This window comes from Coregonus lavaretus, assembly GCF_964263955.1.
Source record: "Coregonus lavaretus genome assembly, chromosome: 25".
Taxonomy (NCBI): Eukaryota; Metazoa; Chordata; class Actinopteri; order Salmoniformes; family Salmonidae; genus Coregonus; species Coregonus lavaretus.
The window spans coordinates 25,869,466-25,940,830 of record NC_140012.1 but is presented as its reverse complement, the minus strand read 5'-3'; the positions used below and the strand labels follow the sequence as shown (position 1 = coordinate 25,940,830).

General features: G+C 42.9%; 5 protein-coding genes across 6 annotated transcripts in view; 2 read left to right on the top strand and 3 right to left on the bottom strand.

Moving 5' to 3' along the window:
• Positions 1 to 3,316, bottom strand: part of LOC311100389 (modulator of smoothened protein-like) — a gene marked incomplete at both ends in the record, with an annotated part of 8,685 nt that extends 5,369 nt beyond the window's left edge. Inside the window, one exon of the mRNA XM_084141281.1 lies at positions 3,211 to 3,316. Coding sequence (XP_083997407.1) covers positions 3,211 to 3,316 — 106 coding nt within the window. The remainder of the gene's footprint in view (positions 1 to 3,210) is intronic.
• Positions 3,317 to 26,734: 23,418 nt separating this feature from the next.
• On the bottom strand, positions 26,735 to 41,188 carry uqcrc2b (ubiquinol-cytochrome c reductase core protein 2b). The gene is made up of 14 exons (XM_084141340.1): positions 41,104 to 41,188; positions 37,101 to 37,169; positions 33,292 to 33,441; positions 33,094 to 33,158; positions 31,366 to 31,422; positions 31,134 to 31,258; positions 30,884 to 30,981; positions 30,664 to 30,721; positions 30,438 to 30,533; positions 30,063 to 30,262; positions 29,775 to 29,855; positions 29,450 to 29,523; positions 27,336 to 27,489; positions 26,735 to 27,110 (listed from the first exon to the last, which is right to left on the bottom strand). Exons 1-14 carry the CDS (start codon positions 41,134 to 41,136, stop codon positions 27,027 to 27,029), a joined length of 1,344 nt encoding a protein of 447 aa, XP_083997466.1. The 5' UTR covers positions 41,137 to 41,188; the 3' UTR covers positions 26,735 to 27,026.
• Positions 41,189 to 41,466: 278 nt separating this feature from the next.
• On the top strand, positions 41,467 to 42,697 carry LOC311100758 (NHP2-like protein 1). Its single transcript, XM_084141720.1, has 3 exons — positions 41,467 to 41,655; positions 41,829 to 41,949; positions 42,216 to 42,697. Exons 1-3 carry the CDS (start codon positions 41,653 to 41,655, stop codon positions 42,476 to 42,478), a joined length of 387 nt encoding a protein of 128 aa, XP_083997846.1. The 5' UTR covers positions 41,467 to 41,652; the 3' UTR covers positions 42,479 to 42,697.
• A 344-nt stretch (positions 42,698 to 43,041) lies between these two features.
• Positions 43,042 to 45,446, top strand: crym (crystallin, mu). Of its 2 annotated transcripts, none has more exons than XM_084142166.1 (8): positions 43,042 to 43,512; positions 43,592 to 43,742; positions 43,967 to 44,029; positions 44,164 to 44,265; positions 44,422 to 44,605; positions 44,748 to 44,869; positions 45,042 to 45,126; positions 45,219 to 45,446. In XM_084142166.1, the coding sequence occupies exons 1-8, from the start codon at positions 43,346 to 43,348 to the stop codon at positions 45,281 to 45,283; spliced, it is 939 nt and encodes a 312-aa protein (XP_083998292.1). In that variant the 5' UTR covers positions 43,042 to 43,345; the 3' UTR covers positions 45,284 to 45,446. The 2 variants fall into 2 exon arrangements, with proteins under 2 accessions (XP_083998292.1, XP_083998293.1); XM_084142167.1 differs by having other exon boundaries at positions 43,072 to 43,512; positions 43,667 to 43,742.
• On the bottom strand, positions 45,428 to 53,953 carry LOC311101105 (ras-related C3 botulinum toxin substrate 1). Its single transcript, XM_084142168.1, has 6 exons — positions 53,629 to 53,953; positions 51,798 to 51,869; positions 51,427 to 51,544; positions 47,960 to 48,022; positions 47,641 to 47,800; positions 45,428 to 47,308 (listed from the first exon to the last, which is right to left on the bottom strand). Exons 1-6 carry the CDS (start codon positions 53,661 to 53,663, stop codon positions 47,178 to 47,180), a joined length of 579 nt encoding a protein of 192 aa, XP_083998294.1. The 5' UTR covers positions 53,664 to 53,953; the 3' UTR covers positions 45,428 to 47,177.
• Positions 53,954 to 71,365: the final 17,412 nt, after the last annotated feature.

The window sequence follows — 71,365 nt, the reverse complement described above, 5'->3', positions numbered from 1 at the left end:
GCTCATTTGCACCCCAGTATCTCTATTTGCACATCATCTTCTGCACATCTATCACTCCAGTGTTAATACTAAATTGTAATTATTTTGCACTATGGCCTATTTATTGCCTTACCTCCATAACTTACTACATTTGCACACACTGTATATAGATTTTCTATTGTGTTATTGACTGTATGTTTTGTTTATTCCATATGTAACTCTGTGTTGTTGTTGTTTTTAAATCGCACTGCTTTGGCCAGGTCGCAGTTGTAAATGAGAACTTGTTCTCAACTGGCTTACCTGGTTAAATAAAGGTCAAATAAAAAATTAAAATTAAAGTAGTGCACCGTACAGTACTGTATGCACACTATGCTGATTCAACGATCTCTCAGCCCCTCCATTTTATACACAGTATGTCCTGTTCCTTCCCTATACATTCTTTCATCAAAACAAAAGTAAACAGACCATACATAAGCTACCACGACTACACATCTGAACCATTTCATTTCCTTAGTGAAAAGGTCCTGCATCATAGACGGGTTGGTTGTTTAGCAACAACACCAACACGTGCGCAACTATGAGGCAAAACAGATGAGGTTGGCTTAGATCGTTGACATATAAACTATATTTGAAAACATAAATTAATGTGCACAATTAGCACTTGTTGTCTCTCAACTACATTGTTACAGTTGTTGGATAGCTAGCTAGTGAATTTTTGCCATATTAGCATAGACGTGACAGGCAAAACACCTCAAAACAAGACATGGTTTTCAAGAACAAGATAAAACTAGCCACCTACGATTCCCCACATGGTAGCTTCTTGTCATTGTTGCTAGCTATCTGGCCATCCAGAATCACAACAAAACACGGCCTTCTGCCCCATTGAAGCGTGGACATTGTTTTCATGATGTTGTCAGCTAACCCATCTATAGAAGCAGTGTGTCACATATTCTATTGTCAAAGAATCAAAGATACTGATTAAATGTTACAAAAGTGGCGTAACTATATCCTGTCATGACACAATATTTCCCTCTCTTAAGCAAGCTTACACACCCATTCCATAGTTTGACAATGATCTAAATGGTACTTTTTGTTCCTTGGCACTCTTGGAGGACATTTCTAATTCTCGGAACTGTTCAGCAGCTGTTTTATGTGTGTAACACATCAGGCTTGTCTGATAGCCAGGGCTTTGAGACAGAGGGAGGTGTGTGTGTGTGACTGTGTGTGATTGTGGGCCAATGTCTGTAGTTAGTAAACATTCCCCTTGCAGCCCCAGTCAGTCCCCTGCTGCTTCAGACATCACTACAGAATACCTGCGTAACAACCAAGAGTTACGTTAGTATAACACACACACACCTCTATAAACTTGTATAAAGCTTCACATCCTGGATAACTACTTAGAGAGGACAGAGGTTTGCTGTAAACAAATAAACCATCATTATGAATTTCCAGGCTAAACTACAGGTGATGAGAGAGAGCCATTTGTGTTTATAACAACATCTGCCAATCTGATGATGTCACTGTCAACATCTGTTTATCTGTGAGCAATGAGCATCAACATCTGGGTGCTGCCAAAATGCTAGACTGGCAAATGAACTTAATTGGCAGGAACAACTAGGTCTATGCATTTATCCATTTCACATGAACAAAACAATATGTTTGGAGCTCAGATACACAAACAGGGCCTTCCAGTCAAGGCAATTTCCTTGATAATTGAGCTGTGAGTGCTTCATCTGAAAGAATTCTCCCTCCCAGCGGACCTCATCAGGAAAGACTCCACACATCTCAATTTACAAACAACGCTTCTCTCCACCTGGTAATTACTAGTAGACAAATTAGGCTGGAACAAAAGGCTTTTAACCCTACTTGATTTCATACCTTCTCTGTTGTGTGGGATGAAGGGATGAAGTCTCACAAGGGAAGTCTGGTTAGTAATGACTGAAAACACAATATGGGTGGACCTCAAGCATGTTTCTGTTTCTTCTTTGCATCGTATGTTCTACCTGAATGCTACTGGACTGTGTTGTAACAGTGTAATGTAGGCTATAAATTGTACATTTTCAGGTTTGCATAAATTCTCAATGTGCTGAGCACATAAGACAGTTATAACATTGTTATAACCATGTTTTAAAACCTTTGATGAATTATGTGATCTTGTGTGAGGGAAGTGGGATATTATATTACATTTGACATTTTAGTCATTTAGCAGATGCTCTTATCCAGAGCGACTTACAGTTAGTGAGTGCATATATTTTCATACTGGCCCCCCCGTGGGAATCGAACCCACAACCCTGGCGTTGCAAGCACCATGCTCTACCATGTGAGCTACAGGGGACTCGTTTATATCTAGTTTGGTCCTTCCTATGTTTTAATTCTTTGTCCCAGTGTATATGATGTATAAAAAAGAAAAGTATGATCGCAAATCATACCGTTAAAATCTAAACACAGGACTCAATAAATTACATCTCTGTCCTGGTTCCTACCTCACAACAACAAGGGGAAAATGTCACCTATCCCCGTCGGTTATGCAGTAGGCCACAGCATGGAACTACAATCTGCTGGCTCCAGCTGTAGCTAAAGGTCACCAGCTCATTTCAAGTGGCCCGTTTTGTAGCTGTAGCAGTAGCCTAACTTTACTTCACTTTACTGCTGCTCTTCACTTTACCATGTCCTCAAACTGGGTACTGTAGATGAAATACCAATGCCTCAGTCTGTCTGTGTCAGATGCATATAACAGACAGAGAGTGAGTGAGTGGAGAGCTGAACAGACCGCCAAGGGCATAGCTGGATAAGTGGCACTCACTTCACGTCTCTGTCTGACACACAATTTGTCAACTGTCATCCCGCTCAGGGAGGTGAGTTGGTAGCTGGTACAGGAAGGCTTATACGCCTTGAAGGGACATGGGGTATCAGAGCATGTTGGGGCGGAAAAGTAGAGGGCAGTTCATTTATCAGCAGCTGTGGAGGATGATGATGGGTGGTTTGAGGACATGCCCTGAGAGGACGGGGAGAGAGAGAGAGAGAGAGAGAGAGAGAGAGAGAGAGAGAGAGAGAGAGAGAGAGAGAGAGAGAGAGAGAAGTGAATGTGAAGTGAATTCCTAGAAGAATAGTGTGTCAATGCACATTATTGATCATTGTCAACAAAGGCCCTTAAGGGCCAAACAGGCTGTGGTGTGTGCATGGCTGTCAAGTAAATATGTCAATTAAGTTAAATGAGCTCACCTAACTTACCAGCTGCATCTCCTGTGTTGATCCAGTCTGGATTGGCAATACTGGCTATAGCAAATATATCTGCTGCTAGAAAGAGACATCCTGATATGACGGTGAGTTTATCCATTTCTCAGACGTGGATGCTCTCTTCTCTTCTCCCTTATATTGAGTCAAGGTGGAAAGTCTCCTCTATCTCGCCCCCTCCAAAGGCAGATAGGATAAAAGAGAATCAGGCATGGATTTCAACGTCCCATATCAATGTTTTGGTCATGCCCAGTGGATGTATTGTCGTCGTCCTCTTGGTAGAAGGGCAAGCCTCTCATCTTTACCGCGCGTACGCGAAGTCCTGGTGTAGGATTTATGCAAAGCCGTTTCTGTTACCTTCCCACTGCCTTTTAACTATCGACCATGGCCGTGGCTATGAACGCCCGCTGTTTCACCCATTACCATTGCTCAGTATTGCAACCTGGTAGCTTATGGTGTCCGGAAAATATATTTGAAAGATGAGTGGAATGAAAACTCAAATGTTTTGCGACCATTTCGCCGTTATTATGTTATTAAAGAGATGCTTGCAAGCGTGCACACTATACCGCTTATTTCCTGTGTCCCTTTCTCTTCTCCATCTGAGATGTCTTCATTGCAAACAAATGGAAATTCCATGAAATACATATCTTATATGCAATGGTCTGATTTCATAATCTGCCAATATTCCCTTCAATAGAAATATCGTTATTTGTCCCTCATGTTATGCCCGTCAGATGTATCCATTCGAGGTTATAATGTAGCCTAGCAATGTAGTGAAGGGGGGGGGGGGCATCAGTTCAATGGAATCAGCTGTAACAAAACTCGCTGTTCTCTGGCAATGTGAACCTAGCGACATTAAGGTGACGTGATCATACGGCTAAATTTCAAAATAAAAGTCCCCCAGAATGTTTTTGCATGACTGTTAAAGGATGTTTTTCTGATTTAAAATCCCAAAGATTATAGTTTAAACTGACTTAAACATACATTTATTGAGAAAAAAAAAAGAATATATTATTGAAATAAATAAACAAATATCTATTTACTGTCTATATTTTTTACTATAATGATACAACAATAACATTTCCATTTACGTCATTTAGCAGACGCTCTTAATAATAATAATAATATGCCATTTAGCAGACGCTTTTATCCAAAGCGACTCTTATCCAGAGCGACTTACAAATTGGTGCATTCACCTTATAGCCAGTGGGATAACCACTGGCTATAAGGGGGGGGGGGGGGGGGGGATTACTTTATCCTATCCCAGGTATTCCTTAAAGAGGTGGGGTTTCAAGTGTCTCCGGAAGGTGGTGAGTGACTCCGCTGTCCTGGCGTCGTGAGGGAGCTTGTTCCACCATTGGGGTGCCAGAGCAGCGAACAGTTTTGACTGGGCTGAGCGGGAACTGTGCTTCTGCAGAGGTAGGGGGGCCAGCAGGCCAGAGGTGGATGAACGCAATGCCCTCGTTTGGGTGTAGGGACTGATCAGAGCCTGAAGGTACGGAGGTGCCGTTCCCCTCACAGCTCCGTAGGCAAGCACCATGGTCTTGTAGCAGATGCGAGCTTCAACTGGAAGCCAGTGGAGTGTGCGGAGGAGCGGGGTGACGTGAGAGAACTTGGGAAGGTTGAACACCAGACGGGCTGCGGCATTCTGGATGAGTTGTAGGGGTTTAATGGCACAGGCAGGGAGCCCAGCCAACAGCGAGTTGCAGTAATCCAGACGGGAGATGACAAGTGCCTGGATTAGGACCTGTGCCGCTTCCTGTGTAAGGCAGGGTCGTACTCTCCAAATGTTGCAGAGCATGAACCTACAGGATCGGGTCACCGCCTTGATGATAGCGGAGAACGACAGGGTGTTGTCCAGGGTCACGCCAAGGCTCTTCGCACTCTGGGAGGAGGACACAACGGAGTTGTCAACCGTGATGGCGAGATCATGGAACTGGCAGTCCTTCCCCGGGAGGAAGAGCAGCTCCGTCTTGCCGAGGTTCAGCTTGAGGTGGTGATCCGTCATCCACACTGATATGTCTGCCAGACATGCAGAGATGTGATTCGCCACCTGGTTATCAGAAGGGGGAAAGGAGAAGATTAGTTGTGTGTCATCTGCGTAGCAATGATAGGAGAGGCCATGTAAGGATATGACAGAGCCAAGTGACTTGGTGTATAGCGAGAATAGGAGAGGGCCTAGAACTGAGCCCTGGGGGACACCAGTGGTGAGAGCACGTGGTGCAGAGACAGATTCTCGCCACGCCACTTGGTAGGAGCGACCGGTCAGGTAGGACGCAATCCAAGAGTGAGCCGCGCCGGAGATGCCCAACTCGGAGAGGATGGAGAGGAGGATCTGATGGTTCACAGTATCAAAGGCAGCAGACAGGTCTAGAAGGACAAGAGCAGAGGAGAGAGAGTTAGCTTTAGCAGTGCGGAGAGCCTCCGTGACACAGAGAAGAGCAGTCTCAGTTGAATGACCAGTCTTGAAACCTGACTGGTTTGGATCAAGAAGGTCATTCTGAGAGAGATAGCAAGAGAGTTGGCTAAAGACGGCACGCTTAAGAGTTTTGGAGAGAAAAGAAAGAAGGGATACTGGTCTGTAGTTGTTGACATCAGAGGGATCGAGTGTTGGTTTTTTGAGAAGGGGTGCAACTCTCGCTCTCTTGAAGACGGAAGGGACATAGCCAGCGGTCAAGGATGAGTTGATGAGCGAGGTGAGGTAAGGGAGAAGGTCACCGGAGATGGTCTGGAGAAGAGAGGAGGGGATAGGGTCAAGCGGGCAGGTTGTTGGGTGGCCGGCTGTCACAAGTCACAAGATTTCATCTGGAGAGAGAGAGGAGAAAGAAGTCAAAGCATAGGGTAGGGCAGTGTGAGCAGAACCAGCAGTGTCATTTGACTTAACAAATGAGGATCGGATGTCATCAACCTTCTTTTCATAATGGTTGACGAAGTCATCCACAGAGAGGGAGGATGGGGGAGGGGGAGGAGGATTCAGCAGGGAGGAGAAGGTGGCAAAGAGCTTCCTAGGGTTAGAGGCAGATGCTTGGAATTTAGAGTGGTAGAAAGTGGCTTTAGCAGCAGAAACAGAGGAAGAAAATGTAGAGAGGAGGGAGTGAAAAGATGCCAGGTCCGCAGGGAGTCTAGTTTTTCTCCATTTCCGCTCGGCTGCCCGGAGCCCTGTTCTGTGAGCTCGCAATGAGTCGTCAAGCCACGGAGCAGGAGGGGAGGACCGAGCCGGCCGGGAGGATAGGGGACATAGAGAGTCAAAGGATGCAGAAAGGGAGGAGAGGAGGGTTGAGGAGGCAGAATCAGGAGATTGGAGGGAGAAGGATTGAGCAGAGGGAAGAGATGATAGGATGGAAGAGGAGAGAGTAGCGGGAGAGAGAGAGCGAAGGTTGCGACGGCGCATTACCATCTGAGTAGGGGCAGAGTGAGTAGTGTTGGAGGAGAGCGAGAGCGAAAAGGATACAAAGTAGTGGTCGGAGACATGGAGGGGAGTTGCAGTGAGATTAGTAGAAGAACAGCATCTAGTAAAGATGAGGTCAAGCGTATTGCCTGCCTTGTGAGTAGGGGGGGGCGGTTAGAGGGTGAGGTCAAAAGAGGAGAGGAGTGGAAAGAAGGAGGCAGAGAGAAATGAGTCAAAGGTAGACGTAGGGAGGTTGAAGTCACCCAGAACTGTGAGGGGTGAGCCATCCTCAGGAAAGGAACTTATCAAGGCGTCAAGCTCATTGATGAACTCTCCAAGGGAACCTGGAGGGCGATAAATGACAAGGATGTTAAGTTTGAATGGGCTAGTGACTGTGACAGCATGGAATTCAAATGAGGAGATAGACAGATGGGTCAGGGGAAAAAGAGAGAATGTCCACTTGGGAGAGATGAGGATTCCTGTGCCACCACCCCGCTGACATGGTCAGACGAGGAGAGAGCAGTAGGAGTAGCAGTGTTTTCAGTGGTAATCCATGTTTCCGTCAGCGCCAAGAAGTCGAGGGACTGGAGGGTAGCATAGGCTGAGATGAACTCTGCCTTGTTGGCCGCAGAACGGCAGTTCCAGACGCTGCCGGAGACCTGGAACTCCACGTGGGTCGTGCGTGCAGGGACCACCAGGATAGAGAGGCAGCAGCCACGCGGTGTGAGGCGTTTGTATAGCCTGTGCGGAGAGGAGAGAACAGGGATAGACAGAGGCATAGTTGACAGGCTACAGAAAATGGCTACAATAATGTAAAAGGAGATTGGGTGTTACATTTCACTGAAACACCCAAATATAACTCTCCCAACTTCCACCTCAGAAACTATAATTGTTGTAAACTACAGCGGTTCAATGTTTTCTAGGAATAGACTAACTTAGTTTATTCAGCTAGCTAACTTGGTACAGTATTCTTCCGTGAAAACCGTCCAGGGCACCTAGTCATATGACGCCACAGCCAACTAGCATGCCGGACTCCAACAACATGGTTTGTACTACCTGGCCTGACGACTCCTGGCTGTCTCTGTCACCAGTCCACCAGGTTGTACTGCTGCTCCAGTTCTGCCTGCAGCTGTGGACCCTTTCTTTCTCTCTTTCTCAATTCAATTCAATTTCAATTTAAGGGCTTTATTGGCATGGGAAACATATGTTAACATTGCCAAAGCAAGTGAAGTAGATAGTAAACAAAAGTGAAATAAACAATAAATATTAACAGTAAACATTAATCTCTCTCTCTCTCTCTCTCTCTCTCTCTCTCTCTCTCTCTCTCTCTCTCTCTCTCTCTCTCTCTCTCTCTCTCTCTCTCTCTCTCTCTCTCTCCTCTCCCTCTCCCTCTCCCTCTCCCTCTCCCTCTACCTCTGAATGCCTGGCTATGAAAAGCCAACTGACATTGACTCCTGATGTGTTGAACTGTTCCACCCTCTATAGCTTCTATGGACTTTGCCACCCCTCCGAGCCTGGTTCCTCTCTAGGTTTCTTCTTAGGTTCCTGCCTTCTGGGGAGTTTTTCTTAGCCACTGTGCTTCTGCATCTGCATTGCTTGCTCTTTGGGGGTTTTGGCTGAGTATCTGTAAAGCACTGTAAATAGCTTTATAAAATACATTTGATTGATTGATTGATCTACATGTTTGCTTCTGTACCATTTAAACTAAAGAAGTTATATCACTATACAGCTATTTGTTACTGTACTGTTAATTCTATAGAAGTTGTCTCCAATAAAGGGGGTGATTTGGAATCCTCAGAGACAGTACTAATAGGATCCAGTGTCATACCATTCAGATTTGCGTCATTAAGGTATTTTTCCCTCAGAAAGCTAGGGCCACCGCTGACGAAAATCGCCATTTTCAAAACAGACCTCTTTTCCAGCACTATACAGTTATTTGTTACTGTACTATTGGAACTATACACGTTGTCTCCAATAAAGGGGGGTGATTTGGAATCTTCAGACACTCTGCTAATGGGATCTGGTGTCATATCATGAAGATTTGCATCATTCAATCGTTTTTTGGAGGAAAACCTACTGTCAACTGTTACCAAAACCGTCTTTTCATTACAGCACTATACAGCTATTTGTTACTGTACTGTTATTCTATAGAAGTTATCTCCAATAAAGGGGGGTGATTTGGAATCCTCTGACACTCTGCTAATAGGATCCAGTGTCATTCCATTCAGATTTGCTTTATTAGGGTCTTCACTGACATTCACATTCACTGCTCACAAACATACTGGAACATTCTGTTTCAACATACACATCCAGACATTGCAAACTGACTCTCACATTTGTGTAATTGCTAAACCATACTCATGATTTTCTTTATCTTCTCTGCGTGTCCTTTTGCACTCCAGTCTGACATGCTGCGCTCACTATCCACCATGCGACCCACAGTCAAGACGGAGGACTTGTTCAAGGTCAGGAAGTTCACAGAGGACTTTGGACAGAGGGCTGAGAGGTCCTGGTCAGCAGGGGTTTCACGACTCCTTACCCGGTCTCTCCTCTCAAGCCACATTCGTACAACCTCCTGTCAAATAGTACAGTATTACAACACTAGAACCTTGGACTTGTTCGACTAACCTGCATTGGCAAGAATGAAGGAGCATTCTAACTTCATGCATATTCTTTCCCTGTGATCATACACTATTGGACAGTCCTGATGACTGAAAGACTGTTTTCTTTGCCATCCTGCACTTTTACAGGAAGTACAGAGCTCATTGTTGAGTGGGGGAGGTGTTTAAATGTCTGTATTTCTCTGTATTTTGCAGTACAAGAGCCCTTTTCTATTTCTGTATTTGAACATTGAAAATAGTAGTTCCATGACAGACATTATCATATTGTTCCTATACTGTTAGTATTGCTGTCTCTCTGTGTAGTTGGGTATATAGTTGGTATATCGGTTCAGTAATACTGAAGTCAGTTCCGGTCCCAGAGGGGTTCTCAATGCTGTTACACGTAGCCATGATAACCAACTTAACCTGAATAAATGAATTCTGTATACATGAATTCTTAAATAAATGAATAGAATAAATGAATTATACTCTGAATAAAACCTGAATTAAAAAAGAACAAGATGTGCTTGTCATGATTTTATTTTAATTTTACATTATACCTCCTTGTATTTTGCAGATGACTGGTTAATACAGACTACACCCTTCCCTTATTTCAACCCACATTTCTGTTCACAACTTTTGAATCAGGTAATAACTAAACAGATACATGTGCTGTCTGTCCAATTGATGTAAACTTTCCACACAAATATTCATTTTAAAAAGCTAAAGACCTTCACAGTGTAGGTCTGTTGTTTTAACAGTGTAATAACAATATCACGTTATACATGTCTATAACAGTCAATAACAGTGATAATAACAGTTTATAGCAGTGTAACAGAACTGTTTATAACAATGTACAGCACATCTACCAATGCATGGATGCATTTCAAGATCATAAACTATTTTGTTTCTGAATCCTCAGACCCCTGAATTGGATCAGCATGTGGGACAGTGCCATCTAGTGGAATGGAAATGCAACTATTATTCCAGATATTATTTAATGAAGAATATTGAACTTTCAATCATTAATTCTTTTTCAACTCATTAATATTTAACATTGTTGTATAATAAACATTTTGAGGTCCCCTTATTAACATAACGTAAATTACGTTTTTGAACATATTTTATTTCATTTACCCACCTTGGCAGAGTACCTATATAACCACTAGAACCCAACAATAAGCCTCAAAATCTCCTAAAATAGCATGAAAAGGAGAGGGTAGAATCAGAGAAAAAGAACCCATCTTGAAACCGGTCAAATATAGTACTTTTTGTGATCTTGTGTTCAAGTAAACGAATGACTTTTATTTTTGCGCGATTTGGAGTTGTTAATGCCGCTAAATGTCGCTGATTTCACAGAGCTTTGTTCTAAAAAAAAAATGCTAACCTCAGCTCTCGCGAGATTCTATTCAACCGTCACACAAAGGTCAGACGTTGCATGCATCACCCAATGGTTGCGTGCGACGTCATCGACTGTGTCATATACTGACAGATTCAATGGGAGCGTTCCTATGCATATGCCGCGTTCAAAATAACTGTGAACTCAGAAATCTCCGACTTCCGACTTCAGTGCGTTCAAGACAACTGGGAACTCGGGAAAAAACGAGCTCCAACTAGGAAAATTTGTTTTGAACGGTCATCCAACTCGGAATACCAAGTAGGAAACTCTGGCATCTTTCTAGAGCTCAGACTTTCCAACCTGAAGATCACTGACATCATGATTTGACCCCCCCAAAATTCAGAGTTCCCAGTTGTCTTGAAAGAACCATTAGAAGTTGATGACACCCGACAGATCTTACAATGCCTGAATAGGTATTTTAAGTATCAGCTAACCACATCCTGTGTTTTAGCAAGTTTTCAGTCGATGACACAGTCAACTGACTGGTTGTCGCATCTGTGGAACGCGCCCAATGGCCATGTTCGAGAGCATCAAAACCTTGATGTATTATGGGTAAATTGTGACTGACACTTATCTACAAATAATAATGAGTTGTTATTTATCATGGGCATTAATATGGAGTTGGTCCCCCCTTCGCTGCTATAACAGCCTCCACTCTTCTGGGAACGCTTTCCACTAGATGTTGGAACATTGCTGCGGGGACTTGCTTTCATTCAGCCACAAGAGCATTAGTGAGTTCGGGCACTGATGTTGGGCGATTAGGCCTGGCTCGTAGTCAGCGTTTCAATTCACCCCAAAGGTGTTCGATGGGGTTGAGGTCAGGGCTCTGTGCAGTCCAGTCAAGTTCGTCCACACCGATCTCGACAAACCATTTCTGTATGGACCTCGCTTTGTGCACGGGGGCATTGTCATGCTGCAACAGGAAAGGGCCTTCCCCAAACTGTTGCCACAAAGTTGAAGATACAGAATCATCTAGAATGTCATTGTATGCTGTAGAGTTAAGATTTCCCTTCACTGGAACTAAGGGGACTAGCCCAAACCATGGAAAAACAGCCCCAGATCATTATTCCTCCTCCACCAAACTTTACAGTTGGCAATATGCATTAGGGCAGGTAGTGGTCTCCTGGCATCCGCCAAACCCAGATTCGTCCATCGGACTGCCAGATGGTGTAGCGTGATTCATTACTCCTGAGAATGAATTTCCACTGCTCCGGAGTCCAATGGCTGCAAGCTTTACACCACTCCAGCCGACGCTTGGCATTGCGCATAATGATCTTAGGCTTGTGTACGGCTGCTTGGCCATGGAAACCCATTTCATGAAGCTCCCGATGAACAGTTCTTGTGCTGACATTGCTTCCAGAGGCAGTTTGGAACTCGGTAGTGAGTGTTGCAACCGAGGACAGACTATTTTTACACGGTACACGCTTCAGCACTTGGCGGTCCAGTTCAATGAGCTTGTGTGGCCTACCACTTTGCGGCTGAGCCATTGTTGCTCCTAGACGTTTCCACTCCACAATAACAGCACTTACAGTTGACTGGGAAAGCTCTAGCATGGCAGAAATGTCATGAACTGACTTGTTGGAAAAGTGGCATCCTATGACGGTGCCACGTTGAAAGTCACTGAGCTCTTCAGTAAGGCCATTCTACTGCCAATGTTTGTCTATGGCGATTGCATGGCTGTGTGCTCGATTTTATACACCTGTACACAACGGGTGTGGCTGAAATAGCCAAATCCACTCATTTCAAGGGGTGTCCACATACTTTGTATATATAGTTTATGTGAAGACTCATTCGCGCATTGAAGCTAAATTAAGTCGGTTAAGATCGCTTCTCACGGTTACATAACATCAAAGACAGTACAGTTTCAAAGACAGAACAGTATGAAGATAGGCTAAAACTGCTTCTCAAATAGAAATCCCCGATCACGCTTGTAGGCGATGTCATGGCGACGTTGGCTAGCTAAGCGCATGCGCAGAAACATGTAATCGGGTCTAATGGTCGTCTCGCGCCAATCTGCGCATGTGCAAGCTGTCACCTCAAAGGCACTCCTTCGATATAAAATGGGTTTTGACCAAAATGAAAAGGTGTCAGTTTGTCACTTTCATGAGGTTGGAGTAATAACATGTTCAACGACTTAAGACATTGGCTCCAATCTAGGTTGTACCTTTAGATTTCAAGAAATCTGTTTTTCATAGACAAGTATTCTTAGCGTGGTCATTAATATATATATAAAACTCATCACATTTATCTTTTATTTGGAACAATAAGGATATTTTGTATAGAAACAAGTCTATTTTTTAACAACTGGTTTAATAATAATATCCTACTTTTTTATCTCTTTACAATTTCCCTGTTACATCTAGAGAGTTTGCCATAGTCTTTGATGCTATTTCATCTGGAACTCTCATGTTGTTTAGAGGTATAACCAAACATCACCTTCTTGAGGATACCTTCGCTATAGTCCAGTTGACTCTCCAGTAGGAAAAATGTGTTTCTCCTTGCTCCCTCAGAACAACATATCTATACGTGCTTTATTTCAAAGGGATGTTGTATCGATTGTCACAATTTACTTGGAATACATTTACTAGACTTAGTCTCGGGCCTAACAACACCCGTGCCAATATACAGTGAGGGGGAAAAGTATTTGATCCCCTTCTGATTTTGTACGTTTGCCCACTGACAAAGAAATGATCAGTCTATAATTTTAATGGTAGTTTTATTTGAACGATGAGAGACCGAAAAAATCCAGAAAAACGCATGTCAAAAATGTTATAAATTGATTTGCATTTTAATGAGGGAAATAAGTATTTGACCCCCTCTCAATCAGAAAGATTTCTGGCTCCCAGGTGTCTTTTATACAGGTAACGAGCTGAGATTAGGAGCACACTCTTAAAGGGAGTGCTCCTAATCTCAGTTTGTTACCTGTATAAAAGACACCTGTCCACAGAAGCAATCAATCAATCAGATTCCAAACTCTCCACCATGGCCAAGACCAACGAGCTCTCCAAGGATGTCAGGGACAAGATTGTAGACCTACACAAGGCTAGAATGGGCTACAAGACCATCGCCAAGCAGCTTGGTGAGAAGGTGACAACAGTTGGTGCGATTATTCGCAAATGGAAGAAACACAAAAGAACTGTCAATCTCCCTCGGCCTGGGGCTCCATGCAAGATCTCACCTCGTGGAGTTGCAATGATCATGAGAACGGTGAGGAATCAGCCCAGAACTACACGGGAGGATCTTGTCAATGATCTCAAGGCAGCTGGGACCATAGTCACCAAGAAAACAATTGGTAACACACTACGCCGTGAATGACTGAAATCTTGCAGCGCCCGCAAGGTCCCCCTGCTCAAGAAAGCACATATACAGGCCCGTCTGAAGTTTGCCAATGAACATCTGAATGATTCAGAGGAGAACTGGGTGAAAGTGTTGTGGTCAGATGAGACCAAAATCGAGCTCTTTGGCATCAACTCAACTCGCCGTGTTTGGAGGAGGAGGAATGCTGCCTATGACTCCAAGAACACCATCCCCACCGTCAAACATGGAGGTGGAAACATTATGCTTTGGGGGTGTTTTTCTGCTAAGGGGACAGGACAACTTCACCGCATCAAAGGGACGATGGACAGGGCCATGTACCGTCAAATCTTGGGTGAGAACCTCCTTCCCTCAGCCAGGGCATTGAAAATGGGTCGTTGATGGGTATTCCAGCATGACAATGACTGTCATGCTGGACCTTAATCCCATAGAAGACCTTAATCCCATAGAAAATCTGTGGAGGGAGCTGAAGGTTCGAGTTGCCAAACGTCAGCCTCGAAACCTTAATGACTTGGACAAGATCTGCAAAGAGGAGTGGGACAAAATCCCTCCTGAGATGTGTGCAAACCTGGTGGCCAACTACAAGAAACGTCTTACCTCTGTGTTTGCCAAAAAGGGTTTTTCCACCAAGTACTAAGTCATGTTTTGCAGAGGGGTCAAATACTTATTTCCCTAATTAAAATGCAATCAATTTATAACATTTTTGACATGCGTTTTTGTGGATTTTGTTGTTGTTATTCTGTCTCTCACTGTTCAAATAAACCTACCATTAAAATTATAGACTGATCATGTCTTTGTCAGTGGGCAAACGTACAAAATCAGCAGGGGATCAAATACTTTTTTCCCTCACTGTATCCAACAAACACCGGCTTATCGGGCATTATCACTTTTATACAACGGGTTACCAACATATTCAAATAATGATTTGCATATTCTCATTAAAAACGTTATTTTGATTAATTTATTCGTACTATTTCATCCTTCCACAAGATATAGTCCCGACACAAATCTAGGGTTGCTAGAGACGCGACCCAGTCATTCGTTCTTTTTGTTCTGTATCTATGGACGCGACCCAGTCGTTCAGTCTTTCTGTTCTGTATCTATAGACGCGACCCAGTCGTTCCATTACCATTCTGGCTGGCAACGTTCTTATCCCTTGCTTGCTAAACTAGCCAACTACGGCTAATTTAAAGTCACGTCAAAAAGTTCCGCCAGAATAACAGCAAAGTAGCTGCATTTGCATTTGTTTAAACTGTTTTCTAGTGACATTTATTTAGATATATCCATCACAATGAGCTAATGAGGCGCGATTTCGCCTGGCAAAGAAAATGTGCTGACTCGTCAGGACACTGTTGTTCAGAGCGAGTCAACCACACAACAACAGTAACACAATCACTTCAACCTGAAGCTGGAAAGACTGCAAATTAGCTGCGTTTCGTTTGACCTTTTTTCGAAAGACCTTTTTTTGTATATATCCATTAAAATGAAGCCAGCTGATTCATGATTTCGACCGGCTGAGAAACGCTGCCTGTCTCTCTTTCTGTCTCGTCCTGACTCCCGACAAGTTCAATACTATCCGACACCTGTAGATCGAATTTGAATATTGAAACAATGTTGCAAATGTCGGAGAAACAGACATCAAGGTTTATACAAATCTCCGCTGTTGAAAACTAAATGTTAGTCTAAAAGAAATGTGAGATAACGTCTAGATGCTTTTTATAGTTGAGATCAAGTTTATAAAGTGCCTGACTGGGTTGATGAGAGAGTGGATTGCGCAGTCAGATGGAACAGTGTAAATAGACATTTTAATTTAATAGATTTCGCTGGTGGTAATTTATGGAATAGAAACGGCTGGAATGCGGGTTTAACCAATCAGCATTCAGGATTAGACCCACCCGTTGTATAATTGTCACAATTTACTGGAATCCATCTGTCAATAATATCTGTTGGAAAAAGGTATGGTTATTATTACCACACAATGACCTGCTTGTTAGCAAGGTCGGAGAGGTCTGTCTCTCTTTCAGAATGATCCAGAAGTATTACCCTGCAAATCATTACTTGAAGAAACTAAAAAAATACATTAACATTAACTGATTTTTTTGTGTTGAGCATCCAGAAATAGTTTTGCATTTATTTTGGCACTGTCTAAATGTAAAGAGATTATGGCAAGATGTTTGTAGTTTTGTTGATGATCACAAGTTTACTGGAGAACGGAGACCAAGTAGAGACTTTCGGACAAGGTGGATAATTGTATAATATAAGGCAGTTTATTCAGAGGTAAAGATATCTGGAATAGCGTGCACGGACCCGTTCGTCAAACTCGTAGGGAGTTTATCAGAAGAGAGCCCCAAAACATTGTGTGCTGACATTTTATACAATAAAATGAAGTAGGTTGAATCTAGTAGTTCTGATCTTCTGATTGGTCCTGATGAGTTGGGCGAGGTCACCTCCAGGCTAGTGTTACTGTTGCATTGGCTCTGAGTCGGGTTCTCTGTCTTCAGATGTTCAGCCTAAGAGAAGGGGATTTTTGTGTGTGTGTGTGTGTGTGTGTGTGTTTAACAGTGATGATGTGTGTGTGTGTGTGTGTGTGTGTGTGTGTGTGTGTTTAACAGTGATGATGTGTGTGTGTGTGTGTGTGTGTGTGTGTGTGTGTTATCAGTGATGATGTGTGTGTGTGTGTGTGTGTGTGTGTGTGTGTGTGTCCTCAGAGCAAGAACTCGTGAGTTGGAAGAACTGAGAGACCTATGGCGTGGGTGTTGTCCTTGGCCACCTGCTGACAAGGCTGACAAGATAGGACTCTTTTGTCCATTGTATTGAATACAAAGGCCCAACACAAAATGGGTCATGCACAAGATTTTAGTCAGACCAAGCTATAACATTATATATTTACTACGACAGTTTTATAATTTATAATATTCTTGATGACTTTCGTTTATTATGGGAGAATGTGCTGCTCGGTTTCCTTAACTATAATAAGGATAAAGATATATATTTTTTACCTCTTAAATCTAATTGTGCTAATGAAAAAAATGCCATATTTATGAATATAAATCCACACAAAAATAAACACTCTTACTTTCTATAATAAATTTGAGCAGTACATTAAGGCCATTCTACATTCTTCAAATAAGAAAGTTGTTAAAACAATCAATAGGTGCATGTCTTTTAAGGTCTGTATAATCTGTAATTTGTTGTACCCTCTAGCATATGTTGTCCTTGTCTGTTTGTATAAAACTGGTGTTTTCTGCTGTAAAAAAATGCAAAATATATACAGTACCAGTCAAAAGTTTGGACACACCTACTCATTCCAGTGTTCCTCTTTCTTTTTACTATTTTCTACATTGTAGAATAATAGTGAAGACATCAAAACTATGTAGGGCGGCAGGTAGCTTAGTGGGTAAGAGCGTTGTGCCAGTAACCGAAAGGTCGCTGGTTCTAATCCCAGAGCCGACTAGGTGAAAAATCTGTCGATGTGCCCTTGAGCAAGGCACTTAACCCTAATTGCTCCTGTAAGTCGCTCTGGATAAGAGCGTCTGCTAAAAATTTAAATGTAAAAAACGAACACATACGGAATCATGTAGTAACCAAAAAAGTGTTAAACAAATCAAAATATATTTCAGATTCTTCAAAGTAGCCACCCTTTGCCTTGATGACAGCTTTGCACACTCTTGGCATTCTCTCAACCAGCTTCATGAGGTAGTCACCTGGAATGCATTTCAATTAACTGGTGTGCCTTGTTAATTTGCGGAATTTCTTTCCTTCTTAATGCATTTGAGCCAATCAGTTGTGTTGTGACAAGGTAGGGGTGGTATACAGAAGATAGCCCTATTTGGTAAAAGACCAAGTCCATATTATGTCAAGAACAGCTCAAATAAGCAAAGAGAAATGACAGTCCATCATTACTTTAAGGTCAGTCAATCCAGAATATTTCAAGAACTTTTTCAAGTGCAGTCACAAAAACCATCAAGTGCTATGATGAAACTGGCTCTCATGAGAACCGGCACAGGAAAGGAAGACCCAGAGTTACCTCTGCTGCAGAGGATAAGTTCATTCGAGTTACCAGCCTCAGAAATTGCAGCCCAAATAAATGCTTCACAGAGTTCAAGTAACAGACACATCTCAACATCAACTGTTCAGAGGAGACTGTGTGAATCAGGCCTTCATGGTCGAATTGCTGCAAAGAAACCACTACTAAAGGACACCAATAAGAAGAAGAGACTTGCTTGGGCCAAGAAACACGAGTAATGGACATTAGACCGGCGGAAATCTGTCCATTGGTCTGGAGTCCAAATTTGAGATTTTTGGTTCCAACCGCCGTGTCTTTGTGAGATGCAGAGTAGGTGAACGGATGAAATCCGCATGTGTAGTTCCCACCATGAATCATGGAGGAGGAGGTGTGATGGTGTGGGGTTGCTTTGCTGGTGACACTGTTTGTGATTTATTTAGAATTCAAGGCACACTTAACCAGCATGGCTACCACAGCATTCTGCAGCGATACGCCATGCCATCTGGTTTAGGCTTAGTGGGACTATCATTTGTTTTTCAACAGGACAATGACCCAACACACCTCCAGGCTGTGTAAGGGCTATTTTACCAAGAAGGAGAGTAATGGAGTGCTGTATCAGATGATCTGGCCTCCACAATCACCCGACCTCTAACCAATTGAGATGGTTTGGGATGAGTTGGACCTCAGAGTGAAGGAAAAGCAGCCAACAAGTGCTCAGCATATGTGGGAACTCCTTCAAGACTGTTGGAAAAGCATTCCAGGTGAAGCTGGATGAGAGAATGCCAAGAGTGTGCAAAGCTGTCATCAAGGCAAAGGGTAGCTACTTTGAAGAATCAAAAATAGAAATTATATTTTGATTTTTTAAACACGTTTTGGGTTACTACATGATTCCATGTGTTATTTCATAGTTTTGATGTCTTCACTATTATTCTAAAAGGTAGAAAATAGTAAAAATAAAGAAAAACCCTTGAATGAGTAGGTGTCCAAACTTTTGACTGGTGCTGTATATACATACACAAACACACAGGGTCAGTTCCAGTGCCAGAGTAGCAGCAGCGTATATGATGATTGTATGTGAGTGTGTGTGTGTGAGTGTGTGTGTAAAGTCAGTATCAATGTGTGTGCGTGTTATGTGTGTGTGAGCAAATGAAGTGTTTGTGTTGGAGTGTCAGTGAGTGTGTAGTGTGCATAGAGTCAGTGCAAAAATTTGAATAAAATAGAAGGCTCAACGCAGATATTCCAGGTAGTAATTTTGTTAGCTACTTAGCAGTCTTATGGCTTGGGGATAGAAGCTGTTCAGGAGCCTGTTTGTGTCAGACTTATTGCCCCGGTACCACTTGCCGTGCAGAAGCATAGAGAACGGTCTATGGCTTGGCTAGCTGGAGTCTAACAATTTTCCCGCCCACCATTTCACACCACCTGATATAGAGGTCCTGGATGGCAGGGAGCTCGGCCCCAGTGATGTACTGGGCTGTCCGCACCACCCTCTGTAGCGCCATGCGGTCGAGGGTGCTGCAGTTGCCATACCAAGCAGTGATGCAGCCAGTCAAGATGCTCTCAGTGGTGCAGCTGTATAACTTTTTGAGGATTTGAGGGTCCATGCCAAATATTTTCAACCTCCTAAGGGGAAAGAGGCGATGTCTCTGTTTGCATGTGTGTTGACCATTTTAAAGATGCACTATGCAGAAATCAATCTCTGCCATTTCCTGGTTGCTGAAATTCTAATAGTTTGCCTAATTTCAGTTAATGTGATAAAACAAGCAAGTATAGTGTAGAGAATCATTGTACCATGAAATATATTTTCCATAACCAAAAATATTGTATTTCAGCTGTATGAAACTGGTGTACAAAACCAAAAGTAAAAGATGCAAAACCAAAACTTAAGCACGGGAAGCATAGAAATAGTGCACATAGAACAGATCTACCGCTTCTTAGACTTTCTTTCAATTAGAACGACAGATCTACAACTCCCATTTCTATGTGAATTTCGTGACATATTGCAGCTTAAAGTCCTTAGTGATTTGGATACCAAGGAACTTCAAGCTCTCAACCCGCTCCACTGCAGCCTGGTCAATGTGGATGGGGGCGTGCTCGTCCCCCCATTTCCTGTAGTCCACGATCAGCTCCTTGCTCTTACTGACGTTGAGGGAGAGGTTGTTGTCCTGGCACCACACTTCCAGGTCACTGACCTCCTCCCTGTAGGCTGTCTTCGTCGCTGGTGATCAGGCCTACCAGGTCGTGTCGTCAGCAAACTTGATGATGGTGTTGGAATCGTGCGTGGCCACGCAGTCATGGTTTGAACAGGGAGTACAGGATGGGAGTAAGCACACACCCCTGTGGGGCCCATGTGTTGAGGGTCAGCGTGGCGTAGGTGATGTTGCCTACCCTCACCACCTGGGATGATGGAGTTGATGTGTGTCATAACCAGCCTTTCAAAGCACTTCATGATTACAGATTTGAGTGCTACAGGGCAGTAGTCGTTGTGGCAGGTAGCCTTAGAGTTCTTGGGAACAGGAATGATGGTGGTCAGCTTGAGATGTGGGGATTACAGACTGGGACAAGGAGAGGTTAAAAATGACAGTGAATATGCCTGCCAGGTGTTCTGTGCATGCTCAGAGAATGTGCCCAGGAATACCGTCCGGCTCAGCTGCTTTGCAAGTGTTGACCTGATTAAAATCCTTACTCATGTTGGCCTCGGAGAGCGAGATCACCCAGTCCCCTGGGTCGGTGGGGAACCTGATGCACGGCTCAGTGTTGTTTTTGTCGAAGCGTTCATAAAATGCATTGAGTTTGTCTGGTAAAGAGGCATCATTAGGCATATTACGGCTGGGTCTTCCTTTGTAATCCATAATGGACTGTAGCCCCTGCCACATGCGGCGGGCGTCTGAGCCTGTGTAATAGGATTCCACCTTGTTCCTATATTGTCCTTTTGCTTGTTTGATGGCTCTGCGGAGGTCGTAGCGGGACTTCCTGTACTTGTTCCTGTCCTCAGCCCTAGCCTCGGGGTTGGCTGCGATAGCCCTGTGTGCGGTAGCCCTGTCCTTTAGCTTAGTGCCAACCTCTGTGTTAATCCAGGGCTTTTGATTGGGGAAGCAGCAAACCTTCACTGTGGGGACAACGTCAGCGATGCATTTCCTATTGAAGCCAGTGACAGAGGTGGTTAGCTCGTCGATGCTATCGGTGGAGTCCCGGAACATAGTCCAGTCAGCACTAGCTAAGCAGTCCTGTAGTGTAGCCGGCAATTCCTTATTTTTTAAAAACATTTTAGTCATTTAGCAGACGCTCTTATCCAGAGCGACTTACAGTTAGTGAGTGCATACATTTTTCATACTGGCCCCCCATGGGAATCGAACCCACAACCCTGGCGTTGCAAGCGCCATGCTTATAACTTATACTTGTCATAAAGAGTTTAATTTTCAAGATAACATATTCACTTAGACACTCACTTGGTGAAGGCTAAAGGACTGAAAGCCATTGAATACAACAACCATGTGTCTGTCGCTAACAAATACCAGTCATGGGTGGTAACTACAATTCACTCGAAAGACAAGGCACACTGGGAAATATGCAAATAAGGTAGAATAAATTCTCAAGTTGAAAAGTTAAGTGAACATGCAATTCAACTTGAGAATGTATGTTGGTTCAGCCATATGCTCGAATGTTGAGCAAACTCAGAATCCTATTGCAGCTGGTTGCCTTACAATTGTACATTGAAACAACTTCAAAGCTATTTTGTTGAGCAAAGTTACAAACCTATTGCAGCTGCTTGCCTTACAATTGTGGCCTCTAACCCATTTGTTCCCAAAAAATTCTCAGACATGCCACTACGCAAATCTTATGCCATTAGCAACCCTTACATGCAATCCATACGGCTTTTTATTTATTCTTTGAGTGAAAAGTATGTGAAAAAGTATGTTGTTTTATTTTCAGTCACAATTGTGACCGATGAGAACAAGCAGTGCTCTGCCTATAATTAACAATCATTTACGCCTATTCCCCAGCCCCAACATGTATATATACCTCAGCCCAATTACTCACACCCCATCCCTGTTACCCCAATGCCCTAGCCCCAACACCCACATGCCAATACCCCAATATTGATACAATCAAGTCCCGATACACCCATATGCTAGCCCCATTAGCCCTATTTGTTACCCATAGACTCTAGTTCCTTTGCCAAAACACCTCAGCCCTGTTAGTTGCCTATCTTAGCCCTGATACCCAGTTGTCAAGGTATTCCAAGTCACCAACATTTACCTATATCCAGCTATCCCCTGCACACATAGCTACTGTAAACAGCATTACATAGCTTTCTACCTTACGAAATATAGCTTCAAAGGTTGTTGGACCGCAGCTTTTAGCACTACCAAGGGACTCGTGACTCGACTTGGGACTTGAGTATAAAGGACTCGGAATTAGACTTGAATGCTAGGCACTCGGGACTCAACTTGAGGTTTAGTGACTTGACTACATCACTGCCAGAAAGGATATGAAGGGGCTATAGACGTCCATTTAGACCCATTACCTGAATGAGCCTGGTACAGCTTTACATCCTATAACTCATATTCACCAGATAAATTCATGGGCATAAAGCTTGATACTCATATAAAGCAGGTCTACCCCAGTGTCCAAGCCTGAACATTCATACAAACCATGCATGTATACACCTGCACTTCAGCCCTAATATACCCATATGAACCAGGTTAACACCTGTGTGCTGTGGCCATGTCCAATACTCTAATTGAAACAGGTCTGCCCATGTAACTATTTAGCAAAACTCACATCAATCAGGTCTACCCTTGTTCAAGAGACACTGAACAAAGCTATTGACATCAACTATGTGTTATGTTATTACACTACAGGTAGTTGAGTTTAGGGATCTATACATCGCCAATTCCTCCTGAAATAACCAAATTAAACGGTTTACAGTAAATATTGCTGATTTAAGCATATGTTAAGGATATTGTATCAAGTATCCATAACCAAACAATTGTAATCTACTGAAAAAAGTATATGCTATGATTAAATTAATATAATAGGTTAGAGCCACTGTATTGTCCCATTGGTCACAATTGGGAACGCAAAAATATTTTCATATACCACAAGCATCATGAATTCAATGTATTGAATATGAAAGCACATATGTAAACTAGACCCTTTAAACATTATGTTTACAAAGAAAATAATTTAAAATGTCAACAATGTATAGTTTTTTTAAGCTGTTGAATGTAGACTTCTGGTGCAAAATCTGTCTGTAAAAGACAATTTTGAAGAAATCATATGAAACTTCTCTAAATGACACTAGACACCTTGATAATGCATAAAGTACATACGTTTTGTGCGGTGACACATGGGATTAAATGGGTTAATGACAACAATAATACGCAAAGTGCTGGCACTGGCAGCAAATTAGCTTGTTATTTAATTAATCTTCCACAATGAACATGTTTTATACGTTTTTAATTGAGGTCCGACATATGAGGACCATACTTAATTTTTTTAATTGACCCCTTTTTCTCCCCAATTGGTAATTACAGTCTTGTCCCATCGCTGCAACTCCCCTACGGACTCGGCAGAGGTGAAGGTCGAGAGCCATGCGTCCTCCAAAACACGACCCTGCCAAGCCGCACTGCTTCTTGACACACTGCTTGCTTAACCCGGAAGCCAGCCGCACCAATGTGTCAGAGGAAACACTGTTCGGCTGGCGACTGAAGTCAGCTTGTAGGCGCCTGGCCCATCACAAGGAGCGCGATGGGACAAGGGCTCTGGCTCTGGGAGTGTGGTGCCAGGAAAATAACCTCTCACTCAACGTCAACAAAACAAAGGAGTTGATTGTGGACTTCAGGAAACAGCAGAGGGTGCACCCCCCTATCCACATCGACGGGACCGCAGTGGAGAAGGTGGAAAGCTTCAAGCTCCTTGGCGTACACATCACTGACAAACTAAAATGGTCCACCCACGCAGACAGTGTGGTGAAGAAGGCGCAACAGAGCCTCTTCAACCTTAGGAGGCTGAAGAAATTTGTCTTGGCACCTAAAACCCTCTCAAACTTTTACAGACGCACATTTGAGAGCATCCTGTTGGGCTGTATCACCGCCTGGTACGGCAACTGCACCGCCCACAACCGACATCAACCACCCGAGCCACTGCCTGTTTACCCCGCTATCATCCAGAAGGCGAGGTCAGTACAGGTGCATCAAAGCCGGGACCGAGAGAATGAAAAACAGCTTCTATCTCAAGGCCATCAGACTGTTAAATAGCCATCACTAGCACATTAGAGGCTGCTGCTGCCTATTGAAATCACTGGCCACTTTAAGAAATGGAACACTAGTCACTTTAATAATGTTTACATTTTACATTTTTAGTCATTTAGCAGATGCTCTTATCCAGAGCGACTTACAGTTAGTGAGTGCCTACATTATTTTTTAATTAATTAATTTTTTACATATCTTGCACTACTCATCTCATGTATATACTGTATTCTATAATATTCTTCTGTATCTTAGTCCATGCCGCTCTGTCATTGCTTGTCCATACAGTGGCGAAAACAAGTATTTAGTCAGCCACCAATTGTGCAAGTTCTCCCACTTAAAAAGATGAGAGGCGCCTGTAATTTTCATCATAGGTACACGTCAACTATGACAGACAAAATGAGAATTTTTTTTTTTTTAAATCACATTGTAGGATTTTTAATGATTTTATTTGCAGATTATGGTGGAAAATAAGTATTTGGTCACCTACAAAAGTTATAGACGTGCACCAGGCTGGGAAGACTGAATCTGCAATAGGTAAGCAGCTTGGTTTGAAGAAATCAACTGTGGGAGCAATTATTAGGAAATGGAAGACATACAAGACCACTGATAATCTCCCTCGATCTGGGGCTCCACGCAAGATCTCACCCCGTGGGGTCAAAATGATCACAAGAACGGTGAGCAAAAATCCCAGAACCACACGGGGGGACCTAGTGAATGACCTGCAGAGAGCTGGGACCAAAGTAACAAAGCCTACCATCAGTAACACACTACGCCGCCAGGGACTCAAATCCTGCAGTGCCAGACGTGTCCCCCTGCTTAAGCCAGTACATGTCCAGGCCCGTCTGAAGTTTGCTAGAGTGCATTTGGATGATCCAGAAGAGGATTGGGAGAATGTCATGTGGTCAGATGAAACCAAAATAGAACTTTTTGGTAAAAACTCAACTCGTCGTTTTTGGAGGACAAAGAATGCTGAATTGCATCCAAAGAACACCATACCTACTGTGAAGCATGGGGGTGGAAACATCATGCTTTGGGGCTGTTTTTCTGCAAAGGGACCAGGACGACTGATCTGTGTAAAGGAAAGAATGAATGGGGCCATGTATCGTGAGATTTTGAGTGAAAACCTCCTTCCATCAGCAAGGGCATTGAAGATGAAACGTGGCTGGGTCTTTCAGCATGACAATGATCCCAAACACACCGCCGGGCAACGAAGGAGTGGCTTCCTAAGAAGCATTTCAAGGTCCTGGAGTGGCCTAGCCAGTCTCCAGATCTCAACCCCATAGAAAATCTTTGGAGGGAGTTGAAAGTCCTTGTTGCCCAGCGACAGCCCCAAAACATCACTGCTCTAGAGGAGATCTGCATGGAGGAATGGGCCAAAATACCAGCAACAGTGTGTGAAAACTTACAGAAAACATTTGACCTGTGTCATTGCCAACAAAGGGTATATAACAAAGTATTGAGAAACTTTTGTTATTGACCAAATACTTATTTTCCACCATAATTTGCAAAAAAATTGTGATTTTCTGGATTTTCTTTCCTCATTTTGTCTGTCATAGTTGACGTGTACCTATGATGAAAATTACAGGCCTCTCTCATCTTTTTAAGTGGGAGAACTTGCACAATTGGTGGCTGACTAAATACTTTTTTCCCCCACTGTATATGTATATATTCTTAAATTCCATTCCTTACTAGATTTGTGTGTATTGGGTATATGTTGTGAAATTGTTAGATATTACTTGTTAGATATTTATGCACTGTCGGCGCTAGAAGCATAAGCATTTCGCTACACCCGCAATAACATCTGCTAAACACGTGTATGTGACAAATAAAATTTGATTTGAAACCACGGCCGGCAAAACTCTCCCCTAACCCGTATGACGCTGGGCCAATTGTGCGCCGCCTCACCTCAGGTGTAAACCTTTTGGAAGAAAAATGCTAGGTGTTAGCTTTTCTCATTAGAAAACGTCACAATAAGCCACCTGGCTACAAGTCACTTTTTTAAATGATTTTTTTCCCGATTTCCATTTATTACTGGTTTTTCAACCTCTAACGGAAGGAAGATTAATCAAAGTCTGAATCCCATGTCATCATCAGATCCCTCTTTCTCTTCTGCAGCAGCAACGCCAGTTGCAGCAGACCCAGCTGCAGCAGCATCAGCCACAGCACCACCTGCTGACACAAAGGCCAATTTAGAGAGACCCGAGTTCATGACTTCAACTCATTGACAACCTTGTCTAGGTGCTCATCTTCGGCCTCGATTTCTACACTCCCCAAAATGGTCTTGATATCCTTGGAGGGGCTGGTGTTACCACCGAGCACAGCCAGGAGGTAAGCGGACACGTAACGCATTTTTAAGTCTTAACAGATACGAAACGTCAGTCACGCTGAATTTTCCGGAAGGTATCCAGTGTAGTGATAGGCTTTATCGCAATGCTACATCATATCGGCCAAATTTCTGCCTACTTAAATGGCAATAGCGCAGACACACATGAAAACATGAAATTACACAGGGAATTTATAGAACATCACTCAAATGCACAAAAACAAAATAACATTCAAAATGGGTGAATCTTTACTTTAAGGTAGATATACTTTATTCATTAATTTACATAATCTATACAGTTCAAGAAGTGGACAAATGTGGATCTTATTTCCTTATTCACAATCAAGATCCACATAAAAATAGCAACAACTATAAATATTGAGGGTTGGTGTGATGACAACATTATTATTCCTCAGAAGAACAATGGCGAAATGGGGATAATGACTGTTTCAGTCTGTTTGTTTTGAATGGACAGATGGGCTTTTCTTTTGCCTTTTAAAATCACAGGTGAAAAACTGTTGGAAGGGTTTAGATCTCGTCAACAAAGGGCGTCTTGACGAGGTTTCCACTGGAAGCCATGGACTTCTTGCCCGACACAAACTTATTTGCAGCCTGAGAGAAGAAGGAAAACACATCTAAGCACAAAAACAAACAAACTATGAAACACTCCAAATATACTGTGCACGTCCAGAGTGATCTGCAGCAAAGACAGTAATATAGAAATATATTAACTTCCGCTCAAATTTTAACTTAGTGACCAATTGACATCAATGCATGACTAAGTGAAAATGTAACTTCAGTGGAAGTTAATATTCGCCCAAAACTGAATAAACTTACGTTGGCGACATCCGTTGCTGAGACTGAGTCGATCTTCTGTGCGACGGCCTCGGGGGAGTGGTAGGCCCCTCCGGACAGAGCTTGTGAACCCAGGGCGTCTAACAAGCCCTCTGAGCTCTCCAACGACATCAGGTACTCAGCCTTCAGCTGGGTCCTACAGGGGTAAAGAAACAGACAAAACTTAAGTCAACATGTTCAAATTCTTTTCTCGATTATATCTATTCAAATTCTATACTGAAGTATATACAGTACCAGTCAAACGTTTGGACACACCTACTCATTCAAGGGTTTTTCTTTATTTTTACGATTTTCTACATTGTAAAATAATAATGAAAACATCAAAACTATGAAATAACACATATGGAATCATGTAGGAACCAAAAAAGTGTTAAACAAATCAAAATATATTTTATATTTGAGATTCTTCAAAGTAGCCACCCTTTGCCTTGATGACAGCTTTGCACACTCTTGGCATTCTCTCAACCAGCTTCACCTGGAATGCTTTTCCAACAGTCTTGAAGGAGTTCCCACACATGTTGAGCACTTGTTGGCTGCTTTTCCTTCACTCTGTGGTCAAACTCATCCAAAACCATTTCAATTGGGTTGAGGTCGGGTGATTATGGAGGCCAGGTAATCTGATGCAGCACTCCATCACTCTCCTTGGTCAAATAGCCCTTACACAGCCTGGAGGTGTGTTAGGTCATTGTCCTGTTGAAAACAAATGATAGTCCCACTAAGTGCAAACCAGATGGGATGGCATATCGCTGCAGAATGCTGTGGTAGCCATGCTGGTTAAGTGTGCCTTGAATTCTAAATAAATCACAGACAGTGTTACCAGCAAAGCACCCCCACACCATCACACCACCTCCTCCATGCTTCACGGTGGGAACCACACATGCGGAGATCATCCGTTCACCTACTCTGCGTCTCACAAGGACACGGTGGTTGTAACCAAAAATCTCAAATTTGGACTCATCAGGCCAAAGGACAGATTTCCACTGGTCTAATGTCCATTGCTTGTGTTTCTTGGCCCAAGCAAGTCTCTTCTTATTATTGCTGTCCTTTAGTAGTGGTTTCTTTGCAGCAATTTGACCACGAAGGCCTTTTCCAGATTGACTGACCTTCACGTCTTAAAGTAATGATGGACTGTTGTTTCTCTTTGCTTTTTTGAGCTGTTCTTGCCATAATATGGACTTGGTCTTTTACCAAATAGGGCTATCTTCTGTATACCATCCCTACCTTGTTACAACACTGATTGGCTCAAATGCACTAAGAAGGAAAGAAATTCCATAAATGAACTTTTAACAAGGCACAACTGTTAATTGAAATCAATTCCAGGTGAGTACCTCATGACGTTGGGTGAGAGAATGCCAAGAGTGTGCAAAGCTGTCATCAAGGCAAAGGATGGCTACTTTGAAGAATCTCAAATATAAAATATATTTTGATTTGTTTTCCCACCGTAAAGCATGGAGGAGGTGGTGTTGTGCTTTGCTGGTGACACTGTCTGTGATTTATTTACAATTCAAGGCACACTTAATCAGCATGGCTACCACAGCATTCTTCAGCGATACATCATCCCATCTGGTTTGGGCTTAGTGGGACTATCGTTTGTTTTTCAACAGGACAATGACCCAACACACCTCCAGGCTGTGTAAGGGCTATTTTACCAAGAAGGTGAGTGATGGAGTGCTGCATCAGATGACCTGGCCTCCACAATCACCCGACTTCAACCAAATTGAGATGGTTTAGGATGAGTTGGACCGCAGAGTGAAGGAAAAGCAGCCAACAAGTGGTCAGCATGTGGGAACTCCTTCAAGACTGTTGGAAAAGCATTCCAGGTGAAGCTGGTTGAGAGAATGCCAAGAGTGTGCAAAGCAGTCGTCAAGGCAAAGGGTGGCTACTTTGAAGAATCTCAAATATAAAATATATTTTGATTTCTTTAACACTTTTTTGGTTCCTACATGATTCCATATGTGTCATTTAAAAATTGTCATAGTAAAAATAAAGAAAAACCCTGGAATGAGTCTGTGTGTCCAAACTTTTGTGCCTTAGACCGCTGCGCCACTCGGGAGGCCTATACTCAAGTTTCTAAGTCTGTGTGTATGTTAGCTTACTTGGCGCGGGTCAGATCAGCTTCTGAGACCCCCCCTGCAACAGCATTCACCTGGCCAATAGCTGCCTTGATCACCTGGAGAGAGGAGGACAGGGATAGGTCAATCAATTAATCAATGGGAGGTCAAAGATAATCTTCATTATGCTCTTTCCTCATCCTAAATGAATGATCTTACATTACATTCTACGTAAAAGCAACTATCACTCACAGGGTTCATAGGACTACTCAGCAACTGCTTCAGAAAGCAGTTTGAATTAAGCTTTATTAATTCTTATAAAATGTACCTTATTAGAAAGCAGTGGAAATTTAAGAGACATCATACTCACGTCACCAGCTGCTGCAGACTGGGAGATAGTGTAGACTCCAAACAGGCCTGAGTCAGAGTAGTTGACATTGAAAGCAGAGGCCTAAAAGGAGGGGACACCAGAGGAGAATGACATTAGTTTGACAAGTAACTCTAACACAACAATATTACATTTTGCATGACACAATACAATATCTATTCTGCACAAAACACTTCTATCCAAAGATTCCTCCATATATTGCATTCCCATCCTGTATAAAGGCCAGCTATGAAAACAAACACAATCCGATCTGGTGATTATGTCACTCACATCGAAGGGGTCTCCAGTAGCCTTAGCGACACCCTGGATGAGTTTGGAGGTGGAGTTGGAGCCTCTCTTGATGTGTGGCCCCGCCCCCAGGACGTGCTGTAGTACAGAGAAGGCCATGACCTCGTCTGTGCCAACCGCCGCCCCCTCAGACACCACCGCAGAGTGCACCAGGCTGGACCCATTCTGCACCCGCACCTCGCCTAGAGAGAGAGAGAGAGAGAGAGACGCAGGGAGAGAAAGAGAGAGAGGGGAGAGAGAAAGGCGGCGAGAAACTATTAGAATTTAGGGAATTTTCCATGCCAGAGGAAAATTAGGTTTCATGCTCTTCTAGCAGATACAGTGGTCATCTCAGCCCCTCTGGAATAAGAGTCTTACCGCCTCGGTACTGAGCCTTTGTCCCAGCAGTGCCCATCCCACTGCGGATGTTGAGGAACTGCTCTCCCACCTGCTTCAGAAGACCGTGGTCCACACCTGAACACATAGAATGCATGTGAGAATACAATAATATATATACATTTTTTATCCCCTTAACACACAGCTACCTGGATCAAGTAATTTGATTAAAAAATGGTTTTATTATATATACACGTTTAACACTTACCAAGCCCAACCAGAGCCATTCTTGCACTTGTGAAATTGTTCTGGATAAAACTGTGCATCTGGAGAGGCAAACATCAGAGGGTTAGTCAAAAACTCAACCGTAATGCTGTACTTCGTGAAGTAGAGCATGCTGGGTTGTGCATCAGGAGAGGAAGATGAACGTCCATAGCATTAGTCCAAACTCAATGATAGTGCAGGGACCAGGATGTTGAGTGTCTTACATGGTCAGCGTCGACTTGGCCAACCATGTAGTCTGGGCAGTAGAGGGAGTTGGACAGCGTGTTCTTGTAAGCAGCTCCATGTAGACCCTCAATCACACCTGAGGAAAAGAACCGCAAGGCACTTCAGCCGCAGTGTGATGACAATTTGCAATCTTTTGACATTTAGCATAATGTAATCTAGAGCCGTTAACAGAAAGTATATTCAAATAAAGAAACTGAAACAACCACATAACTGTGTGTGTGTGCTAACCCATTTGGGGGGTCTGTGCAGCCAGGGCCTTGTCCATCTTGACCCTGGGGGTGAGGTCAGACACCTCCCACGGCCTGAACTCTGGGGCTGTGGTCACATTGATCAGGTACTCCATCACTGTGTCACTGCATTAGACAACACACAGAAATTATAATAACGATGATTTATTCACCATATAGTTTAGATCTATGTTTGTGTACACATATGTATACGTGAGGCAAGCAACACTTACATGTGGTCTCTGAGACAGTCAACCGAGTAGATCATGTTCTCTCTGGACGACGTCACGCTGCACAGAAAATACACACACACAGATACACTAATGACCAAAAGTATGTGGACACCTGCTCGTCGAACATCTCATCCCAAAATCATTGGCATTAATATGAAGTTGGTCCCCCCTTTGCTGCTATAACAGCCTCCACTCTTCTGGGAAGGCTTTCCACTAAATGTTGGAACATTGCTGCAGGGACTTGCTTCCATTCAGCCACAAGAGCATTAGTGAGGTCGGGCGCTGATATTGGGTGATTAGGCCTGGCTCGCAGTCAGTGTTCCAATTCATCCCAAAGGTGTTCGATAGGGTTGAGGTCAGGGCTCTGTACAGGCCAGTCTAGTTCTTCCACACAGACCTCATCAAACCATTTATGTATGAATCTCGCTTTGTGCAAGAGGCATTGTCATGCTGAAACAGGAAAGGGCCTTCCCCAAACTGTTGCCACAAAGTTGGAAGCACAGAATCGTCTAGAATGTCATTGTATGCTGTAGCGTTAAGATTTCCCTTCACTAGAACTAAGGGGTCTAGCCCGAACCATGAAAAACAGCCCCAGATCATTATTCCTCCTCCACCAAACTTTACAGTTGGCACTATGCATTGGGGCAGTTAGCGTTCTCCTGGCATCCGCCAAAGTCAGATTTGTCCGTCGGACTGCCAGTTGGTGAAGCGTGATTCATCACTCCAGAGAACGCGTTTCCACTGACGCTTGGCATTGCGCATGGTGATCTTAGACTTGTGTGCGGCCACTCGGCCATGGAAACCCATTTCATGAAGCTCCCGACGAACAGTTATTGTGCTTACGTTGCTTCCAGAGGAAGTTTGGAACTCGGTAGTGAGTGTTGCAATCGAGGACAGACGGTTATTTGCGCGCTGCTCGCTTCAGCACTCGGCGGTTGTTGCTCCTAGACGTTTACACTTACAGTTGACCAGGGCAGCACTAGCAGGGCAGACATTTTACGAACTGACTTGTTGGAAAGGTGGCATCCTATGACGGTGCCACGTTGAAAGTCACTGAGCTCTTCAGTAAGACCATTCTACTGCCAATGTTTGTCTATGGAGATTGCATGGCGGTGTGCTCGATTTTATACAACTGTCAGCAACGGGTGTGGCTGAAATATCAGAATCCACTAATTTGAAGGGATGTCCACATACTTTTGTATATATAGTGTAAGTATGTCATCCATGGCAGTGGTAGTCAGTCAGAAAATATGCTAAAGTATTCTCTGGTACTTTTGTATACTTTTTAGCCAGTAGTTGTGAAAGTAGCACTCACGAGCCAAAAGTCACATACATATTGTTCTCTCTCTCTCTGCCGTGTCCATGGAGACGTCTGGCCTGTCCTAGCTGTCACTCAAATGCAAGGGTCTGAAGATCATTAGCTAGAACTCAAATTGCTAGAGGGCTGGTTCACTTGGGGGGAAATGTAGGGAAAATGGCATGGCACAGCTTCAAGAAAACAGCCACTTTCAAACTAGGGATTTCGTGGCTAATTGAGGTAAGACAGTAATTCTTCTCAGATGATGCATACATGAACTACACATTGACACACCCAGCCCAAAGCTGGAGGCTTAAAAAAAAAAGACTGTTAGTTGCCAAAGTAACATGTATTTAAGTATCCCAAACAATAGATATGTGTAATCCTTTTTATGTTTGTATGAGGATGTACACTAATTCACAGACACTGACCCTAGACTGCCTCCAACTGCCTCTACACCACGACAGATCCTGAAGGCTGAAGCACCTTTGGTAGTCTGGAAAAGAGCAGCAGAGATTGGGATTAACCACATTACAAATTCCTAAGCAGTATTGAGTACATTGAATAATCACTCAAGCTCCTGGATACATCATGCTGATGGAGGTTTAATGAACCAGAACCAGGCGTACCAGGTTGGCAGCCAGACGGAGCAGGTGGGTGACTCCCTGGTTCTCCGGGGACTCATAGCGACAGCCAGCTTTCACAAACACACCAATCCTGGAAGCCGGGGAGTAGTTGTCCAACGAGGCTATCACCAGACCGCTGGGCAGTTTAGTCACCTGGAAGAGAAATATCAGTTAGCATCACACCCACAGTGCCTTCAGGAAGTATTCATACCCCTTAACTTATTCCACAATTTCCTGTGTTACAGCTTGAATAATAAAATAACAAAAAATCTCACCCATCTACACACAATACTCCATGATGACAAAGTATTTTATTTTTATTGAAAATGAAATACAGAAATATTTAATCTAATATCTACTTACATAAGTATTCACACCCGAGTCAATACGTTAGAAGTACCTTTGGCAGCGATTGCAGCTGTGAGTCTTTCTGGGTAAGTCTAAGAGCTTTGCACACCTGGATTGTACAATATTTGCACATTATTATTTTCTATATTTGCACATTATTATAATTTTTTATTTCTTCAAGCTCTGTCAAGTTGGTTGTTGATAATTGCTAGACAGCCAATCTCAAGTTTTACCATAGCTTTTCAAGCCGATTTATGTCAAAACTGTAACTAGGCCTCTCAGGAACATTCAATGTCATCTTGGTAAGGAACATCAGTGTTTATTTGGCCTTGTGTTTTAGGTTATTGTCCTGCTAAAAGGTGAATTTGTCTCCCAGTGTCTGTTGGAAAGCAGACTGAACCATGCTTTCCTCTATGATTTTGCCTGTGCTTAGCTCTATTCTGTTTATTTCTATCCTAAAAAACTCCCTAGTCCTTGCCGATGACAAGCATACCCATAACATGATGCAGCCACCACCACGCTTGAAAATATGAACAGTGGTACTCAGTGATGTGTTGAATTAATTTCTTATTGCAAACAGGATGCATGTTTTGGAATATTTTTATTCTGTACAGGCTTCCTTCTTTTCACTCTGTAATTTAGGTTAGTATTGTGGAGTAACTACAATGTTGATCCATCCTCAGTTTTCTCCTATAAACAGCTATTAAACTAACTGTTTTAAAGTCACCATTGGCCTCATGGTGATCGGTTTCCTTCCTCTCCGGCAACTGAGTTAGGAAGGATGCCTGTATCTTTGTAGTGACTGGGTGTATTGATACACCATCCAAAGTGTAATTAATAACTTCACCCTGCTCAAAAGGGATATTCAATGTCTGCTTTTGAATTTTCTACCCATCTACCAATAGGTGCTCTTCTTTGCGAGGCATTGTTAAACCTCCCTGGTCTTTGTGTTTTAAATTCACTGCTCGACTGAGGGACCTTACAGATAATTGTATGTGTGGGGTACAGAGATGAAGTTGTGGCGAAATCCTGCACGTTCACCGTGCACTGCCACTTTAAGAGTGCATCAACTGTCAGGAAGGAGGAAGTAAAAATGGCTCATCCGTCTCTGTGTGAGAGATCTCGGTTGGTGCAGCAGTTTTGACGGTGTGTGCAACTCTTTGCAGAAGTCTTGTTTGTTTTCGGCGTGCCTAGTTTGTAAAGTTAAGTCAAGTGTTACCGCTCTACTACGTGTTTGGAACCTGTGGGGATTGCTCGTCATTGATTTACTGGGTTACTGGCAACATTGTTGCAAAGCTTTAACCAACAAACCAACAGGTGTATCAACTAAGACCATAGCCCTCTGCCCCTCTCTCTCTCGCTTTTTCTGTGTTCAGTGCGGTTGGGAACTGTAAATGCACTGGTATTGACAATTGTGTTAAAGGGAGTGTGCGTTTGAGTATAGTGATTATATTTTTATTCTCTTTTTGGAGCTGTTTGATTGATTTATTGTCTATTGGCCTAAGAGACGTTGGGGCCATTTAAATAAATGTTTTGTTTTGAACTACACCTACACACACACACACTCTCCCATTAATGTACCCAACTCCCTTTTCACTCTGTGTAAGGAATACAGATATTTGCAAATCATCTAATGATAACTGGGTTCGTTATTGTCTGGTGCCTCTATGAAATTGCCTCCGAGTTGTTCTATTAATGATTATTGTATGAGGTATTATTGGTTGGGTTCCCTCTGTGCTGTGACTTGTGGTCATATGGTGTGTCTTATCCTTTCTCTCAACTGGCTATCTGGAAAACAGGCTACACTCTAGGCAGTCTGTTCTGCTGATGTGTGTGTCTGGTAGTGGTACTCTCTATCCTGCCTATTATTGCACACAGAGTGAGTCCATGCAACTGAAGTGGCTTGTTAAGCAAATGTTTACTCCTGAACTTATTTAGGTTTGCCATAACAAAGGGGTTGAATACTTATTGACTCAAGACATTTCAGCTTTTCATTTTTTATTAATTTGTAAAAATGTCTAAAAATATAATTCCACTTTGACATTATGGAGTATTGTGTGGCTGCCAGTGACACATCTCAATTTAATCAATTTTAAATTCAGGCTGTAACACAACAACATTTGGAAAAAGTCAAGGGGTGTGAATACTTTCCTAAGGCACTGTACATGGTGTGTTTTATGCAGTTAAGATATCACAAAATGTTAACAGAGCAGTGTAACACATCTTAGCTCTAGCTTCTGTTATAGCATGTTCACATAAAAAGGCAACAAATGGGTGGAAAGCAAAGCATCAAATTACAAATATGAAATGCCTTTTTGCTAGTTTTACTTGAACTATTACAAATGTAATCAGCGTGACATTTCACTGGGAGTTTGTAGCAGTACACAGAGATATTCTGTGGTATACTAAAAGCAGACCAATATCTCAAAGGACAAAAGGCCCATGTAAACACACTTTGGTTAGAGTAGGACAGATGACAGAATCTACACCCCCTAAATCGCTCCATCAGACCACCACATACATGGACATCCTGGTATGAGAGGGCAGCCCCTGTGGAGAATTTGAGGCCTGACAGAGGCCGAGTCAAGGGCTGGGCCTGGTTTCCCGATAGTGATGGAATTTAGGCTTGAGTGTTTTAACAATGCATCTTTCCTATAACAGCCAAAGATATAACTTGCGTTTCCCAAAACACCACGCCAAGAGAACAGTCGCAAAGTGAGTCATTGGTGCGTGTTTCGATACTGATAGGGTCGAAAGGGAGCGCTGCTCTCGGATCAGCTTTCTCCATTCAAATCTTACCTTAACATTATAATTATTTCAAAATACTGATGACGGATCAGCTCCTATACTAGGCCTACCACCTACGGCTGCAAATATTGAGGCAGCTTATTCTAATGCTTGACCAATAAAAATGCTCTAAATCACAGATTTGTCACATCATTGTGCACGTTAGGCTACACATCATGGAATATATTGAGACAAATTACAGACAGTAGCGCACAAGTACCAAAATATAACTCGATTGAACATGAAATGTAGCCTATTTTAATATGATTTAATGCATTCATCTCGGTTTTCATTTGAAGCATATTTTTATATGTTGCTTGTTTGTATAAATTGCAAAGACATTGGAAACGTTGTATTTGTAGTCAACTTTGTTCTGAAGTTATCAGCGGTCAGAGAGAGACTGATAAACCATGTGATTCTACGTTTAGCTGAGATCTTCTGTCTCTTTTGTGCATGAAGTGAAGCGGGAGGGCAGAAAAATAATCAAATTACGCACTCAGCTGTTCTTAATAACGATGGTTTTGGGAAACAGCTCAGAGATTTAACGATGCTCCTTCAAAGGTTCTAATGATGAACTTTGCCTTAAGACGCTTTTGGGAAACCGGGCCCTGGTCTGTTCGGGTGGCCGCATAGAAACGTCTCTGTGAGGAAAGAGAAACATGTCAACACCCACTGACCTGCACATCCTGAGGCTGAAACGCTGCAACATCCAACTTACGGGCAGCCTGGGCTGCGTAAAGCCTAGTCTGTAATAGAGAAAAGATACAAGGTGACTTAATATCCTACTAGGGTTTTATGGTGGGTCTGGACTCTGGATAGAGAGAGCCAATTAGATGATTGAGAATCAGAGACAGAATTATGGTTGAATACTGGCTGGACCTTATGGTGGCACAGTGGTATAATATTCAAATGTTTAATAAAAAGGCACATTCCGTAGGTTCTGTTTCCATTCAACAGTGCAGCCCTGTCACTCATTTGTTTTAGTTTTGGAGGACTGTGGAGGAGGGTCATGGCAAGTGCAAAATCAAAGAATAGGTATATTCATCATGTTGGACCAGGATGAAGCTTGAGCTAAACTTGACTGTAAGGGGGAAATTAGCTTCCTAGAAAGTCTGCCTCCAGTTCAACCCATTCATAGACGCCAACTACCTTTAGCGCCTATTGACGATAGTATCTTCTGGCCGGGGGAATTTTGTTAAGAGTCCCGACGCTCATTCTGAACGTTAAAACACATCGCTTACAGTACTGTTTTGGAAACATAAGGAACGTATCAGCGAGAAATAATTTTCAAAAAACTAAAGGTTAAATTACTACACACCTTTAAAGGGTTAGGGTAAGTGTTCAAGTGTTCCCACACGGCCATATCTCCATGTTACAGCGCTTGTTTACGGAAGACATACTGAAGACAGAGTACCACAGTATGAGTCATAATACCCATAAAACCTAGTGGTCAAACAAGGAAATGGTTCCAATCGTTTTTCCACCATTCATTTTTCCCATAGGGGATTTTGGAAACTTAAAATAAGGGCACGTTTTGATAACCGTGTAAATCTCTCTAGGGCAAGGTGACTTTTATCAATATATTTGCCTGTATTTACCCCCCCAAAATGAAATGATAGCTGCAAATGTGGATATCATAAAGAACTACAAATGCAATCATGATCTGGACGAGGCTGCCGAATCGAGGCAAAGGTAAGAATCTCTGGATTAACTAATGTTAGCCAGTGGTGGAAAAAGTACCCAATTGTCATACTTAAGAAAAAGTAAAGATACCTTAATAGAAAATGACAAGTAAAAGTGAAAGTCACCCAGTAAAATCCTACTTGAGTAAAAGTCAAAGTATTTGGTTTTAAATATACTTAAGTATCAAAAAGTAAAAATCATTTCAAATTCCTTATATTAAGCAAACCAGACGGCACCATTTTCTTATTTACGGCTAGCCAGGGGCACACTCCAACACTCAAGACATCAACATCATTTACAAACGAAGCATGTGTTTAGTGAGTCCGCCAGATCAGAGGCAGTAGGGATGACCAGGGATGTTCTCTTGATAAGTGTGTGAATTAGACCATTTTCCTGTCCTGCTAAGCATTCAAAATGTAACGAGTACTTTTGGGTGTCAGGGACAATGTATGGAGTAGAAAGTACATAATTTTCTTTAGGAATGTAGTGAAGTAAAAGTAAAAGTTGTCAAATATAAATAGTAAAGTACAGATACCCCCCAAAAAACTGCTTAAGTAGTACTTTCAAGTATTTTTACTTAAGTACCTTACACCACTGATGTTAGCTAAATGTAGTAATGAATAAATTGGCTTTAAATTGACAATTCTTTGAACTGTCTTGTGCAAGTTTTAAATTGACACAATACTTGTTAGCAAAGGTGTCAGCTAGAGATGAAGTGCAGGAGCTTGCAGGGATTTGTAGTCTTGCACGATGTCTACTTTGATGATTAGCATTTTTGAATCTGAGAGTAAATAGAGCCGAATATATTGATAAAAGTCACCTTGTACGAGAGACATTTACACGGTTATCAAAACTTCCCGCCAGGGTAAGCCTACACGAAACACAGTCCTTATTTGAAGTGTTTCTAAAATTCCCATTGGGAAAAATGAATGGTGGAAAAACGATTAGATCAATTTCCCTGTTTGACCACTAGGTTTTATGGGTATCATGACACCTCCACTGTGGGGCTCTATTGGTGGCCACCTGTACTAATTAGCTATCTAGCATGATCTGAACACCTGTGTGTAAGCATAACTGGGGAGGAAGTGTAGTTCGTCAACTGGAGGCACATAGAGTGTATGGATCTGTGCAAAACTGCTACAGAAAGTATATATTTTTTAAATTTGAAATATGATCTATCGTTGATATGAAAGATAAGCGGCATATCAGCACGTTTCGCAAGCGATGATTATCGATGATTTTAACATGCTGACCACACCGCTCGCATGCGATGCAAAATAAATGTACACATACATGTTATTCAATCATTGCACCCACACTGCTCACGTGCGTCAACGAGCATCTGCATAGCCAGGCACTAAAATAGAACGCCTCTCCCATCTCCTCATTGGTTTTTAAGAGCATATACCCACTTGGGTGATTGAAAGATTAACTGAGGTCCACACTCCAGTCAGTGGTGGTGATGCACCTAAATTGGTTGCCAACCGCCATATAAAGTCCAAAGAAGAAGAACCCTGGAGGAGAGATTACTACAAACAAACTCGGTTTACCCTCTTATCTGTGGATTAATTGTCAGAATAGAGGATGTTGTGCATTTCAGGCAAAATAACAACCCAATGTATATATCCCAGGACAAAATAGCTAGCAACAGCAAGCTAGCTAGCTAAATTGCCATAAATGTTTAATGCTTTTCGACCTGTCCCCAAATTAATATAGTTGCTTCAGAGTTTGTTTTGATATTTCAACCTGCATGTCCTGATTGCGTCTGGTGTGGGTGGACAAAATCAACATGCGCGCGGTCTGTGCAGAATGTAAAAGTTAAAACACAGCATCGGAATTTTAGTTCACGCGCAGCCAAACGTGGGTCGAAGCTAATTGCTGAAATCCCAATGGATAAGAAGGGGTTTTCGAGCGCTACCTCCAGTTGAATTTAGCTGATATCACAGCTATAGAGTGGCCTACATATAGGGGTATTATGTAACCCAGTTACTGTATGTGAGAGCGTGTCAGCAAAGTTTACTAATGTATTAGCTAGCTAGGAAACTTGATATGCATGATGAGAATGTTATGGTATTCATTGATATTGGAACTTTTTAAAACATATCAAAAGTTGTAACCAACATTACCAGTCAACTGAATGTAACGTTATGTCCTGATGAATTGACACGTGTGTGTGCCAGCTACTTTAGACAGGTGGTGAGCCCTATAACTACCCTGGGTGAGACTGATAAACAACTGAACTGTTATCCTCTGCATCAGAGTTTCCCAAAAGGATCAAATCTTGATGATTTTTTGAATAAACTGAGTAGTGCTAGGACAAAAACTAAAATGTGCACCCCTTGGGGTCCCGAGGACCGAGATTGGGAAACCCATCTCTGCATGATCATGATCTTTTGATTGGACAGACCGCGAGGGAAGAATTTGACAACACTTTGACAGCAGGGAAAGAGTAGATGTCTTTACATTTTACATTTTAGTCATTTAGCAGACGCTCTTATCCAGAGCGACTTACAGGAGCAATTAGGGTTAAGTGCCTTGCTCAAGGGCACATTTACGTCATTTAGCAGACGCTCTTATCCAGAGCGACTCACCAATTGGTGCGTTCACCCTATAGCCAGTGGGATAACCACTTGACAATTTTGGGGGGGGGGGGGGGTAGAAGGATTACTTTATCCTATCCCAGGTATTCCTTAAAGAGGTGGGGTTTCAAATGCCTCCGGGTTTCAAATGCCTGTCTTGTAGGTGTACAGATACAATTTGTGGAATATTTTTACGTAACGTTACATTAACCTCCACATTTTTCGACCCACTATCAAACGTTTAGGCTGGGTTTATCATCATCGTGTTAACGTTTGCTAGCCACCTAGTGACATCACACAATTTGTAGCGCGAGCGCTATTCTCGCCAACCAAGCCCTACAATCTACTACCGGATATCAAAAACGTCTCATGAATAATCAACTATTCAGACTTATGAAAATGGCAAAGGAGTTCTTACCGATAACTGACTTATTCCGCGAATCCCCTTCATCTCCCCTCTATCCTTAAACCAGGACAATGAAACAATATGGCTGACACGGGAATGTCCTACCCATAATTCCTAGCGCACCACATTCTTCCTCGGGGGTTTAAAACGTGCACGAACAAGTGTATTTTCCACCACTGTTTTAAATGTGTTAAACAACTTTTTATCTACCCTGCAGGATTCTACAAATATTGCCCACATTTTGTGAAAATGTACAACATGCATCAATGGAAAATACCTGTGGCACAAACCAAAGCAAAAAGAAGAACATGGGCGGGTCAAACAATTAACTTCCTGTCCAGTTTAGCAAGCAAAGCCCCCATGCGTTCCATGCTCAGTCCTACACACGTGTTGTTAGAGTAGCTGCGTGTTGAAGTTCCTCTAGCTTTTGAGAATCTAAACAAGCTGTTGTAGCTACAGAACGATTTATTTTTGGATTTCCCAAAACCTCAATCGCAGACGTATAGTCCTCCGTGAAGCATTCGCCGAGAGGAGAAATATCAGAAATAAACGGAAACAAACATGGTGAGTGTTTTTAATTAACAGCTTCAGTTAGCATTTCTAGCTAACGTTCGCTAACTACCTGAATACCGGTAATAACGTAGCTAGTTAACGTTACCTAATTGATGATAATGATAGCGTTATTTCGTTCTCATCTAGTCTCTACATCTTCTAACTGTTTTTGGGTTTGTTCTCAGACTGAAGCCGAAGTGAATCCCAAGGCCTACCCCCTGGCCGACGCCACACTTTCCAAAACCATTCTGGACCTTGTGCAGCAAGCCTCTAACTACAAACAGTTGAGGAAAGGGGCCAATGAGGGTGAGAGAATCAGACATATTGATAATATCAGTAATGTACTGTAAATATATTTTCTGTGACCACATTATACCAGCTTCTAAGACATCTGGTCCTATGGCACAGTACAGGAGGTTGTGTGTGTCTCTGACCAGAGGTTAGCTGATTCAAATCCTGCTCAGATTACCTCTTTAAACACTACAAAAGTTATCTATGGAGTTCTCATTCTGCGTTATAATCTATCAAAGACATATGTCACTAACCCTTGAATCTTGTCTACCCTCTTCTAGCCACCAAGACATTGAACCGTGGTATCTCTGAGTTCATTGTGATGGCTGCTGATGCTGAGCCACTGGAGATCATCCTCCACCTGCCACTGCTCTGCGAAGATAAGAACGTCCCCTACGTGTTTGTGCGCTCCAAGCAGGCCCTGGGGCGTGCCTGTGGGGTCTCCCGCCCCGTCATCGCCACCTCAATCACCATCAAGGAGGGCTCTCAGCTGAAGCCACAGATCCAGTCTACCCAGATGGCCATTGAGAGACTGCTGGTCTGATCTGGTTGCTGCTCTGTTGTATTGGATAGTCTGAAGGACTTTATCAGGCAGTTGAATTATGTCTTATTTTGGATAGTACAGTTGTCTTTGGAAGATGCATTGTCTACAAGTATCTATTTCTATTTTGTCAGGTACATTAAAATAAAATGATTCATTTCCATGTACTATGTTAAGTCATTAACTCTTATGTTTTGTGATAATAAAACATGTTTCTTTTTACTCATGTGTGTTCTGTAATTGTATTCTTTCATTTTGTAAGTGCCAGAAGACTATTACATTTTACATTACATTTTAGTAATTTAGCAGACGCTCTTATCCAGAGCGACTTACAGTTAGTGAGTGCATACATTTTTCATACTGGCCCCCCGTGGGAATCGAACCCACAACCCTGGCGTTGCAAGCACCATGCTCTACCAACTAAGCTACAGGAGGTATAAAGTATATGTATGCAAGAGAAATTGGTTGAGAACTTTTATGGAGGGATGAACCAACTAGAAAAATGTAAGTTCGTTATGAATGAATAGATCCTGTTTTTCTAGTTGGTTCAGCCCTCAATTTCTCTTGCATACAATATTGTTAGATGTTGAGCAAGTACCACATGTATGTTGCGGAACAGCAAGGCAAACGTTTTTTTGTTTAGGGACCCCTCATAAACTGACTGCAGAGAATATGTGCGCATTTGATGTTCTGTAGAGCGTTTTTAGAAGAATTCCAAGCGTTCACGCAAACATTTGGTGTGGTGTCTTGAACGCAGCCTCGGAGCTGGAATCATTTACCTAATACCGAGGTCACATTTCAGAAAAGTTTAACTTTAAGACTGATCATAAACTATCTGCACGCTTGAGTTGAGCAAAAGCTTTAGCCACCATGGCTGAGCCACCCGTTCTTATACGACAAGATGAGGTTGAAGGATTGTTGGATTATAAAGATTTGATCCCGCGACTTGAAGTAGCACTGGGGACGTTTTCCAAACGGGACAGCGCAGAAATGATCCAGCCCGTCCGTAGTACGGTCCCGTTACAAAAATACAATGGGTATGTTGATTCATTAATTCCCTTATTTATCATTGGTCGGTAATTTAGTAACAATACTGTTTAAAAAATGTCCGCCTAGATTCCTGGGGCTGATGCCTGCATATTTGGTGCATGAAGACATCCTGTGCACAAAGTTGGTGTGTTTTTACAAGAGGGAGAGTGGGTCAACTCTGCCATCAACTCAAGCCACAGTGTTGCTGTTTGATCCTGAGTATGGGAACGTCAAAGCTGTGAGTATGCCTATGACTATTTAACAGTGGCTGTCGTAGTAAATATAATTTGTTGTACTTCCTCTTTTAATTTTGTGTTCACCAACATGGCCATTATATGTTATTTATCAGTTGTGACCACCCAGCCATACAAGCAGAGTCAAATAATTCAAGGATTTAGCACAGCTGGTTATAATAGAGGTCAATTCAGTTATAACATCTGTCTGTGTGGTTGACATCTGCAGGTCATGGATGGGGAGGTCATCACAGCCAAAAGGACAGCAGCAGTGTCTGCTATTTCTGCCAAAGTAAGGCCCTCTCCATGTGGCCTAGGCAAGCATGCATACACTCTTAATTGGGGATTGCTCACTACCTGTCAATAACTCTAACATTGTGCTGTTCTAATTTTGGAATGTTTGGAACCCCCCTTGGAACTGTCCAGCTGTTGATGCCAGCCCAGTCGGAGGTGTTGACCATACTGGGAGCTGGCCATCAGGCCCTCAGCCACTACAACGTCTTCACAGAAACCTTCTCCTTTAAAGAGGTACCAGAGTGATTCAGTGTTTCTGAATGGGTGATTAGAGAGACCCACTGGTGTGTGGCTATATCCTCCAGACATAAGACTTGGTTCTGGTTAGAAATATCTTGTTGTGGGTCATGAGAAAATATCAAAGGCCATTGAGGGATCACATCATTACAGGTCCGTGTGTGGAGCAGGAGGAAAGAGTCGGCGGAGAGGTTTGCCCAGTCCACCCAGGGTCATGTTACAGTATGTGAGTCAGTGGAGGAGGCAGTGAATGGGGCAGACGTCATAGTCACTGTGACTAGGGCCATTGAACCAGTGCTCTTTGGCCAGTGGGTCAAGCCAGGTGCCCATGTAGCAGGTGAGGAGACTCCTGACTGAAGATGATAGTGCCATGCCTTGACATAAGATTTTGATGTGTGTAGATAACATACTGTAATTGCACTGCCATCTCTCTCTTTGGTCTTAATGTAATGTGTCATTGCTGTGTGTGCGCGTGGTAGCTGTGGGAGCCTGCAGGCCAGACTGGAGGGAGCTGGATGATGTGTTGATGAGGCAGGCTGAGGTGTATGTGGACAGCAGAGAGGGAGCTGTAGCAGAGTCAGGAGATATCATCCTGTCTGGGGTAGGTTGTGAGAATAGTTCAAATGGTTATTGGTATTCTGTTTCTGGGTTTCTTCCAGTTGTGCCTACTGAATGCAATCTTGGTTTATGGTAGTAATAAAAGTAGGCATCCCAATTAAAGGATACATATGCTTTAACATGATTTGGTGTGCTAATGAATACTTCATCTCCAGGCCAAAGTGTTTGCAGAGCTTGGAGAGGTTCTCAATGGAACAAGACCTGCCCATAGAGAGAAGACCACTGTGTTCAAATCCCTTGGTAGATCGTCTTACTTTATCCTCTATTCAAATCCTGTAACATGTTCCTCCATTGTACTTAAAAGTTTTATTGATCCCGTTTGTATACAACAGGAATGGGGATTCAAGATGCAGTCTCTGCCAAGCTTGTGTTTGAACAGTGGAAGAGCAAATACTGAAGACCTGTGGAGGATAATGGGATGGCCATGAATGTGATCACTTACATTCCCACCAGTTCTTTAAAGGAGTAGGTGGAAAGATATTGGGAGTTGAAGCACATTCCTACATCTGCACAACAGAATGTAAAAAACAGACAATAGGCAGAGATTTTAAATGAATTTATTGGCTTTAAAAAAAATAATCAGCAGATGAACTACTATATTATCATGTCAAAATAAAACCACATTTAGCCAGAAGAAAAATCAAGTGTATCATTTCTTTCATTGTGCCGTTAACACTGGTAATAGCTCAGAACAACAGCCTCACTCAGTTCAAATTAAAAATAATACTTTGAAAATAGTCACTGGTAGGTATATCACTGAACTACTGTATATTTTAAATACAGCAATTATAAGCTACAGTATAACAGACAAAGAACACATGGTCAGTTCAACTTCTTCTGAATTATTTTAAATTGCTCAGTTTTTAGTGAGATACAGTCATAGGTTAGCATGGTTGCAGTCTCTGTTCAGCTATTACATTCCAGTCATTGCCACTCCTGCCATCGGCCAAATGGAAGGAGTGGCAAGGAGTGGAATGTTCGCTAAAAAGACCGGTTCCCAGACTAGTAATAGGTAGCTCTGATGACGTTTACATAGCATCATGATGTTAATGATGACAAAGCTTAATGTTAAAACGAGTTCACGACAACTACGTTTCGAGTAGCAAACAAACTCCAGATTCTTCACACTAGAACTAGACCTTTGTAAAGGACTGGATAGATGGCAACTGCTGACAGAATCAGTTCTTAAAGGGAATGAAGTTGAATACAAGCCTAGATTCTACCGTATAACAAACAGGGCCTATAACAAAAAAGTTATGACGCACGCAGGTGTTTGGAGTGTAAAGCTGACAGACTACACACTACAGTTCCATTACTAACAATACTCGTACGATGGATGTATTTTGTGTTTATGTACAGAAAACACGGTTTGTGAAACCGTTGTTTAATCCAACAAGAGGGATCCATCTAAATTGGTCTGATAAAGAACCATTCTCCATCCTCTTTCTGACTAACAGGTTCTCCTATACATATTTTCTATAGACACCTGTAGAATGTAAAATACTGGATATTTTCTCAGATCAAGGGGGAGCACCAAGTACTGTAAGTGGATATTTAGCTGGATCTAATAAGCATTTAATCCAACTAGGTATAAAGTGATAGCTATTATCCATTATTGACAGTTGTTTTGACGATTTATTTGAGGATGGATAAAATCCACCTGACGAGAAAAGTTTTATCTAAATTCACTTGATCTACATAGAGTATGACTATAGAACATAGACGATACTACTACAACACTATGCTTTTTTTAATTTTTTGAGTTTACTTCCATTTCTCTTCAACTATTTAAAACGTTCTTTTAAGATTTAGTAAATGATGGTCGCACATCTGGTACAAAAGAGAAAAAACACAAGAATAAGAAGAAATCATTCCATTTAGTGTTCATGGAGCTACTAGAAAGTGATGACCATTATATGCGGTAGGAATTTTGGCAACACCTCAATTCTACACAATTGATTGAAGTCTGTAAACAAACAATATGGACTCTTGAGAAGAGTGGAAAGAGACAAAAATTGAAAAGAGCAATTAGTATTATCTTCCAGGAACATAAAAAAACAAGTACATTTTTTAGAAGGCAGCAGGAATTTCACAAAGCTCTAATTCTAGGATTTGTATAATAAAATCAATCATATTTAAGTACTATGTACTAAAAAAATGACATCTGGATACTTTTTGTAGAATCCTCCCCCTTCCTCCTAAGACACTCCCCCACCCTCTTCTTCTTCCTCCCCCCAACCAACAGGTGAGCTCAGACTGCAGTGTGACTTCCTCCTTCCTGTCTGGAGCGTTTAGAGTAGTGAGCACTTCCTCTTCCTCTTCTTGACGGGCGGGGGACACAAGACCGCCCGGATGGCTTCGTCAAACACTGTCTTAAGGCCACGCTGTGTCAAAGCTGAGCATTCCAGGTACTTTACTGCTCCTGTAGAGGAGACACAGGCCGGCATTCAACGTCACAGCAAATGGGGATTTCATTCATTAAAATCCTAAATTGAATAATAGCTATGACTACCCCATCCGGATCCAAATTAAGCTACCGAGAAACTCCATTGACATTGCTGTGTAGTCCAGTAATAGGCTTACTCTTCGTCCGGGAAATCGGACCCTAAAGTACTGCTAAGAAGCAAGTAAGCCTTGTCCGAGCCAGAACAGCTCATAGGACAGGAGCCTATCTGTTGTTTTTGTAGCGTGAGGCAGCTTGATGTACAAGTACACCTCCTAGACAGGACACTAAAGTACTATTAGTATACTAACCAATCTCTTTTGCCATGGCCAGGCCCTGGGGGTAGGTGATGGGGGTGAGTTTCTTCTCCTTCAGCTTCTCGATGGTGTCCTTGTCGTCTCTCAGATCCAGCTTGGTGCCCACCAGGATGATTGGGGTGTTGGGGCAGTGGTGTCTCACCTCTGGGTACCACTATGGAGGACAGGGACAAGACAGTCAGGATAGGATCAGGACGTTACTGTAGACTAGAGGCCTATCTATCAAAATCCACCCTCACAAGTAATGACCATGTTGATAACTTAATGCTTAATGCATAAACGAAAAAGAAACAAAGCAGAGACTATGGCTCACCTTGGCACGGACGTTTTCAAAGGAGGCAGGACTCACGAGAGAGAAACAGATCAAAAACACATCCTGTTGGGGAGGAAACAACCAGCATTATATATTTGGTCATACGAATACAGCATTACAAGATCAACCATAAAAAATAGAAGGTTACAATTTATGGAGATGAATGTTTTGTAGCTATGAATGGTACAAACAAACCATACATGACAGACAGAGTTCATGAACGTCCTCAATTCACTGCAATACAACTTAACTGTTATCTAGGAGGATAAAGTTTCCCTGAACACTGTCAATTGCCGGGAGGAGTCAGAGTCCAGAATGTGGGGCAGACAGAGCACTCTTTCACTTCCTTAATGTCTGCTCCAGACATTGTTTTAGTACTGTGGACAGAGGGCTGTACTCTCCTCCTCATACATACAGACCTCTGAACCATAATAAATGCTCAATGTTGGCTCATAGTTTTATATGCCGAATATAAATGCTCAATGTTGCCAACACAATGCAATAAGCCTTTCCCTAACACCCTGAAGAACTTGTTATATTATTCACAATGTTGTAGGGATTGATTCTTTATGCAGAGCTGACAGCAATTTTTAGAACGCTTTTAAAACACTGAAGCCAAACGCGGAAACAATGGGTATAACTTCCTCCGTGCTCACCTATTATGATCATCCATATGCGCGCCACTAGAAATCCCTGCATTAGCATGTTTCTGTTAGCCAATACATCCTGACAAAATACACCATATTACTAGCCTGCTAATGTGCCTGGACCTTGTAGGCTAAACTGCAGAGAAAATACCCATAACTGATCCAAATGGTTGTCCAATAAGGCAAGCTAGATGCAGTTATCTTTCTAAATGAATATGCATGCAAAACAACAGGCTTTTGAGCGGTTATTGAAATAACAAATGGCAATTCACGGCAGTTCACAGTCTAGACTGAGTTTTATACCTCACTTGAAAACAAGAATATTCTTCATTACATTGTGTTGTACATTTCTTGTCCCTAAAAAACTGAATCAATAGGGTGTCTTTTGGAGCTGCGTGCCCAGGGACTGGGAGCGCACATCGTGTAGGCTGTGTGCGCTCCCGAGGCTGCGTTATCTGCTAACTTTTTTTTCTTTCACTGTGTAAATTGACTGTATATATTCACTGCAGTATGAAGCCTAACATTGAACTGATGAATTAAGGGCTTCTAACTTAAGCTATAGGCTACATCTTGAGCCGGTCTGTCTTCATTGATCTGTTGCGCAATTACACACCTGGCCCTGCCGCTGCCTCGGCTATTCCTCTTTAAATCTTGTAGAGTCCCTGAAAAAGCCAGACTACAAAAGCTTGGACACTTATTTTCTTTACTAATAGCCTATTGGAGGAGAGATGCATGCTTGCTCTCGCTTGCTGAATGTAAAATAGGCTACAACATTAAGAATGGGCAGGGAGTTGGAAAGGACAAGCCCATATTTTCCTAGTAGGCCTATCTTAACACTGATAGGCTACATCCTGCCAAAATACACATTTCAGTCATTTAGCAGACGCTCTTATCCAGAGCCACTTACAGTTAGTGCATATAGTTTCTTTTGTTTTCATACTGGCCCCCCGTGGGAATCGAACCCACAACCCTGGCGTTGCAAACGCCATGCTCTACCAACTGAGCTACATCCCTGCCGGCCATTCCCTCCCTTACCCTGGACGACGCTGGGCCAATTGTGCGCCACCCCATGGGTCTCCCGGTCGCGGCCGGCTACTACAGAGCCTGGATACACCATATGAGTCGCCTGCTAATGTACCTTTCTAGATCTTCTAAACTGTCGAGAATAGACCCCATCTGATCCAAAATGTTGCATAATCAGGCCTAGGCTGTATGCAGTTATTTCGGCATGAAACAAAACAGGACACTTGAGCGGTTATTCAAATTAGCCTATATCACTGCAGTTTACAGTCTATAGACAATAATTGTGTACTCACTTGATAACAATAATACATTCCTCATTGCACTGTGTTGTTGTAGCCCAGGTAGAATAATTTTGTCTAAAAATGTAGCCCTAATCAATAGTGGAGCTTTGCATCCCCGGGGACCACAGAGGGTAGCCTGGAGGTACCCACAGATCTGCCATTTCATAATCTGTTAATTTATTTTTCTTGCACTTTGACAGGTAAATATTTATCCTATAGCCCTAATATTTAGCTAATGAATGGCCTAATATCTACCTTCTTACTTCGGCTGCACATCAGATATCACTAGCCTCTCTTTTCCAGCTGTTTCCATGTGCAATAGGCTATGCATGCCTCTCCACAATAGCCATTCCTCTTCTCGTGAAATCCCAGGAAAAGCTATAGGATATTTATTTTGATCATTTTTTATACTAGGCCTAACAGCCTATTAGGGGAAAGAAGCAGGCTTACTCTTGCTAATTGCTGAATGTAAAACAGGCCTACAGTTGAGGTGAGGAAGTGCGTTGGAGTGATCACTTTTGGCCATTTATGATAACATTGTTGCACTGACGCATTGCAAATTGTTGCACAGGACAGACAGAGAGATGACCACAGTGAAAAAGAAGACCCAAACGAATTGACAACCGTTAGAAAATTGCCAATCACTTGCAAACCACTTGAGGAACGAGCCAATGACATGCTGTAAAATATGTGCAGGCTAAACGGCATTTGTTGTTGAATTGCTACATTTAAAAATGGCCTACATGTACATTGATGTATTATTTGTAGTTGTCACTATGACAATGAAAACACCCTGAAAGCACTGAATGGTCGTGTTAACATCTTTTTAATAGGCAGCGTGCAGTACGATGTGTTGATCAGTTGATTGACAGTTGTAGGACTGTAGAACGATAAACTTTGTGGGTGCTCACCAATGTTTTTTAGTTATGTAGCCTATAGCTTATCGTTATAGTTATTGGTTTGGTGGATGGCCCTTAACTCTGACACAACTAACGTTATTATCGCAACAGAACAACTAGTAGGTCTAGCTAACGTTAGTGAACTTGAATGAAATATAATATATAAAATTACACTTGTTGACTTTACTTTTATACTCTATAAATTGACTCCTTCAAATAATTTACTCCGCCAAGTTTGCAACCGGCGCACTGCAGCCTATAGGTAGCCTAGCGTCAGGTAGCCTAGCGGTTAAGAGCGTTGGGCCAGTTACGGAAAGGTTGCTGGTTTGAATCCCCGAGCCAACTAGGTGAAAAATCAGCCGATGTGCCCTTGAGCAAGGCACATAACCCTAATTGCTCCTGTAAATCGCTCTGGATTAGAGCGTCTGCGAAATGACTAAAATATAAAATGTAAAGTAAAGCGGAAGTCAAATCCCATCACTTCCGTTGTTTCGCTGTGCCCATAGAAACGCTCGAAAATTAGGTGGATACTTTGAGATGCAAAAGTCACTTGACAATCTTCATTGCTTACACTAGTGACCTAAAGAGGACACAGTACATTTATCCTGTTGTTTTACCGTTTGTGGATAGGACAGTGGTCTGAGTCTGTCGTAGTCTTCCTGTCCTGCTGTATCCCATAGACCCAGATTCACTGGTTTCCCATCTACCATCACATTGGCAGAGTAGTTGTCAAAGCTATAGAGAGAGATACATGTTATACCACATTGACATCATCAGGGATGTGATCAGCACACCACCAGGAAATAAAGGCAACCAGTACATTTCAATGATTCGACAGGCCAAATATAGAACTTCCTGATCATCAGGAAAGGGTTAAACAACCACATCTCTGATTATAAAATGTAAACATTCTATGTTTCTAGTGTGGGGCACCTTCTGCGATGGGGGAGTGGTGGGGGGGAGAGATAGCGAGAGAGTATGTACTTACACTGTGGGGATGTATTCCCCGGGGAACGCGTTGGTGGTGTAGCTGATGAGCAGGCATGTTTTACCCACAGCTCTGGAGGAGAGAAGCATAGAGAGATGGAGGGATGAGGAGGAGAAATAAACCACTTGGTTTTTGTTTTGTTTATGTCAATTTCAAAACTGAAAGTAGAACTTGGATGGTGTGTAACTGGCCAACTTGAGACAATGCATTAAACTGAATAATGTCTGCATTATCCAGTAAGACTGTGGGGAGCTTTGTTGTGTTCCAATGTTGAGGTTTCTCTCTACAAAAGGGACATATTACCAGCATTGCGTGAGAATGACACATTTGAGTCCCAATCACAATGTCCTAAATAAGGTTGGATGGTGGAGCTCATCAAGAACAGGCAGCAGACATTTAGGGTGGGTTGCACCATCATGGATAACTCTTAAACTGGGGTAAATCAAGGTTTATCTATAAATCTTGTTGCACCAAACTTGAAACCTCATTTTAAATTAATTGTAGTTAAATGCTATGCTCCTTCTGAACAAAGTTTAATTTTGACTTTAAACCAAGATCAAATGTAATCTTGTTGCTCCATTGTTTTAAAGTCAAATGTAAATGTAGTTTAGGGATTCAATCTAAACTGCCACTGAAGGATGTTTATGTTTATCAAATGTCAGTGTATGTGCTGTATTTTTGGTGTGAGTAACAATTTCAGCTCCAGTGGCTTATCATGTTTGTAAACTCAACTAGCCAGCTAACAAATCTCACAAAAAATGCAATTAATTGCATAATTTAGTCTGGAAGTGAAAACTCACTTTGCTAGCTATCTAGCAAACTCGCAATGACCAGTGCTGGTTTGTTTCCATATAAATAAAATTAGAACATATTGCTATGTTGAAAGTATTATGACACCTGTCACTAATCATAGATTAGTGATTTAACCTTAGATGAACTAATCAAGGTTTCAAATTAAACATGCACTATGCAGAAATCCATCCGCCATTTCCTGGTTGCTAAATTTCAAGTTTGCCTAATTTCAGTTTATGTGACAAAACAAGCAAGTATACTGTAGAGAATCATTGTACCATATAAACCGCTGTGAAATATATTTTCCATAACCAAAAATATTGTATTTTCAGCTGGATGAAGCTGGTGTACAAAACAGAAAGTAAAAGACAAAAACGAAACTTAACGGGCAGCATAGAAATAGCGCACATAGAACATATCTATCGCTTTTTAGACCTGCTTTCAATGAGAATGACAGATCTATAACTCACATTTCTATGTCGATTTGGTGGGGTTGCCCAAAAAGTTACATACTGCAGCTTTAAGTGGTGCAACACATTAATTAGCTAGCTATAAACCTAGATTTACAAAATCTAAATTAGATCTAATCTAAGATCCATTTAAACCATGTTGGGGCAACCCACCCTAAAGGATTGTTAGCTAGTTAAGCACAATTTAATAACTAATAATCATAATAATAATAATAATAATAATAATAATAACAATAATTTGGTGGGTGCTAATAATTTCAGTGCGTATTAATACGCATGTGTGAATTGGAAATGTGATTTTTCCATATCCCACTCTGAGAAAACAGTGCATACAGCTGCTTTATCTAACTAGCCATAAACAGCAAACGAGAATGCAGAACACTAGTTAAGCTAAGTTAGCATGCCATAACAACTTTACAGACAAATGTGTTAGCAAGCTGGAAACAGTGACAACAGTTGTCACCAGTTAGCTAGCAAGGTAACAAGCAAACTATGGGCTTATAGAGACAATGATTTGATATTATAATTAATATATCATAGCTAACTAGACTAATGTAGGTTCAACTTACCCGTCCCCCACTACAACACACTTGATGGCCTGCATCTGAAGCCTCTCTCAACTAGCAAGCTAGCTAGCTAAAATAGTAGCTTATCGGTTAGCTGGTAAACCACTCTTTTGTTACCCCAACGGGGAAAAACAAGGTTTGAAGCCTCGATTGGAGGCCCCAAGTTACGATAGTTTGTAAATTTGGAGAATTCCCTCAAATCAGTGTCCTCAACAATAACTTGGTGGAATTCCAAACTTGTAAAAACAAGCAGCCACCACCCAAAAATCTCTGGTGCTGAGCTAGAAAAAACGCCCTCAGACAACGGAAGCTGTAGCTCCCATTCCATGCAAGTCATTTCCGTTTTACCGTAGATTGGATAGAGGAATTTTCAAAGGGCTGTCAAGCGACGCCACCTAGCGGTAAATATAATATGTCTACAGCCACTTTTAGGTTCTGAAAGTTATAGGGCAGTATTCCCTCATCATTTGAATGTTGTAAAGATTTAAAGGAGGCAGGCATCATATGAGACGAGACAGTCAAGACAAGTCAAGATGCAAAACTTTGGGTGTTATGATTTCATCAATCCGGAACTTTGTCATGGTTGTCCTGTGTTTTATCCTTAGAAAAAGTATGTGTTTATCCACATTTATATAGATGACAAATTGCATCTTATCTAAATTGGCAATGGCACCATACAGATTAAAAGGGAGTTTATCCTCTGCTGACTGTGGATCCATGTTGTAAGACATCTGAGTAAGACAGTATAAAACCAGTTAAGCTGTAATTTTGAGCTCTCTCTCTCTCGCGCACGCTATCTGTCTCTCTCCCTCCCCTGTCTCTCTCATTCTCTCATCCACCCCCCCCCCCCCCCTTCTCAGCAAAACTATTAAAGTGGCTTGAGTTCATCTTTAATTAATCAGTCTCCATAGTAACTCAAACCCTGTCCCCCCCATCCCCATGTACACTGAAAACAAATATAAACGTCACATGCAACAATTTCAAAGATTTTACTGAGTTATCAGTCAATTGAAACAAAAACTTTACTTATGCAGGAAAATAAAAGTAAGGCATGTGATGTATCAGAAATTGGGTAATGGAATTATAGTAAATCTAAAATATACAGGTTTTATACACATTTTCTGTATAAATTGCCTCTAAAATATATGTAAACAGACCATGAATGGCTCAGCTTTTGTTTTCTTGGAAAGCTGTGAGTGCTATTATATGATACAATATCAGTACCTGTTGCATTTACAACTTTTCTAAGTCCTTTCATCAACTGATTTGAGCCACTGTATGGCTGTGGATTAACTGCATTGTTTGAATGGAATGTTGGTATATTGGCAGTTAATTTGAAAAATTAATGGAATCATTCCTCTAAAACTGTCTGGCTAGCTAAAACACATACAGTGCAGATAAATTCTTCACATTCATTGTTTTACACAATATCTTATCACAGCACTGGCAAACCGTGATTGACCAACTCCCTGACCAACATAATAATAATATAATAATATGCCATTTAGCAGACGCTTTTATCCAAAGCGACTTACAGTCATGTGTGCATACATTTTTTGTGTATGGGTGGTCCCGGGGTTCGAACCCACTACCTTGGCGTTACAAGCACCGTGCTCTACCAGCTGAGCTACAGACATGGCTGACCTCTGGACCACCATAAGAAGGTTCATGTCCATTCTATATTCTAATTCCTAATTCTATGTTTATACCCCTCATCGGAATAGTGCAGGAAGGATTATGTTATTGGGGGATTTTGAAGGGATTGACATATTAATAGGATAGACAACAACATTAAGTGGTGGGTAAAAGCAGAGGAAAGGGATTAATGCAGGATAAACATGCTTGTCACAGAGACTAGGGGCCAGCACTAACACACAGATGTGTCCCAATGGAAATGTGGAGCCATGGAGCCATGGAAGACACTCAAAGAGTAATTGTGTGGGGTTTGTGTAGAATCAGTGGGTGTTAGTAACTTGTTTAATGAAGACCTGTTAGATGCACTACATCACAGAACATCTCTACCTCTGCATATAGATATATTTATTTATACTGTAAATTGTATATTCCTCACTGTAAATTCGCTCATACTCTACAGTTCTATGTCGACTTATCTATTTTGTATATAATATCCGTAAACTTTGTGTACATTTCTCTGTCTGTTTCTGCGTCTATATGTTGTCAATTGCTAGCAGCACCATATCATAAGTAAAATTCTGGGTATGTGAATAAAAGTGATTCTGATTTTGATCCTGATGCAAAGATAGGCTTCTCTGATAAATCTTTGGAAAGCTACTGAATATATCAAATCAAATCAAATCAAATTTTATTGGTCACATGCGCCGAATACAACAGGTGCAGACATTACAGTGAAATGCTTACTTACAGCCCTTAACCAACAGTGCATTTATTTTTAACAAAAAAAGTGTTGAGAAAAAAAGAGCAGAAGTAAAATAAAATAACAGTAGGGAGGCTATATATACAGGGGGGTACCGGTGCAGAGTCAATGTGCGGGGGCACCGGCTAGTTGAGATAGTTGAAGTAATATGTACATGTGGGAAGAGTTAAAGTGACTATGCATAAATAATTAACAGAGTAGCAGCAGCGTAAAAAGGATGGGGTGGGGGGGGGGGCAGTGCAAATAGTCCGGGTAGCCATGATTAGCTGTTCAGGAGTCTTATGGCTTGGGGGTAGAAGCTGTTGAGAAGTCTTTTGGACCAAGACTTGGCACTCCGGTACCGCTTGCCGTGCGGTAGCAGGGAGAACAGTCTATGACTAGGGTGGCTGGAGTCTTTGACAATTTTGAGGGCCTTCCTCTGACACCGCCTGGTATAGAGGTCCTGGATGGCAGGAAGCTTGGCCCCAGTGATGTACTGGGCCGTACACACTACCCTCTGTAGTGCCTTGCGGTCGGAGGCCAAGCAGTTGCCATACCAGGCGGTGATGCAACCAGTCAGGATGCTCTCGATGGTGCAGAATTTTTTGAGGATCTGAGGACCCATGCCAAATCTTTTCAGTCTCCTGAGGGGGAATAGGCTTTGTCGTGCCCTCTTCACGACTGTCTTGGTGTGTTTGGACCATGATAGTTCGTTGGTGATGTGGACTTGAAGCTCTCAACCTGTTCCACTACAGCCCCGTCGATGAGAATGGGGGCGTGCTCAGTCCTCTTTTTTTTCCTGTAGTCCACAATCATCTCCTTTGTCTTGGTCACGTTGAGGGAGAGGTTGTTGTCCTGGCACCACACGGCCAGGTCTCTGACCTCCTCCCTATAGGCTGTCTCATCGTTGTCGGTGATCAGGCCTACCACTGTTGTGTCGTCGGCAAACTTAATGATGGTGTTGGAGTCGTGCCTGGCCATGCAGTCATGGGTGAACAGAGAGTACAGGAGGGGACTGAGCACGCACCCCTGAGGGGCCCCCGTGTTGAGGATCAGTGTGGCAGATGTGTTGTTACCTACCCTTACCACCTGGGGGCGGCCTGTCAGGAAGTCCAGGATCCAGTTGCAGAGGGAGGTGTTTAGTCCCAGGATCCTTAGCTTAGTGATGAGCTTAGAGGGCACTATGGTGTTGAATGCTGAGCTGTAGTCAATGAATAGCATTCTCACGTAGGTGTTCCTCTTGTCCAGGTGGGAAAGGGCAGTGTGGAGTGCAATAGAGATTGCATCATCTGTGGATCTGTTGGGGCGGTATGCAAATTGGAGTGGGTCTAGGGTTTCTGGGATAATGCTGTTGATGTGAGCCATGACCAGCCTTGCAGAACACATGCATATCAGGGAGTGAGATAAAGCATGCAGATCAGCTACACTATAGTATAGCCCAGATGCAAATGTTCTGCTAGAGCTATAGAAAGTAGTAGTCTCCTTTTCATGGTACATAACAGCAGTGTGGAAATGATATAAGTTAATTAATGCAAATAGCTCTGTCTCTCTCTCCAAGCTCAGGATATGAGTGTTTTTGTCACCTGGTCATTATATTTCCCATTATGTCTCTGAATCATCTCTCGACTACCGCATACATAATGCAAAGTGCATTTGCATAACAGTCTGATCACCCGTCTGTGGGAATCATCATGTAAATGTGTGCACGTGTGCAGTAATTGACTCCATGCTAGACCATGGATTGCCTGGATGACATTTTAGAATGCTGGAAGAGTCAATGAGGGAGTTCGATTAATCTCGCCCGGGCACCGGTGTAGGCGTGTTCTGCGTCAGCTGAAAGTTGATTGCATTCGATTTGGAATCAAGCTGCCTGCCGGGCGTGAGCCAGGTGCCCTGTTCAAAGCCCACAACGAAGATGGCTTCAAAACAAAAGTGACGTAATTAAGCACGTGTAGTAATTAGTAGGATTCTGTGTTTTCCCATGTAAAAGTGATTGCTTTTGATAAAAACGCTTTATCTGCCTTCCCAATGAAAAATAGAATAGAAAATGTAAACATTTATTTTATGGAAAAGATGTGTTGTATGTTTCTGGACGAAGCACCATGCTTGACAACATAACCTAGTGGCACAGATTAGCCTACTGTTTGATTTGAGAATGGTGCTCCTCCCTCCCTGCTTTCGCCCGATAACGTGACGGGCCTTTGCCGGGTGCCCCGCATAATCGAATCCGCCCATTGGAACTATCCAACCTTCTGATGGATACAGATTGTGGTGAAGATATTATTCCGTAGGAGAACTGAACCCTCTGCCATGGTGTTATTTAGTTCATGGAGGTCATATGGTTGCTCTCTTGCTTTTCCTTTCCGCTAAGTGTTTTGAAGCAGAACTGGATTGTAAACTCATCCAACAGCTGAGCTGAGCTCAGTTGAAGCCTTCCTAGAGTGTGTGTACATGTGTGCGTGCTGTTTTTTTACTTCACTTACATTGGCTCTCAAAGATCACAGTGTGGTATGATGTATACAGTGGGGAAAAAAAGTATTTATTCAGCCACCAATTGTGCAAGTTCTCCCACTTAAAAAGATGAGAGAGGCCTGTAATTTTCATCATAGGTACATGTCAACTATGACAGACAAAATGAGAAAAAGAAATCCAGAAAAATCACATTGTAGGATTTTTTATGAATTTATTTGCAAATTATGGTGGAAAATAAGTATTTGGTCAATAACAAAAGTTTCTCAATACTTTGTTATATACCCCTTGTTGGCAATGACACAGGTCAAACGTTTTCTGTAAGTCTTCACAAGGTTTTCACACACTGTTGCTGGTATTTTGGCCCATTCCTCCATGCAGATCTCCTCTAGAGCAGTGATGTTTTGGGGCTGTCGCTGGGCAACACGGACTTTCAACTCCCTCCAAAGATTTTCTATGGGGTTGAGATCTGGAGACTGGCTAGGCCACTCCAGGACCTTGAAATGCTTCTTACGAAGCCACTCCTTCGTTGCCCGGGAGGTGTGTTTGGGATCATTGTCATGCTAAAAGACCCAGCCACGTTTCATCTTCAATGCCCTTGCTGATGGAAGGAGGTTTTCACTCAAAATCTCACGATACATGGCCCCATTCATTCTTTCCTTTACACGGATCAGTCGTCCTGGTCCCTTTGCAGAAAAACAGCCCCAAAGCATGAAGTTTCCACCCCCATGCTTCACAGTAGGTATGGTGTTCTTTGGATGCAACTCAGCATTCTTTGTCCTCCAAACACGATGAGTTGAGTTTTTACCAAAAAGTTATATTTTGGTTTCATCTGACCATATGACATTCTCCCAATCCTCTTCTGGATCATCCAAATGCACTCTAGCAAACTTCAGACGGGCCTGGACATGTACTGGCTTAAGCAGGGGGACACGTCTGGCAATGCAGGATTTGAGTCCCTGGCGGAGTAGTGTGTTACTGATGGTAGGCTTTGTTACTTTGGTCCCAGCTCTCTCCAGGTCATTCACTAGGTCCCCCCGTGTGGTTCTGGGATTTTTGCTCACCGTTCTTGTGATCATTTTGACCCCACGGGGTGAGATCTTGCGTGGAGCCCCAGATCGAGGGAGATTATCAGTGGTCTTGTATGTCTTCCATTTCCTAATAATTGCTCCCACAGTTGATTTCTTCAAACCAAGCTGCTTACCTATTGCAGATTCAGTCTTCCCAGCCTGGTGCAGGTCTACAATTTTGTTTCTGGTGTCCTTTGACAGCTCTTTGGTCTTGACCATAGTGGAGTTTGGAGTGTGACTGTTTGAGGTTGTGGACAGGTGTCTTTTATACTGATAACAAGTTCAAACAGGTGCCATTAATACAGGTAACGAGTGGAGGACAGAGGAGCCTCTTAAAGAAGAAGTTACAGGTCTGTGAGAGCCAGAAATCTTGGTTGTTTGTAGGTGACCAAATACTTATTTTCCACCATAATTTGCAAATAAATTCATAAAAAATCCTACAATGTGATTTTCTGGATTTTTTTTTCTCAATTTGTCTGTCATAGTTGACGTGTACCTATGATGAAAATGACAGGCCTCTCTCATCTTTTTAAGTGGGAGAACTTGCACAATTGGTGGCTGACTAAATACTTTTTCCCCCACTGTATATCTATCTATACCAGGGTTTCCCAAAGTCGGTACTGTGTCCCCCCCTGGGTCCACGTTTTGGTTTTTGCCCTAGCACTACAGAGCTGATTCAAATAACCAACTCATCATAAAGCTTTGATTATTTGAATCAGCTGTGTAGTGCTAGGGAAAAAAACAAAACATGCACCCAGGGGGGGCCACAGGACCAACTTTGGGAAACCCTGATCTATACAATGACTCACTAAGCAGTCGTGTAGGATTTCTGATGGATTCTCATAGAAATTCTATGTAAGAGAAGGCTATTTGTGATTGGCTCACTGATTTTTATCCTATCCCTAGTCAACGGCAGATGTCCACCAGATGCATATGCGTTTTGTTGGAGGTCTAGCTCCATATTTTCCATACTTTACATTTTAGTAATTTAGCAGACACTCTCATCCAGAGCAACTTACAGTAGTGATTGTATACATTTTTGTATGATGGGGACGTTAGCTAATTAGAAAAGAGGAGCATGTGCATGGACCATAGGATGACAATGCTCCCATCCACAGAGCACGAGTGGTCACTGAATTTGATGAGCATGAAAACGATGTAAACCATATGCCATGGTCGTCTCAGTCACCAAATAATAATACCTGCCAGTCCATGAGAGCGTGTCCAGCCAAGCCAAGCATCTCAGCAGGATACGCGCTCACGCTCGCACACACACACACACACACACACACACACACACACACACACACACACACACACACACACACACACACACACACACACACACACACACACACACACACACACACACACACACACACACACACACACACACACACACACACACACACACACAGACACACACAGACACACACACACACACACACACACACACACACACACACATGGACGCACACATGCATACACACATTCACAAATACTTTCTCTATTCCAGCGCTGCCTGCTGGAAAGCTGTATACAGCTGTGTCAACACTTTGAAGCTCTACAGTGCAGTAAATGTTGTCTTTGCTTCTCAAATTAACTTCTATCATCTCTATTTTTTCTTCCTCTAACAAACCCCCTCTAGCTTTCCCCTTCCCTGGTTAGTTCATAATGGGATTAAAGTCATAAACTGTATCTCGCTCTTCTATGATGGTGGCAGAAGGATTCCCTACTGTGTATATAACCTCAATGTTGTATGTAAGCCAGAGGTTCTTGCTGTGAGGCTGCCTGCATGAAAATAGACCTACTAATGAAAGTACATGATCATTAGGCTGTTTGTGTGAGAAACATATTTTGTAATGAGTTGTTTGACGTATGGAAGCACATTCATCAACCAGCAGCAGAGTTCTTTGGTGTTGCATTATAAATCAGCAAACAGGACACTTTCATTGAGAAAATATTAACCATAACCAGCAACCACCGTTTCAGTGATGTGTCCTGCTCAACTGTGTACTGTATCGTTTAACAAACACTTCTCAAATACAAATCAGATCAGAATTCAATTGTACAGCAGAATAAATGTTCCTGTTTGTAGAGGGATGGGAGGTGTCCTGTCCAGCAGCCTTGCTCTACTTTAGGTCTAAGGTCATCACATTGCGAGAAGGAAGGATGTCCCCCACATTTCCCTTTTCCTCCAGCTCTCCCACTCCCTCGTCTGACCGCTTCTCCCTCTCCCTCCCTCTGTGAGAAAGGAAGCTTAACACATTCACTTCACTGTGTATTGTGTAGTGGGTACACTACAGCTGTTTTAATTTGCTTTAGAACTACGGTGGAGTACAGTAGTTCTTGGAGAGTAGATGGGCATGCTTTTCCCCATGTCCGATGAGCCTGAGCTATGAGAAGACGAAAACACACTGGTTACTGTAAAAGGGCACTGATCTAATGAGTGTGGATGTGGATGGCTGATCTGTGATCTGTGACAAGATGGGTGGTTTATCCTTAAACTAGGCTGACTTAGTGGCTCATCACATTCCACATTTGTTACAAATATATCACAATATTCCCACACTGCCGTGAATCACTGCCATGGGTTTCAATCTGATTTCTCTGTCAATGAACCGATTCTCACAACTATTCAACCACAGTTGTTGAGTCTGCTGCCAGTCATGGACATGCTGTAGCGGACCTCAGTTCAGCTCCCAGGCAGGGTGGCAGATGAATATTATCATATATGACGGCTCAGCACAGCCTAAGTTAACTCGCACACACACACATACACAACCACACACACACATTGGCCCATGTTAACTCGGTCAGCTTCCCACCATTCCCCAGGACTGATGCCTTAATCTGGCAGGCATATGCTGCCTCAGGGAACTTGCCTGCCTCCAGCTAAATATGGAATGAAGAGCATCATGTGGATGTTCCTTTAGCCTCTGATTGTGAACAAAAAACACAACATTAAGTTGGACAGTTTGGCTGGGGGTGGGGTGGAAGGAGGCTCATTGTAAATCTAAATGACTAAATCCAAGACAATAAAGTCATTTGAAAATGAAAAAAGGTGACAGAAATGTCATGGGGGATGGACTACAGCTGTACCTTAGCAACGACAATGCATTGAGACCCATTACATTAGTCTTTATTGATTTCAAGAAAGAGCAGGAATTGTGTCTGATTGAGAGTGCTTTTCATTACTCCACCCTTCCCCAACCACACACAGCAACCTTTTTAAAGGGAGTAAAACTGGGGGGGAAACAGAGCCTTTCCTGGACCAGGCCGGACATCTGTTCTCAACACAGGAAATCATTCCCCAAAATGGAGGCCCCACACTCTCTCCCTGTGTGTGTGTGTGTGTGTGTGTGTGGGGAGGGGGGGGGGGGGGGGGGGGGGGGGGGTCTATTCTCGCTCTCTGTTCTTCTCCCCTGATGAGTGGTCCTCAGTGCATCGTTTAAACCAGCTAGCATTACTCTCTGTATCACAGGCAACCTCTGTTGTAGCTGAGATAAAACAGCTGTGTCACAGTGGAAGAGAAGGAGAGGGAGAGAAATAGAGAGATAGATAGAAGGAGGGGGAGAAAGGAGAGGAGAAGTGGAGCAGAAGAAGGGGAGAGAGAGAGAGAGAGGAAGCGGGAGAGAGGAAGAGAGAGAGAGAGAGAGAGAGAGAGAGAGAGAGAGAGAGAGAGAGAGAGAGAGAGCGAGAGAGAGAGACCGACTCTCTGTGTCCCCTATCCTCCCGGCCGGCTCGGTCCTCCCCTCCAGCTCCGTGGCTTGATGACTCATTGCGAGCTCCAGAACAGAGCTCCGGGCAGCGGAGCGGAAATGGAAGAAAACTAAACTCCCGCCGACCTGGCATCTTTTCACTCCTCCTCTCTACATTTTCTTCATCTGTTTCTGCTGCTAAGGCCACTTTCTACCACTCTAAATCCAAGCATCTGCCTCTAACCCTAGGAAGCTCTTTGCCACATTTTCCTCCCTCCTGAATCCTCCCCCCCCCCCCCCCCCCTCCCCCCCTCCTCTCTCTCTGTGGATGACTTCGTCAACACTTTGAAAAGAAGGTTGACGACATCCGATCCTCGTTTGTTAAGTCTAATGACACTGCTGGTCCTACTCACACTTCCCTACCCTATGCTTTGACTTCTTTCTCCCCTCTCTCTCCAGATAAAATCCTGCGACTTGTGACTGCAGGCCGCCCAACAACCTGCCCGCTTGACCCCATCCCTCCTCTCTTCTCCAGACCATCTCCGGTGACCTTCTCCCCTACCTCACCTCGCTGATCAACTCATCCCTGACCGCTGGCCATGTCCCTTCCGTCTTCAAGAGAGCGAGAGTTGCACCCCTTCTCAAAAACCAACACTCGATCCCACTGATGTCAACAACTACAGACCAGTATCCCTTCTTTCTTTTCATTCCAAAACTATTGAGCGTGCCGTCTTTAGCCAACTCTCTTGCTATCTCTCTCAGAATGACCTTCTTGATCCAAACCAGTCAGGTTTCAGGACTGGTCATTCAACTGAGACTGCTCTTCTCTGTGTCACGGAGGCTCTCCGCACTGCTAAAGCTAACTCTCTCTCCTCTGCTCTTGTCCTTCTAGACCTGTCTGCTGCCTTTGATACTGTGAACCATCAGATCCTCCCTCTCCACCTCTCCGAGCTGGGCATCTCCGGCGCGGCTCACTCCTGGATTGCGTCCTACCTGACCGGTCGCTCCTACCAAGTGGCGTGGCGAGAAGCTGTCTCCGCACCACGTGCTCTCACCACTGGTGTCCACCAGGGCTCAGTTCTAGGCCCTCTCCTATTCTCCCTATACACCAAGTCACTTGGCTCTGTCATATCCTCACATGGCCTCTCCTATCATGCTACGCTGACGATACACAACTAATCTTCTCCTTTCCCCCTTCTGATAACCAGGTGGCGAATCGCATCTCTGCATGTCTGGCAGACATATCAGTATGGATGACGGATCACCACCTCAAGCTGAACCCTGGCAAGACGGAGCTGCTCTTCCCTCCCGGGGAGGACTGCCCGTTCCATGATCTCGCCATCACGGTTGACAACTCCGTTGTGTCCTCCTCCCAGAGTGCGAAGAGCCCTTGGCGTGACCCTGGACAACACCCTGTCGTTCTCCGCTAACATCAAGGCGGTGACCCGATCCTGCAGGTTCATGCTCTACAACATTCGGAGAGTACGACCCTGCCTTACACAGGAAGTGGCACAGGTCCTAATCCAGGCACTTGTCATCTCCCGTCTGGATTACTGCAACTCGCTGTTGGCTGGCCTCCCTGCCTGTGCCATTAAACCCTACAACTCTCCAGATGCCGCAGGCCCGTCTGTGTTCAACCTTCCCAAGTTCTCTCACGTCACCCCCCTCCTCCGCACACTCCACTGGCTTCCAGTTGAAGCTCGCATCCGTTACAAGACCATGGTGCTTGCCTATGGAGCAGTGAGGGGGAACACGGCACCTCCGTACCTTCGGGCTCTGATCAGTCCCTACACCCAAACGAGGGCATTGCGTTCATCCACCTCTGGCCTGCTGGCTCCCCTTCCTCTGCGGAAGCATAGTTCCCGCTCAGCCCAGTCAAAACTGTTCGCTGCTCTGGCACCCCAATGGTGGAACAAGCTCCCTCACGACGCCAGGACAGCGGAGTCACTCACCACCTTCCGGAGACATTTGAAACCCCACCTCTTTAAGGAATACCTGGGATGGGATAAAGTAATCCTTCTACCCCCCCCCCCCCCCCCCCCCCCCAAAAAAAAAGTGTAAAGTGGTTATCCCACTGGCTATAGGGTGATTGCACCAATTTGTAAGTCGCTCTGGATAAGAGCGTCTGCTAAATGACGTAAATGTGCCCTTGAGCAAGGCACTTAACCCTAATTGCTCCTGTAAGTCGCTCTGGATAAGAGCGTCTGCTAAATGACTAAAATGTAATGTAATGTAAATGAGTAGGAGAAAGAAAGAGGAGGATCGTCAAGGGTAATCTGGAGGTTTGATTTGGTGTGTAAAGGAGGATGGGATTGCTTCTATATCGGCCTAACCTCTGCTCACTGTCTTCTGATACAAACCTCATCATCTCCCAAAACTGACACATCATTCAACTGGCAGATTCTCAACTGTGCCACAAAATAGTTTTCTCCCCTTAAGTTCATAATATTGTGTGATTTGAAATCTAAACTGCTTTGTGCTTCAAGCTAAGGGAGGTCTCTGCATATCAGTAGGACTCTATGGGGTCTTTCTGTGAAGTAGCTGTAACCATCCACGCTCGAAAGCAGTGAGGAATCTTCATTCATTTACCCCTGCAACCTTCGTGAGAAGACCATACATTTTCTATTCCAGTAAACGATTGTCGCATGTTCATTACAGACAGATGTGGATATCATGATCCATATCATCTTATGGACTGTACACTACATGACCAAAAGTATGTGGACACCTGCTCTTCGAACATCTCATTCCAAAATCATGGACATTAATATGGAGTTGGTCCCCCCTTTGCTGCTATAACAGCTTCCACTCTTCTGGGAAGGCTTTCCACTAGATGTTGGAACATTGCTGCGGGGACTTGCTTCTATTCAGTCACAAGAGCATTAGTGAGGTCGAGCACTGATGTTGGCCGATTAGGCCTGGCTCACGGTCTGCGTTCCAATTCATCCCAAAGGTGTTCAATGGGGTTGAGGTCAGGGCTCTGTGCAGGCCAGTCAAGTTCCTTCACACCGATCTCAACAAACCATTTCTGTATGGACCTCGCTTTGTGCACAGTGGCATTGTCATGCTGAAATAGGAAAGGGCCTTCCCCAAACTGTTGCCACAAAGTTGAAGGTACAGAATCGTCTAGAATGTCATTGTATGCTGTAGCGTTAAGATTTCCCTTCACTGGAACTAAGGGGACTAGCCCGAACCATGAAAAACAGCCCCAGACCATTATTCCTCCTCCACCAAACTTTACAGCTGGCACTATGCATTCGGGCAGGTAGCGTTCTCCTGGCATCTGCCAAACCCAGATTCGTCTGTTGGACTGCCAGATGGTGTAGCGTGATTCATCACTCCAGAGAACGTGTTTCCACTGCTCCAGAGTCCAATGGAGGCGAGCTTTACACCACTCCAGCCGACGCTTGGCATTGAGCATGGTTATCTTAGGCTTGTGTGTGGCTGCTCGGCCATGGAAACCCACTTTATGAAGCTCCCGACGATCAGTTATTGTGCTGATGCTCCCAGAGGCATTTTGGAACTTGGTAGTGAGTGTTGCAACCGAGCACTGATCCCGTTCTGTGAGCTTGTGTGGCCTACAACTTCCCGGCTGAGCCGTTGTTGCTCCTAGATATTTCCACTTCACAATAACTGCACTTACAGTTGACCAGGGCAGAAATTTGACGAACTGACTTGTTGGAAAGGTGGCATCCTATGACGGTGCCACGTTTAAAGTCACTGAGCTCTTCAGTAAGGCCATTCTACTGCCAATGTTTGTCTATGGAGATTGCATTGCTGTGTGCTCGATTTTGTTCAACTGTCAGCAATGGGTGTGGCTGAAATAGCTAAATCTACTAATTTGAAGGGGTGTCCACATACTTTTGTATATATAGTGTATGTGTATTCAATGTGCATGTGCATTCGTATACAATGTAGGACTAGCCTAAATATCATGATATGATAAAGAGAAAGAAACTAATGAAAAAATAAAGGTAAAACATTATAAGGGTATATTGCCTTTGTGTAAAGGAACTTTCAACGTGGCACCGTCATAGGATGCCACCTTTCCAACAAGTCAGTTCATCAAATTTCTGCCCTGGTCAACCATTGACTTCCTGTAAAATAAAAAAAAAGACATGTTTTTATTGTCACATAAACCAGATAGGTGCAGTGAAACGTGTTGTTTTACAGAATCAGCCGTAGAAGTACGTCACCCCTGTAGCAAATTAGGGTTACGTGCCTTGCTCAAGGGCACATCAACAGTTGTTTTACTTTGTCAGCACAGTTATTCGAACCAGCAACCTTTTGGTTACTGGCCCAACACTCTAACCGCTAGGCTACCCGCCTTCTTCATTTCAGTATGTAATAGTTATGTCATGGCCGTTCTACTGTTAACACGCGTCAGTGTGGAAATTATGTAAAGGGTGTGGTGAAGTGAGGTCAGTTTCCCATAATTGTTACGCAATCCTTTGGCAATCCATGACACGGGAGGGAATCCAATGTGTTCCAATCCTCACAGTATGGTTCATGGGATAACAGTCATTGTGTACTTATCAGTAACTAAGGAGAGAGGGGAAAAGGCTAAAGTAGTGTAAGCCAACAGTATGGGGCCAAATTTGAATTGTTATACTCTAAGGGGTGGATCTCTCCCAGTACTTGGTTGTTTTTCCTTGGAAATCCATTTAGTTCTCACTGTATGCTGTCTTTCATCCTATCCACTCCCACCCCCCAAACACATTCCTCCAGAAAGATGAATATATGAATGTCATATCACCATTAAATGACTGCGTAGGCACGAGTGGGCCTGGGTGGGTGCAGGCCCACCCACTGGAAAGCCCCCCCAATCAGTGTTCAGTGTTCCAAACAGGACATTATTTGTTCTTTTACCTAAGTACAGTACATGACTTGGGCAGGAGCTCACTGGAACCAGCACCTCAACATTTATTCTGATTGAGTTCCTGCACCTCCTATAGAATATTAGTGCAATAGTATTGAGGAGCTCCTGCACATAAATATAAATGGTACCTGCACCCAAAATGAGTCCTGGAACCTATTTCAATCCAAGTCAAGCACTTTCCTAAACATGCATACACCATCAGATATAATTCATAGCAAGCAGTAAGGAGGGGGTGGGTGGGAGAATGAAAGGGATATATACTGGCAATAATAATAATACATTTTATTTGGCAGATGCCTTTCAGGACACTCAAGGACATCTTACATCAAGTCTAGTGCTGTACATAAAATATATCATTTAGGCCTATGTTATGAATTTGAATTATGCTTGATTATTTACTGGGAAAAAAACAATAACAACAAATTGTAAAAAAAAAAAATCATCTTATCAATTTCAAAATAATGGGCAGGTTCTGGCACTTGTCACTTCACGCTGATACCATGTGCAGTAAACAGTAGCTATCACTGTGTAGGCTAGGCTACACTGTGTAGGCTAGTTACCATTTTCTAGCTAGCTAAGACTCACTAGCCAACTTGGCTAGCAAAAACAAGTAAAATGGCTAAACATAGCTCACTGTTAAAACATTTTTTCAAGAGACTGTGTATAGAAGAGGATGTTGGAGAATTTGCCATGAAGGGCCTCCAGTCCCTCTCTATTTCAATCACTGATTACATTGATCTAATAAAGGGCCTTAAAGACAGTTTCAGTACATTCAGAGACAATGATCAGCACTACAATGCTGTTTTCTCTGCTACCGGATGGCAAGCGGTACCGGAGCGTCAAGTCTAGGTCCAAAAGGCTCCTTCTACCCCCAAGCCATAAGACTGCTGAACAATTAATAAAATGGCCACCCGGACTATTTGCATTGACCCCTCTATGCATAGTCAATATATCCCTACCTACATGTACAAATCACCTCGACTAACCTGTACCCCCACACATTGACTCGGTACCGGTACCCCCTGTATATAGCCTCATTATTTTTTTTAATTTTTTTTTACTTTAGTTTATTTAGTAAATATTTTCTTAACTCTATTTTCTTAAAACTGCATTGTTGGTTAAGGGCTTGTAAGTAAGCATTTCATGGTAAGGTCTACACCTGTTGTATTCAGCGCATGTGACGAATACAATTTGATTTGATTTGATTTATGAAACACTTTCAGAAATCATGAAACACGCTTCACTTCGACTCGAACTTAATTTAATTGGAAATATAACTTTACCCTATGCTTCTCCACCCATGCACTATAGTTAGGCCCCTATAGGCATTTAATTGATATCACACAATACAATGTAGGTGCACTTGATCTCCCGCGCTCAGCAGAGAATTTCACTCGGCTTGCATTTTGACTCATAAAGTGATCTTGACTAAGAAAAGGTTGGTGACCACTGTTCTAGTCTATATAGGCTATGGCTGCCTAGTGTGATTATTACTGTTATATCAGGGCATTATGTTCTAGTCTCATAGTCTATTAATTATAGGCCTATGGTTTATTATGTTTAGGTCTATGTGAGTCCTATGTTAAACGCAAGAGTCATGGTAGCTGGTAGCTTAGTGGGTAAGAGCGTTGTGCCAGTAACCGAAAGGTCGCTGGTTCTAATCCCCGAGCTGACTAGGTGAAAAATCTGTCGATGTGCCCTTGAGCAAGGCACTTAACCCTAATTGCTCCTGTAAGTCACTCTGGATAAGAGCGTCTGCTAAATGACCAAAAAATAAAAAATGGATTTATGTAAGCCTACAAGACTATTTGGTCTGTAATGCTAAATCACACGTTAGAAGGTTTGTTGTGTGCGATCGATTACAGTAGGGTATATGGTAGGTTTTTATGATGATTTGAGTGCCCAAATTTTGGACCATCTACATTTTTGCTGGCCCTGCCATCAACTGATTTCTGCCTACATTACTGAAGGACAGTTGAAGCTTGTTGCACAAAAAGAGACTCTTTATCTTACATCACCGCAATTTTTCAGAAGTTTTGAATATGTTTGAAATAGGATAGTATGTATATATACAGCACCAGTCAAAGGACTGGACACACCTACTCATTCAAGGGTTTTTCTTTATTTTTACTATTTTCTACATTGTAGAATAATAGTGAAGATATCAACACTATGAAATAACACATATGGAATCATGTAGTAACCAAAAAAGTGTTAAACAAATCAAAATATATTTTAGATTTGAGATTCTTCAAATAGCCACCCTTTGCCTTGATGACAGCTTGGCACACTCTTGGCATTCTCTAAACCAGCTTCACCTGGAATGCTTTTCCAACAGTCTTGAAGGAGTTCCCACATATGCTGAGCACTTGTTGGCTGCTTTTCCTTCACTCTGCGGTCCGACTCATCCCAAACCATCTCAATTGGGTTGAGGTCGGGGGATTGTGGAGGCCAGGTCATCTGATGCAGCACTCTATCACTCTCCTTCTTGGTAAAATAGCCCTTACACAGCCTGGAGGTGTGTTGGGTCATTGTCCTGTTGAAAAACAAATGATAGTCCCACTAAGCCCAAACCAGATGGGATGGCGTATCACTGCAGAATGCTGTGGTAGCCATGCTGGTTAAGTGTGCCTTGAATTCTAAATAATCACAGACAGTGTCACCAGCAAAGCACCCCCACACCATAACACCTCCTCCTCCATGCTTTACGGTGGGAAATACACAATGCGGAGATCATCCGTTCACCCACACTGTGTCTCACAAAGCCACGGCGGTTGGTACCAAAAATCTCCAATTTGGACTCCAGATCAAAAGACACATTTCCACCGGTCTAATGTCCATTGCTCGTGTTTCTTGGCCCAAGCAAGTCTCTTCTTATTATTGGCGTCCTTTAGTAGTGGTTTCTTTGCAGCAATTCGACCATGAAGGCCTGATTCACACAGTCTCCTCTGAACAGTTGATGTTGAGATGTGTCTGTTACTTGAACTCTGTGAAGCATTTATTTGGGCTGCAATTTCTGAGGTTGGTAACTCTAAGGAACTTATCCTCTGCAGCAGATGTAACTCTGGGTCTTCCATTCCTGTGGCGGTCCTCATGAGAGCCAGTTTCATCATAGCGCTTGATGGTTTTTGCAACTGCACTTGAAGAAACTTTCAAAGTTCTTGAAATCTTCAGTATATATTGATCTTCATGTCTTAAAGTAATGATGGACTGTTGTTTCTCTTTGCTTATTTGAGCTGTTCTTGCC

What these genes read in the sequence shown, in the direction of transcription:
- uqcrc2b (XM_084141340.1), bottom strand. Translation starts at nt 41,136, where the DNA reads ATGAAGGGGATTCGCGGAATAAGTCAGTTATCG. An exon ending in TTCAGCCTCAGGATGTGCAG is followed by an intron (nt 33,442 to 37,100) that starts GTCAGTGGGTGT and finishes TTTCTCTTCCAG; the next exon opens with GTGACTAAACTGCCCAGCGG. An exon ending in GCAGTTGGAGGCAGTCTAGG is followed by an intron (nt 31,423 to 33,093) that starts GTCAGTGTCTGT and finishes TTTTCTGTGCAG; the next exon opens with CGTGACGTCGTCCAGAGAGA.
- LOC311100758 (XM_084141720.1), top strand. An exon ending in GAGGAAAGGGGCCAATGAGG is followed by an intron (nt 41,950 to 42,215) that starts GTGAGAGAATCA and finishes ACCCTCTTCTAG; the next exon opens with CCACCAAGACATTGAACCGT.
- crym (XM_084142166.1), top strand. Translation starts at nt 43,346, where the DNA reads ATGGCTGAGCCACCCGTTCTTATACGACAAGATGAGGTTGAAGGATTG. An exon ending in CCGTTACAAAAATACAATGG is followed by an intron (nt 43,513 to 43,591) that starts GTATGTTGATTC and finishes ATGTCCGCCTAG; the next exon opens with ATTCCTGGGGCTGATGCCTG. An exon ending in AAACCTTCTCCTTTAAAGAG is followed by an intron (nt 44,266 to 44,421) that starts GTACCAGAGTGA and finishes ACATCATTACAG; the next exon opens with GTCCGTGTGTGGAGCAGGAG.
- LOC311101105 (XM_084142168.1), bottom strand. Translation starts at nt 53,663, where the DNA reads ATGCAGGCCATCAAGTGTGTTGTAGTGGGGGACGG. An exon ending in GGGGAATACATCCCCACAGT is followed by an intron (nt 51,545 to 51,797) that starts GTAAGTACATAC and finishes CTCTCTCTATAG; the next exon opens with CTTTGACAACTACTCTGCCA. An exon ending in CACTGTCCTATCCACAAACG is followed by an intron (nt 48,023 to 51,426) that starts GTAAAACAACAG and finishes CCTCCCCAACAG; the next exon opens with GATGTGTTTTTGATCTGTTT.